The sequence below is a fragment of the Lolium rigidum genome, chromosome 1 (genome assembly GCF_022539505.1).
Source record: "Lolium rigidum isolate FL_2022 chromosome 1, APGP_CSIRO_Lrig_0.1, whole genome shotgun sequence".
Classification (NCBI taxonomy): domain Eukaryota; kingdom Viridiplantae; phylum Streptophyta; class Magnoliopsida; order Poales; family Poaceae; genus Lolium; species Lolium rigidum.
The window spans coordinates 360676838-360727689 of NC_061508.1; the positions used below are offsets into that span (position 1 = coordinate 360676838).

General features: G+C 46.2%; 2 protein-coding genes across 2 annotated transcripts; one reads left to right on the top strand and one right to left on the bottom strand.

The window, feature by feature from the left end:
• Window positions 1–19951: 19951 nt before the first annotated feature.
• On the top strand, window positions 19952–35732 carry LOC124702967 (choline monooxygenase, chloroplastic-like). Its single transcript, XM_047235155.1, has 10 exons — window positions 19952–20219; window positions 21152–21197; window positions 21425–21560; window positions 21812–21886; window positions 21964–22170; window positions 22279–22374; window positions 22731–22849; window positions 22934–23027; window positions 35182–35232; window positions 35331–35732. The coding sequence occupies exons 1-10, from the start codon at window positions 19952–19954 to the stop codon at window positions 35466–35468; spliced, it is 1230 nt and encodes a 409-aa protein (XP_047091111.1). The 3' UTR covers window positions 35469–35732.
• Window positions 35733–36870: 1138 nt separating this feature from the next.
• On the bottom strand, window positions 36871–40087 carry LOC124684726 (disease resistance protein RPM1-like). Its single transcript, XM_047218984.1, has 2 exons — window positions 37333–40087; window positions 36871–37072 (listed from the first exon to the last, which is right to left on the bottom strand). Exons 1-2 carry the CDS (start codon window positions 40085–40087, stop codon window positions 37005–37007), a joined length of 2823 nt encoding a protein of 940 aa, XP_047074940.1. The 3' UTR covers window positions 36871–37004.
• Window positions 40088–50852: the final 10765 nt, after the last annotated feature.

Sequence of the window (50852 nt, forward strand, 5' to 3'; positions counted from 1 at the left end):
AACCTCCTACTATCAATGGTAAAATAATTGGTGTTGGCAATGTTTCTACTTCTACTACAAAGCGTGCAAAATTGCCTGAAACTCGTCGAAACTGTTTGTGATAAAAGTGCTCAAATTTTTCAAAGTGTTGGGGACAATGGTCCCATTGCTTTAGATCATAATGGTTTTGATTTTGATAATTGTCATATTTCTGAAGTTATTAAGTTCTTGCAAAAACTTGCTAGAAGTCCTAATGCTAGTGCTATAAACTTGGCATTTACAAAACATATTACAAATGCTCTCATTAAAGCTAGGGAAGAGGAATTAAAACTTGAAGCTTCTATCCCTAGGAAGTTGGAAGATGGTTGGGAGCCCATCATTAAAATGGAGGTCAATGATTTTGATTGTAATGCTTTATGTGATCTTGGTGCAAGTATTTCGTTATGCCTAAGAAACTTTATGATATGCTTGACTTGCCACCTTTGGAATGTTGTTATTTGGATGTTGATCTTGCTGATAATTCTATAAAGAAACCTTTGGGGAGAATTGGCAATGTTCACATTACGGTTAACAATAACCTTGTCCCCGTTGATTTTGTTGTTTTGGATATTGAATGCAATGTATCGTGCCCTATTGTTTTGGGAAGACCCTTTCTTCAAACTGTTGGTGCTATTATTGATATGAAAGAAGGAAATATTAAATATCAATTCCCTCTTAAGAAAGGTATGGAACACTTCCCTAGAAAGAGAATTAAGACGCCTTTTGATTCTATTACTAGAACAAATTATGATGTTGATGCTTCTTCTCTTGATGTTACTTGATTTTCACTTTATGCGCCTAGCTGAAAGGCGTTAAAGGAAGCGCTTATGGGAGACAACCCATTATTTTATTTCTGCAATTTTTGTTTTATATTTGAGTCAAGGTGCTTGTTACTACTGTAGCAATACTTTTGTATCTTTATTTTCTTGCATTGTTGTGCCAAGTAAAGTCTTTGATAGAAAGTTGATACTAGATTTGGATTTCTGCGCAGAAACAGATTTTTAGCTGTCACGGTTTTGAGTTTTTATCTCTGTAGAAAAATCTAAAAATCTTGAAAAAAATATGAGTAATCCTTAGATATGTACGCAACTTTCATTCAACTGGAGCTTTTGCATCTGAGCATTTTAAGTGCCTCGAAAAAATTCGTCTTTACGGACTGTTCTGTTTTGACAGATTCTGCCTTTTATTTCGCATTGCCTCTTTTACTGTGTTTGAGTGGGTTTCTTTGCTCCATTAATTTTCAGTAACCTTGGGTAATGTCCGAAGTGTTGGGAATGATTGTGTCCTTGCTGAACATGTGAATTTTTGATTATGCACTAACCCTCTAATGAGATTGCTTTGAGTTTGGTGTGAAGGAAGTTTTCAAGGATCAAGAGAGGAGGATGATATAATACGATCAAGAAGAAAAGTCTAAGCTTGGGGATGCCCCCGTGGTTCATCCCTGCATATTTCTAGAAGACTCAAGCGTCTAAGCTTGGGGATGCCCAAGGCATCCCCTTCTTCATCAACAACTTATCAGGTCACCTCTAGTGAAACTATATTTTAATTCCGTCACATCTTATGTGCTTTATTTGGAGCGTCTGTGTGATTTTATTTTTGATTTGTTATTTTCATTCTCAGAATAAATCGGATCCTAACATGCTTGTGTGGGAGAGAGACACGCTCCGCTTTTTCATTTGAACACGGGTGTTCTTTGTTTTACTTTTAATGTTCATGGCAAAAGCTGAAAACCGCTGCATTTATTGCTATTTGGTTGGAAACAGAAAATGCTTCATGTGGTAGTTGGTATATTGTCCTGAATAATTTGATACTTGGCAATTGTTTTGAGCTCTCAAGTAGATCATGTTTAAGCTCTTGCATCATGTAGTTTAAACCTATTAGTGGAGAACTACCGTAGAGCTTATTGAAATTTGGTTTGCATGATTGGTCTCTCTAAGGTCTAGATATTTTCTCGGTAAAAGTGTTTGAGCAACAAGGAAGACAAGTGTAGAGTCTTATAATGCTTGCAATATGTTCTTATGTAAGTTTTCTCTGTACCGGTTTATACTTGTGTTTGCTTCAAACAACCTTGCTAGCCAAAGTCTTGTACTGAGAGGGAATGCTTCTCGTCCATCCAAAACCTTGAGCCAAAACCTATGCCATTTGTGTCCACCATAACTACCTACTATGTGGTGTTTTTCTGCCATTCCAAGTAAATACTTCATGTGCTACCTTTAAACAATTCAAAACTTTAGTACTCCTTATTTGTGTCAATGTTTTATCGCTCATGAGGAAGTATGTGGTGTTTTATCATTCAATCTTGTTGGGCAGACTTTCACAATGGACTAGTGGCATCATCCGCTTATCCAATAATTTTGCAAAAAGAGCTGGCAACGGGGTGCCCAGCCCCAATTAATTAACTTTCATTAATAATTCTCTTCACATGTTTTGCCCTGATTTATCAGTAAGCAACTTAATTTTGCAATAGACACTCCTCCGTGGTATGTGAAATGTTGGAAGGCACCCGAGGATTCGGTTAGCCATGGCTTGTGAAAGAAAAAGGTTGGGAGGAGTGCCATCTATAAATAAAATTAAAATACATGTGTAAACAAAAGAGAAGAGGGATGATCTACCTTGCTGGTAGAGATAACGTCCTTCATGGGAGCCGCTCTTTGAAAGTCTATTTGACAAGGGGGTTAGAGTGCCCACTACCATTCGTTGACAACAACAAACACCTCTCAAAACTTTATTTTTATGCTCTCTATATGATTTTAAAACTTGAAAAGCTCTAGCGCATGATTTAATTCCTGCTTCCCTCTGTGAAGGGCCTTTCTTTTACTTTATGTTGAGTCAGTTTACCTACTTCTTTCTATCTTAGAAGTAAACACTTGTGTCAACCATGTGCATTGATCCTTACATGCTTGCTTATTGCACTCATCATATTACTTTGTGTTGACAATTATCCATGAGATATACATGTTGAAAGTTGAAAGCAATTGCTGAAACTTAAATCTTCCTTTGTGTTGCTTCAAAACCTTTTATTAAGAATCTATTGCTTTATGAGTTAACTCTTATGCAAGACTTTTTGATGCTTGTCTTGAAAGTACTATTCATGATTTTTTTTTGCTATATCATTCAGTTGTTTAGTCATTATCTTTTTGTTAGCAAACTATAGACCATTGCTTTGAGTCACTTCATTCATCTCATATGCTTTACAATAGTATTGATCAAGATTATGTTGGTAGCATGTCACTTCAGAAATTATTCTTTTTATCGTTTACCTACTCGAGGGCGAGTACGAACTAAGCTTGGGGATGCTTGATATGTCTCCAACATATCTATAATTTTTTATGTTCCATGCTAGTTTTATGACAATACCTAAATGTTTTATTCACACTTTATAATGTTTTTATGCATTTTCTGGGACTAACCTATTAACAAGATGCCACAGTGCCAGTTTCTGTTTTCTGCTGTTTTTGATTTCAGAAAGTTGGTTTACAAATATTCTCGGAATTGGACGAAACAAAAGCCCACGGCCCTATTTTCCACGGAGTGTTCCGGAAGACCGAAGAAGAGTCGAGGAAGGTCGGCAAGGGGCCCACACCATAGGGCGGCGCGCGGTGGGGCCCCCCGCGCCAGGCGTGGTGAGGGAGCCCCCTGGCTCCCGGACGCTGCCCCTTCACCTATTTATTCCTTCGTCTCCGAAAACCCTAGCACCGAGAGCCAAAATACGAGAAAAGTTCCAGAGACGCCGCCGCCGTCAACCCCATCTCGGGGGTTCGAGAAGATCTCCTCCGGCACCTCGCCGAGAGGGGAATCATCACCGGAGGGCTCTACATCACCATGCCCGCCTCCGGACCGATGCGTGAGTAGTTCATCCTTGGACTATGGGTCCATAGCGGTAGCTAGATGGTTGTCTTCTCCTATTATGCCATCATGTTTAGATCTTGTGAGCTGCCTATCATGATCAAGATCATCTATTTGTAATGCTACATGTTGTGTTTGTTGGGATCCGATGAATATGGAATACTATGTCAAGTTGATTATTGATATATCATATATGTTATTTATGATCTTGCATGCTCTCCGTTGCAGTAGAGACTCTGGCCAAGTTGATACTTGTAACTCCAAGAGGGAGTATTTATGCTAGATAGTGGGTTCATGCCTCCATTGAATGCAGGACGGTGACGTGAAAGTTCTAAGGTTGTGGATATGCTGTTGCCACTAGGGATAAAACATCAATCTTTGTCTAAGGATATTTGCATTGTTTACATTACGCACAGTACTTAATGCAATTGTCTGTTGTTTGCAACTTAATACTGGAATGGGTGCGGATGCTAACCCGAAGGTGGACTTTTTAGGCATAGATGTTATTTATCTTATTGGAGAGACACCACTAGTGAACTGTGGATCCCGGTCCATTATTTTACATCTGAAATACAACCTACTGCAATCATTGTTCTCTTTTGTTTTCTGCAAGCAAACATTATTTTCCACACCATACGTTTAATCCTTTGTTTTCAGCAAGCCGGTGAGATTGACAACCTCACTGTTAAGTTGGGGCAAAGTAGTTTGATTGTGTTGTGCAGGTTCCACGTTCGCGCCGGAATCCCTGGTGTTGCGCTGCACTACACTCCTTCACCAACAACCTTCACGTGATCTTCATCTCCTACTGGTTCGATAACCTTGGTTTCTTACTGAGGGAAAACTCGCTGCTGTACTCATCATACCTTCCTCTTGGGGTTCCCAACGGACGTGTGCTTTACCGTCACAAGCAGCGACGCGCGAAGGTGAGGGCGGGAGTGGAGGTGTTGGTGGTGTGGAACGATGGTAGGAACTATGTCGGTCGCCTTTTAAAGGCCGAGGGTACGCGCGGGACACGATGCCATTGATGGCGCTGCAGAAGTCCAGCCGCCGCCCGCCAGTGCACGTGCAGAAGAGGAACCGGCGTCATTGATGGCGAAGGTTGGGACGCGGACGCGGAAGCGAAGACCACCGAAGCGACGGCCACGAAAGCGATGCGTCGAAATATCCCTCTAGGTCGGTGCCAGGCGGGCCTGTGGAAAAAGCGAGTGGTCATGCGACGCGACAACACAACGTCCACCGTGACGCATCTAAGGCGTAAATATGCACGGTGTTTGCTTCTCCGTGAACATCCCAGTTACTATGAGTCGGATCGGTGAGCCTAGGTGCAGACACATTTTTCAACCGCACGAACACAAATAGTAGCTCCGTGTCCGTTTGGGTCAGGTCCATGGAGATGCCCTGGGATGCGCCGGAGGCGAGGGTGCCACGTGCGCCGGCTATGTTAGTGCTGCGGTTGGCCGGCCAAGACAATAATAGCGTATTCCATTTCTTATTTTTAGTTTTGCATTTGTTGTGTACATTGGGCAAGCTATACTCACGGTACAAAATATCAATACGATAGTGATGAAAGAAAAGTATGTAGAAATTCAATTCAGCATATGGGACCATATGCTCATGCCACCAAAAAACATTTTAAAATGTTAAAAAAATAAAAATCTTGCTTATGTATTAAGTCTTGCGAAAAACCGATATTTTTTGTGACCCTTTTTTACAACAATTTTTTTCATTTTTTACAGATGACACTTAAAAAGTCAGTTTTTTGTGAAACCAGTTTGTGAACGTATAGAATTTCGAGATGTATCCACTAAATTTTGTGTTCAAATTTTTCAAAATTTTAAAGTGCATTTAAAACGAAGTTTAAAAACCAAAACGCCACTCGAAAAAGTATGGACTTAAAAAGTTTAGACATAGTCGGCCAATAAACCCTCTGATATTTACATATTTTATCAATCCACATCGACGTATTATGTCTATCCTATCTGAGGTTAAATTGGGGTTAAACCATGTATAAAGTCTCCAAAATGAGATATTTGGGTAGAAGTTCTACTAAATGGGGTCCTTCCCTGTGCTCCTGAGGCCAGCTGCGAGGCCCCCCTTCAATAAGCTTCTCTGCATCTTCTGCAATGAAAGCCAATCAACTTCGTTGCTCCTCTCGGACGGCCCCGGTGGCGAGGGATAGGAAAGTGTGTGTGTTGATCTGGTGGCCATGCGGAGGCGGCGCCCTGGGAGTTTTCCTTGCGTTGAACACACAACGGCCGTCGTCGTCGCCATGATCCTTGGCCGTATTGACGGACTGTTCTCAACCTCTTGTGTGGAGGCCCTTTGGATCCGTCGCCAGAGCTTGCCAGGCTCAGGAAGCCAAGTGGTGCATCCCCGGCGTCCTAGGTGTAGCCGACGGCTGGATCCTCTCACCGGAGAAGAGCATGTGAGCAAAGGGAAGGTACGAGAGTAGCTGGTAGGATTAGTTATAGGTTTTTCGGCAGTTTGCCGGTAGATTGGAGTAGGGCACGAGATCTCTTGGACCAGATCTGGTGCATCCTGAGGAGGGGGCTCTTCCTCGTTAAGCTTCGGCGGGAAGAGACGGTAAGCTCCCCCACCTCAGGGACCTCCGATAATAAGGTCCAGTTTAGCTCCTACTGCTTCAAGATTCAAGTTGCTCTGCTGCTATGTTTTCCTCCTCTGGCCGGCCGGGGGGGAGGGGATGAGGGAGGCGAATGCTAGCTCGACGGAATCTGGAGGCAGCCGGGGGTCGTCTTCTACCCTGGCGTTTCGATGCGATGCCAGGCAATCGTCGTTGGTGATACGTCCTAAACGTATCTACTTTCCCGAACACTTTTGTTGTTATTTTTCCTCTAATTTGTGTGTTTTGAATACAACTAACCCAGACTAACGATGTTTTTAGCAGAATTGCTCTGGTGTCTCATTTTTGTGCAGAAATTCAACTTTCAGGAAAATCCCTGGAAATTATTGCGAAGTTCCTATTTTACACGAAGACTCACGGAGCCAGAAGACGAGACGGAGAGGAGCCACGAGGGGCCCACACCATGTCTAGGTGCGGGCCACCCCTGGTTGCGCCTAGGGGGGTGTGGCTGCCTCGGGCACCCTCTCGACCCCTTCTTCGGACTACGTAAGGCCTCTGACCTAAAAATAGACGGGGAGTTCGACATTTTCCAGAGAGAGGTCCACTGCTCCGCCGCCACCGAAAACCCCGATTCGGGAACCAGAAACTCCGTTTTGGCACCCTACCGAGACGGGGAATTGGATGAGATCATCGTCATCATCATCACCGACGCCTCTCCATCAACCATCCATGATTCCCCATCCATGTGTGACTAATTCCCTCGATGTAGGCTGAAGGGGATGGTAGGGATTGGATGAGATCATTAATGTAATAGCTATAAGATTGTTAGGGCATGGTGCCTAGTATCCGTTATTAGTACTTTTGACATTGTTGCAACTTGTTGTGCTTAACGCTTGTCACTGTGGGCCCGAGTGCCATGATCTGAGATCTGAACATCTTATTGATTCATGAGGATAATTATTGTTTTTGATCTTACCTGCAAATTCTATACACATATCGTTGTTCGGAACCCGAAGCCCCAAAGTGACAGCAATTGGGATAACCGGAGGGGATGGCTCTGATGTGAGGATCAAGTCAAGAGAAAAGTCAAAATGTATCGGGGTTACTCACACACACACTCAAAGCACACGCAAAAGGCTAAGAAACACTATATGTGGTGGGTAATGGGTGGATAGCAAACGAAAAAGATCAACGAAAAAGGCTATTGTCAAATGTGGGTAAGATCCAAAGTCAAATGTCAAAAGTGGTGATCTATATCAAGGAAACATGGAAACACACACAAGAAAGAACAATGGGGTTAGCGCGACCAAGAAAGTGAGCAAGTAACAAAGATGGTCCTAACGAAGACTATATGCTCGGTATCACGCCAACACAAGAGAGACCGTAACTTGGTTGCATAGGAGAGAAGCAACTAGATTTGCACAAGATGTCACTTTTCTCTTATCTCTCTTAGTGCGTACAAGCTTTGCACTCCTTTGTATCGATGGACACACACTCTTTTTCTATTTCTTTTTTCTCTTTTTTTTCACTTTTTTTCTATGCTTAGAATCTTTTTTGTTCTATGTATGTATATCGCTCTTTCTTCTTTTGTGTATCTTTCTCACCGAGTTTGCTTTGGAGCTTTGCTCAACACAACGCGCGCACACACAACTCACGGTCGTGACACTTGTGCAATGCTTCGCAACACTTGGAAAGTCACTCTCAATAGGATAGATACACAAAGAAAAAAATGGGACTACAAGGGGTGAGGGGGCAAGTTATACCTATTGATGTTAGGCGCTATCGGAACACACAACTTGCGATGACGAGGTGGTGTCGATGATGGTGTCGAAGTTGCGCTGGAATCCTGGGTGCCAAAGGTATGGCCGCGGTAAGTCAATACCCGGAAAGTTGGGTCAAAACGAGCGGTCAAAAGTTGGGTTCCAAAAATTGTCAAAAATTGAAGATGGACTATGTGGAGTATTTGGAGAATGTTGTTAAAATTTGAAGTCAAACGAGCTCCAAAAAGTTGTCAAAATTTGGCGCAAAGTGGTATCAAAATTGGATGAAATTGAAACAAAACAGCACATAACCGGCAGTGCCGGACTGCGCTCAGCGGCAGTGCTGTGGTGTGTCTACCGGTAGTGCCGGACTGCTTTTGGCGGCACTGCCGTGCGAGGAAATTTTTGCGCGAGCTGGAAGAGGAGAAGAGCTGAGGCGCTGTGGTTGCTTGCTGCGTGCAGGCGGACTTGGTGGTTTGATGCGCGCGGGCAGGGGCTAGAGGCTGGCAGAGGAGCTTGGACGGGAGCTGACCGCAGACGAGCAGCGTGCGCGCGGTGGCGGCCTGGCCTGGCGGCTGCAGCGCAAACGGCGGCGTGGGCGGAACTGGCCGTGCGGGGGAAGCTGCAGCAGCGCAATGGAGGGAGCGCGGTGGCTTGGGCAGTTGCGCGCGTGGCCGGCGAAGGTCGAAGCGAGCGAGGCGGCCGACTGCTGCGCGAGCGTGCGGGGCGCGGGCGTGGCCTGGTCCTGGTGGCGCTGGGCGCGTGGAGCTGCGCTGTTGGCGAGCGTGGGCATGGGCCTGGCAAGGCGCAGCGAGGTACGACAGCTGGTGGAGCACGGGCGGGAGCGGGGTGGTGGCCTGAGTAGCGTGGAGTAGTGGGATTTCCCGGCTAGAGGTCAACCGGGAGATAGCCGGCGGCAGTGCCGCTGCAGCGGTGCAGCCGCACCGGCAGTACCGGTCGAGCACGAAATCGATGGACGATGAACGCAGCGGATTTTGAGGCAAAAATTGCTCCGATTGAAGAGAAGTAAGAAGAATTAGACCACGAAAATTGGAGAAAACATAGATCAACACCTAAAAACATAGATCTGTGGACCAAAACCAAAAAAAAACTCAACAAATTCTGAGATCCAAATTCGACCTATTTTTTGGGGCAAAATTTTTGAAATTTTTTTGAGCGAAATTTGGTGAAATTGGAGGGATCAAATTCGTGGCAACCTTTCTCATACCATATGATGGGGCCTAACACCACGTGGATTACGCGATCTTACAAATTGACCGAGGGAAAGGCGGGGGAGGAAGAACACGATGAACACACGCAAATACACACCAACCCGATACAATTCCGGTTTACTCCCGATAGCCCGAACCACTATCCCGATAGAATCTCTCAAGGAAAAGACACGAGGTTGAATCCCCGAAAGAAAGACCGGTATACGATCGATAGAGTCACACGAGTGAGAGACCGAAGTAGAATCACTAGTATGAAAGATCAATCATATGAGGAGTGCCTTGTACAATAGATTTGGGTAATCTAAGGAGAGGGTTTCCCTAATCCCAAAGGGATGGTGGAGGCATGAGCCAAATTCTAGTTCATTCCTTACCATTTAATGAAGGGGGGAGGGGAAGCCTATATATAGGGAGCCAATAAAGGAGGGGTAGTTTAGGCATACAAAGGGATAAAGGGTTCATATTTGATGCTTTGTAGTGGGGGGGTCGTGCCGGCGCCTGTGGGGCATAAGTATCGTCGTCCTCAGGCGTAGTGGCAGGGCGGCAGTGCCGGTGGAGATGGGCGGCAGTGCCGGTCATCCTGAGCAGCAGTGCGTCCTTCCTCGCTCGTCTCTTTCTTCCTCTATGGCGATCTCGGTCTTGAGTGTGGTTTTTATCGTTGATGCACATGATGAAGCGAAGATCATAGGTCGGGCTGCATCATGCTAACCGCTGGACAGGGAGGCAAGTTGGCCAAGCCATCGTTGAGCTTGTGCGGTGCTCCACCATCCTTGACGTGATGTCTCTAAGCCGTTTTGTCACCCTGCTTCCACATGCATGGTGATAGTAAGAATCGTTCCTGATGGGCAATAAATGTTGGATATGGTGTCCTAGATATAAATAATAAAGAGTACAACCTCTGTCCTAGTTTATACATTTTTCGTGTATTTCTAGATCGTAAATTTAAACAACGTAAAACAAATATATTATAAAATATATATCATTAGAAATCTTGGATGTTCTAGTTTCTAATGGTATAATTTATATTGTATAATTTATATTATATTAGTCAAAATGGATGATCTAGGGATGTGTGTAGGCCCTGTAAACCTCGATCATATATCAATAGTTCATAATAAGTTTTATGCCATACTATAATTGTATCAATCGAAAATATTAGTACACGTGTGGCATGTAAACAAACCAGGGTTTCTAGCAAGCTTTATGCAAACTAGCTCATTCTGGCCAACAACGACTAATTAGGCCTCACTTGTCTGTTTGCTCACTTGCGGTCCAGAAGCAACAAGCCTTTTCTCGGCCCAACCTGTTTATTCCCCAGTCTGCACTAAGAACAATGACTAAGCAGCAACCGAGCAACAACAAAACTAAAGACGATGCTCTCACCTCCTCACATAGTCCAATTCAACAAAGAAGATCTGCCTCAGTTTGGCACAACATCCCAGAGGATAGAGATGAGCTGGTTACACACCGTAGCTCGAATCGACTGCCCTTCAGTCAGAAGATCCAGCAGCCAGGCAAAGGCCGGCCATCGACCGCCTGAGGTGGGTGTCCTTGCTCCACAGATGAGCCGTTGGTGATGAGCTCCAGGGCCAGGATGAAGATGATGTAGACCAAACCCTCAACTTCTCCTCCTCCACTTCTCTTGAAGCAAATCGGAAAGAGGAGCACCGTCGATCTCCAAGGATGGAGGCCTAACCTTGAGCTTATTCTTCGATACGGCGAGGAGCCCGCTTCCACTCACATGCGGCTCCGACCAAAAAAGTACGATAATCAGGAGAGGAACAACCGCCAGCCACCACCAGGCGCAACTCGAATGCGTCTGCGGCTAGATCCCCAACATCGGCATGACGCTAGACGCCACAAAGGGTGAAAACCTATTCTACCCTAGAATATGGTTGTCCAGGATGGGTCCACCACCTGCCTGAACGTCGACTCATGCCGGAGAAGAGAGGGAGAGGGGCCATCCTTCCTAGGTCTGGAGAACTCGAGAAAGGGGTGTGGGAGAGACGAGAGTGGTGCGGTATGTGAACTGTGAGTTCCTCGAAGCGGTTCTGTTCTTGTTCTACTCATGTTACGTCATGCAAATTAGAAGTGATGTGAAGATGTCTTTTTCCTTCAAAAAAGAAAAAGTGACGCGGAGAGGAACCACCTATAAATGGGGCAAAATTATACTTCCCAAGTAGCGGCTAAGGGCATGAGCAATGGTGGCATATACAACTAGCTCCTCCATGTAAAAGAGTTGGAAGAAGCAACATGATGAATTTTATCTCTCTAATGGAAGCTACAACTTTAGTTAGGAAAAAGAGAGAAGGGACCCCACAAATATGATACTATGTATCTTTTTCTTTCTCCAAAAAGCATGCTCGCTTTTTGGACCGAAGATCCCACTTCTTGAAGAGGAGGCTGCTTCGTCATCCGAACCTATTTTGGACCACCCAAATCTAGCTAAAGGGGGAGCCCCTATTCTACGCTTTAAGCGATGCCATTGACCAAAATAGCTCAAGGGAAGACTGTTGACTGCCAAAACCCACCGGCGGGCAGCGGCCTTGTCAACACCGTAGAGCCGGGAAGAGCCTAGAGCCGCGGGCCGGCCGAGACCCCTCCGAGCGACGGCCCGCAATGCTCTTCTCGGTCACACGCGGCGATGCGAGGTGCAGGGCGTGCCACCCGACCTATACCCGGTCGGAAGGTGATGGGGATGCCTCGCTTAGTTTCCTCGCGGGGCATACATGTAAACATTAAATACGAGCCTCGATCGGCTCTCGGTTATCCCGTGAATCGGCTCAAAGAGCCGATCCACCCATGATTCGTACGGGGTGCACGAATACTTGGTGGTCCTCGCTTGATCAAGATAAAGCTAATGAGATCTACGACGATTTAGGGTTTTCACCGCATAATCGGATCGTCCTACTCCGGAGTTGGGCCTCGCGGCCACGCACGGTGCTCGTAAGCCGATCCTAAACAAGGCCTAAAACCAACATGAAGTTGATCCTCGGAACATCCTGTTTAGGACTTGCGAACGCCACCCTACGTGCCACCTGGATCCTCCCCCTTTGTAAGGCCTAACTATTGCGGATATTAAACTAATCCTTGTAGAACAAGGAGCAATCGTAATCGGATCGGATCTACTAAATAATGATCAAGCGGGGTGCCGCCCCCACACCTGAGATAGGTGTGAGGGCGGCTAGATATGCAAGGGTTGCACTACGTAAGCATGCTTAAACGAAGAACAATGCTAACCCTAACACATCTATGATAACTACGTTGCTCGCCATCAAAAGCGCTTCGGTACGAGCAACGCATGAACAACGTGGGGCTTGTGCTGCCTAGATCGCAAGATGCGATCTAGGCAGAGCATGTCGCTACTCCGATAGAAACCCTCGAGACGAAGGAGTTGGCGATGCGCCGAGATTGGTTTGTTTTGGGTTGAACGTGAGTTGTTGTTTATTCCATAAACCCTAGGTACATATTTATAGTCCAGATGGACTTTCTAATGTGGGCGTGCACTAAACCGTGCACGAGTAAGATTCTATCTCTAGACTAAGATGCGATCTAATATGTTAAAGATACACGGGCAATTAAGCCCAACTTGGTATAAAAGGCCGATCCACGTATTCCTTCTATATATATATATATATATATATATATATTTCTTCAAACCATCTTGATCGCGGCCCACCTCTGACTTGGTCAAATTCTGGTGATAACAAATGCCCCCCTGGTTTTGGAAATGACATTTCCAAAATCATTACGCTTTCTTTCGTCGGGTCATGTCATGGCGAGCGTAGCCGCCGAGAATCCCCATCATGATGCCTTGCCCCTTCCACTTCTCCACGTGGCCGTAAAATTTTCCTCGTTGGGCAACACCTCCTCGGAAGCTGCCGTGGCATTGAATCTCTCCCATATCCCATTTATTTAACCGTTCTAAACAGCTTTGCGTCCCCTTCGTCCTTCTCGCATCGGCACCAAAAACCCTCGGTGCCGCCATGTCTTCTTCCTCTTCCTCCGAGTTTTCCTACGGGTCCGACTCCTCCCGCGAGACGCCGCCGAAATTCGTGCCCCGGAAGATCGGGACGAGGAGAGCCATGCCTCCTCCATTTGGTCCGAGGACGACAAGTCCTTGACCAGCGGGGACGAAGATCTCCGGTTCCTTGCCGATGGGGAGCCGGAGCCCAAAAGCGAGGACGACCGCTTCTCCCGGGGACGGCTGCCCCACCCTACGAAGAAGAGGGAGAAGAAGACGACGACGACGACGACTCCCTCGAGGGCTACCCGCCAGCGAAGCGCCTCCGCATGTGGTGGGACGACGACAACAGCGACGACGAAGACGGGGATGAAGCCCCCGTGGAGGGCTACGGGAGTAGCGACGAGGAGCCCATCGGCGGCGGTGCCGATGAGAGTTCGAGGGACGACGATGAGGGCGATGATGGCCCGTAGATTAGGATCTAATAGTATAGGCCTAGCAGTAGTAGATTGGTCAATAGACCCTTCTTTTGTTCTTCCCTCCTTAAGCAATCGGCTTCCCATTGTAAAAAATCCTCATATTCCAGAAGAATTCCCCTAGCTTGATTTCGCCGATTTCTTTCACGCCGAGTTTGTCGACCGTTGGCCTAATCCATGCTTAATGACCGATGGCAACGCCTCGCTTTCATGATAATCTACAAGACGGGCCAATTTAGCCATCCCTCCAAGCTAGCCGGCTTCTACCGATGACGATGACACAGGCCGATCCCGGCAAGCCGGCGACTTGATCTTTGAGCAAGCGACTTTAAAAGAGCCACGGAACCGCCTTGGATGCTCAAGCCGATGACTTCAGTAACGTAACACCGCTCCCCAAACCGGTTGTGTAGCGAGGACTAGCCGATTCCAACCAAATCGGCTCCCTAGAGCAATGACCTTTAGGGCGAGCTACCCCCCCCCGAGCCTTAGCGAAGGCGAACCAGACACATGTGACGATATTAGCCTTAACTCATGACGTGGCCCCAAGCAAAGAACCTTCAAGGTGAGCTGCCCCCGAGTTTCTTCGGTTCTTGCCGGCCGGATCGGCTCCTCTCCTTTGGTGGATCCGATGCGACTCATCCTTGACCCGATTCGCACGCCCGAGTCGCTCCCGACATTGTTCTTGAAGAGAGGATCCGAGCTTCCAAACTACTCCATTGAGGAGTTCCTTCATAAAAAATCTCCCTTTGTGCTCCATTGACCCTCCGATCGTAACGAGTTACTCCTCTTGAGTCGATGGCCATGCATCGGCTTTCATATCCTTAAGTCTGTATCCGTCATGCACGGTCGTTCCAAAAATGTTTTTTTTTATTTGGCCGATTTTTCTTAATCGGCCCCCAATGTTTCTCTCGCACGCATATTCACATGTTTATCCGCACATGTTCATCCGATTATATGCCCCGAGCCGATACTCGCCGGATGACCTGCGGATATAGGCTTGTATGGTTAGCCGGTGGCACCGCACTTGCACGTCGGCTTCGCAAAAATCCATGTCGACTCTCGTCTGCCGACGTGGCCACTGCTCAGTAGATCGGTGCTGAACGCAAGCAGAACATGTGGTGAAGGTAATTTTGGCCGATTGTCGGAATCGGCCTCCATATCCATTTGAGCGCTGACTGAAGGTCCTGTAATGTCCCTTCATAATTTTTGGGGCCGATCACAAGGATCAGCCTTGCCCGATTTGCTTATTGGTTTGATCTTGCTATTCGGTTAGGCTGGATAAAACCAACCCAACCTCTGACTTGATGCGCTTGCTGTCTCCACCTTGAGTGCACCGTAGAGTCGTGGAGCACTAAGCTCTGTCGGCAAGACGAGTACCATGTTTGTGCCAGCCGATGTTTCATCATCGGCTTTCCTTTGTTTGGGGCGCCACTCCATTTTCCGTGGACGACCCTCTTCATCCGGGGTTCGTCGAACCTTTGCGACCGGATCAGGTCGTGCCTTCCTTAGCGTATGCGAGTACAACCTTTCGGCTTCCTCCGGGCCGCGCAATCGGCCGAACCCTGCGCTTTTGGGAACGGCCGAGTCCGTCGTGGCACCACCTTGGCCGGTGGTACCTGTCTTCTTCTACTTCTCCCTCGTCTTCGAATCCTCAAGATCTGCCCAACGAGGTGACTCGAGCGCGTTTGCTTTGTGGCGGGAGAGGCCCTAGGCGCTCGAACACGGACACGTTGGCTCGCCTCCTTCTTCTTCTTGTTGCATTCGGGCAATTGCCGATTGTGGGCAATCGGCTCATTCCTGAATCCCAGCGGTGTCCAAGAAGGGGCAGTCCCAGTGTCTGGCGTTGTCATCTTGCTCCCTTGATGTTTCCGTGGCACAGCGCTCGTGCTCCTCCTCATCGCGATCCTGCCGACGATGCCTTCTGGCTTCTCTAACCAGACGATCTCCTCTATCATCACAATTGGACCGTCGGCGTTGGTCATACTGACTCACATATTTGTTGAGGAGGTGATCAGAGAGAGGCCGTTGATATCTTATGTTCTTCACCTCTCCCTCTCGTGACGTAGCGCTTGCCATCATGACGGAGCCGATCGCGTGGAGCGGCCTCCTCCGTATTCTTGCTATGAGAGCAGCCGCCCTCATCTCCATCTTTGCCGTAGTGGTACCCGAGTCCTACCATGTTGATGCCGAACGAGGGACCTGGGCCGGCAACCCTCGGGGTAGGTGGCTTCCACCATGTTAACGGCGGGGAAGGGTTGGGTGTCGACCTTCATGGCGTATCGGTTGAAAATTAGACGCCCCTTCTCTATCGCCGCTTGGATGTGCTCGACGCCACACCCTGGCAGTCGTTTGTGGCATGGGAGAGCGAGTTGTGGAATTTGCGGTACGGCTTTCCGTTTAGCTCTTTCGCCGTGGGGAACTTGAGACCTTCGAGAATCGTCAACTCGTTTCTCCTTGAGCAGGAGGTCGAAGATTTGTTCGGTCTTGGTCACGTCAAAATCAAATCCCACGGGCGGCCCCGGTGGCTTTACCCATTTGCGGGACACGGGGTTCCTCCCCGAGTCCACTCAGCCCACTGCTACTTCTTGGTCTCCCGCAGCACTTCATCTTCCTCTCGTATCGACCATGACTACCGCACGCTTGAACTTGTCTTGGCACGAGTCCGGGTGGCGCTGTTCATATGCCGATAGTTTCGAACCATGTGCGCCGGCGAGGGATAATCCGCTTGGGAGGCCATGTCCTTGAGCTGTGTTGCAAGGCCCGCTACCGCCAACTCGATCGCTTCCTTTTCGGTTATACGAACCGAACAACATCGGTTCCTAAGATTCTCGAAGCGCTGGATGTACTCGTCACCGTTTCCCGCGCTTCGACGTAGTTGTGCTAGATCGGCAATGCTAGACTCGGAAGCTTCGAATGGTATTGCATATGGAACTCGTTCTTCCAATTGCTTCCAAGACTGGATGGAGTTTGTCGGCAAAGAGGTGTACCATCCAAACGCCGATCCCGTGAGGGACCGTGAAAAGAGCCTCACGCGTAGCTGGTCCGACACCGAAGCCGGTCCTAGTTGAGCCAAATATCGGCCGACGTGCTCGATGGAGCTGGAGCCATCCGATCCACCGAATTTGGAGAAGTCGGGGAGCCGATATTTAGGTGGCGACGGGATCATCTCGTAATCGTCGGGGTACGGCTTGGAATAGCCGATCTGCCCTTCTTTTCGGCACCATGCCGAACCGGTCTCTCGGCATGGTACCGATGTCCGATCATCGTGTCGGCCGTGGGAGTTGCACTCCGAAGATTCGCCGGGGTGGCGTACTTAGCCGACCATGTTTGCTTTTCCAGCCTCCGAGCCAATCGCGGGAGCCGGGCTCGGGAGTTTCGTCGGTGTGGCGTACTTAGTTAGCCACGTCCGCTTCTCAAGCTGCGTTGTCGACGTTCCTCCTGTCTTCGCCGGAGTCCCCGATGTTGTGGCCTCGGTTTGTGAGTGCCCGATTACCACAATCGGCACATACGTGCACGCGTATCCTTGAGGGATCTCCTTAGGCGCCTCGATCAAGAACCGGTAGTTACTAGGGTCACCACCAATCTTGTAGACGACGAATGCCGGTGTAGTCGGCACTTCGGCGAGGTGCCGCCAACGCATATGGCAGCGGTGGACGGATCGGAATGGCAACTCTCCTTGATGAGTCCCGAGAGCTGGTCCCGACGGCGAGTACCGGTGGCTCATGATCTCCTGGATCACGCGCGGAGCGACACGCTCCAACACGTTGACCAAGTTTTCGCAGTGGCGATGTAGCGAGTGAGCCACCAAGTAGTTGATCTCTGCCGCAGGCCCCTGGTGCGTTCCTCCGACGGGGCAGAGAGATCTATCCCATCGAGTGGACCTTGAGGTGAGAATCCCTTCCATCTGATGCCATGGGAACGGGTTCTCTGAAAGGAGCCGATGAGGTCGGCTTCGAGGGTGGCCTTGATCTCGTTGTATTGCTTCTTGAGCTCGTCGAGCGGCTCCTCGTAGGTGATCGGCGTGCCGTCCGCCATCTCGGATGTAGATGGCGATGTGGTTGATGTAGACGTTTGTCCCACCGGCGTGCCGGAATGTGTTGATCGCCAAAACCCACCGGCGGGCAGCGGCCTTGTCAACACCGTAGAGCCGGGAAGAGCCTAGAGCTGCGGCCGGCCGAGACCCCTCCGAGCGACGGCCCGCAATGCTCTTCTCGGTCACACGCGGCGATGCGAAGTGCAAGGGCGTGCCACCCGACCTATACCCGGTCGGGAAGGTGATGGGGATGCCTCGCTTAGTTTCTCTCGTAGGGCATACATGTAAACATTAAATACGAGCCTCGATCGGCTCTCAGGTTATCCTGTGAATCGGCTCAAAGAGCCGATCCACCCATGATTCGTACGGGGTGCACGAATACTTGGTGGTCCTGCTTGATCAAGATAAAGCTAATGAGATCTACGACAATTTAGGGTTTTCACCGCATAATCGGATCGTCCTACTCCAGGTTGGGCCTCGCGGCCACGCACGGTGCTCGTAAGCCGATCCTAAACAAGGCCTAAAAACCAACATGAAGTTGATCCTCGGAACATCCCGTTTAGGACTTGCGAACGCCACCCTACGTGCCACCTGGATCCTCCCCCTTTGTAAGGCCTAACTATTGCGGATATTAAACTAATCCTTGTAGAACAAGGAGCAATCGTAACGGATCGCATCTACTAAATAATGATCAAGCGGGGTGCCGCCCACACCCGAGATAGGTGTGAGGGCGGCTAGATATGCAAGGGTTGCACTACGTAAGCATGCTTAAACGAAGAACAATGCTAACCCTAACACATCTATGATAACTACGTTGCTCGCCATCAAAAGCGCTTCAGCACGAGCAACGCATGAACAACGTGGGGCTTAGGCCGCCTAGATCGCAAGATGCGATCTAGGCAGCATGTCGCTACCCGATAGAAACCCTCGAGACGAAGGAGTTGGCGATGCGCCGAGATTGGTTTGTTTTGGGTTGAACGTGAGTTGTTGTTTATTCCATAAACCCTAGGTACATATTTATAGTCCAGATGGACTTTCTAATGTGGGCGTGCACTAAACCGTGCACGAGTAAGATTCTATCTCTAAACTAAGATGCGATCTAATATGTTACAGATACACGGGCAATTAAGCCCAACTTGGTATAAAAGGCCGATCCACGTATTCCTTCTATATATATATATATATATATATATTTCTTCAAACCATCTTGATCGCGGCCCACCTCTGACTTGGTCAAATTCTGGTGATAACAAAGACAACTTGGGCTGGGCCCATTTACGTCAAGGTCACACAACGTGCCCTCGTTCTTCCAATCGCTATCTGTAACTATGTCTGTTTTCTTGTTGTTTTTTTATTTTGAAATTATTCAAAATTTGAAACTGAAAATATTCGAATTCAAAAAATGTTCAAATCTAAAAATTGTTCTAAACAAAAAATGTTCAAATTTTAAAAATGTTCAAAATTCGAAAATTAAAAATTTTGAAACTGAAAATATTCGAATTCAAAAAATGTTCAAATCTAAAAATTGTTCTAAACAAACAAAATGTTCAAAATTCGAAAATGTTCGAAAATTGAAAAATGTTCGGATTTAAAAACTATTGTAAAATTCAAATTTGAAAAAGAGTTTAAAAACTGAGAAAAATGGGAAAACCAGCGAAAACCGAAGGAAAACCAGAGAAACCCACCTAAACAGAACAAAAACCGGAGGAAACGCACTGCCTTCGCTTAATGGGCCGGCCCAAAAAGAACTTTCCCTGTGCGGAGCACCGGATCCGTCCCGCTATAAGCGGAGAATAGGATTTGCCGCACTAAAGGTGTAAAGCAACACCTCTAGAGCAGTGCATTGGACATGCCCTAACAAGGCCTAACCTGTCTGTTTGCTCATTTGCGGTCCAGAAGCAACCAAGCCTTTTCTCGGCCCAACCTGTTTATTCCCCAGTCCGCACTACGCACTACGAACGACGACTGAGCACCAACCGAGTAACAACAAAACTGAAGACGACGCTCTCACCTGCTCACGTAGTCCAATTCCCAGCGGCCGGCCATGGCGATCGCGCACTCCCTAGCCCCGTCTTCCTCCGCCGCCGCGAGAGCCGCTCGCCCCAAGGCCCGGCGCGCTACGCTGTCTCGCGTCGTTGCCGGCACGGGACCGGCGACGGCGACGGGAGAGTCCGCGCGGCGGCTCGTGGCGGCGTTCGACCCGGCGATCCCGCTGGCCTACGCGGTGACGCCGCCCAGCGGGTGGTACACGGACCCGGAATTCCTCCAGCTCGAGCTCGACCGCGTCTTCCTCCGCGGGTGGCAGGCTGTTGGTAATGAACCTCGATTCTGCACTCGTCCGACCCACTCCTTGCAGTTTTTTACGGGTGGTGGTAAAACCCTTGCTAATCGATCGATCGTAGAACTGGCTATTGGTAGATTTGACTCATGAGGCATAAGTAACCAGGTGACTTTTCCGAACACCGTGCAACCGACTGCTCGGTGCTCACTCGCGTGAAATGGATAGTTCAGGTCTTTGGACTTTGGATGATCAGGTATTCTGGTCCCGCGGTTTACTGATTAGGATCAGGCCCAATATCCCAGTAGTATCAGATTACAGCGTTTCCTGTCAAAATCGCAGCATATTTGTCAAGCAACAGAAGTTCCTGGACTCCTGGTGGAGTGATCGTCCACCTGGGCTTACTGATAATTGCTGAGATCGCAGTATATGGTTGAGTCGTTTTTAACATTGGTCATCTCAGTGTTTACTGGTTACTGCCCGACAAGGTTTAGTGCTCATTTCAGCGTGTACTGGTTATTGACCAGCAAAGTTTAGTGCTGGTCTTTGCACGTTTATTTGTCTCCTTGCTCATTTATGCTTGTGTAACTTTTCAGCCTTTTCTTCAACATAATTGCTTATTGTAAATTCCCACACTGGTTAATGTAGGATGTATAGTGTGTCTTTGCGCATAGGTTAAGGATCCAATTAAATGTAGAAAGTTGTGATAATAAATTAACCAGGTAACCTCTCAATCATGTACCCTTTGATAGGTCATAATGTTCTGTAATTATGTTGTGTGGGTGGTGATGAATAAATGCAAACAAGGGAGAAAATAAGTAGGGACAAAGTTGCAGATACATAATTTCATTTACATGGCTGCCCTACATGTTTAGAAAAACATAAGTTGTATGTCTTCCATTACTTAACCTCTATCCTTTCTTACTGAGACCTTACATGGTGCCAGCTTGCATGCGTTTTTTCCAGGTCACATAGGGCAAGTCAAGAACCCAAATGACTTCTTCACAGGAAGGTGATTTCATATTGTTTTCATTCTTCTGCAATCTGAATCAATTCCACTTACTACAGTAGCTTATGCGTAAATATTTTATAAATGTAAATTTCTTACAGAATTTCTAGAACAAGGATCTGCATACTAATTTTGCAACTTTCCTTCATCGATCCTCCAAATTATTGTTAAATAAGGTAATTTATGTAGGAGGTAGCTAATTTCAATCATCTAACGAGGTGAACCAACAGACTTGGAAATGTAGAATTCGTCATATGCCGTGATGCAAATGGGGAACTTCACGCTTTTCACAATGTGTGTCGCCATCATGCCTCTCTCCTTGCATGTGGAAGCGGTCAGAAGACATGCTTCCAATGCCCATATCATGTGAGTTCCTTAAGAAACTCCTTCTAGATATGCTACATACCTGCGGTGCTGTGCTTGTATGTCATACTTTTTCTTCAACTTTCTAGGATAGTCTGTATACTTCGCTTATCGGCAGTTGACATAAGAAAATTAGTGTAGTTCAATTATTCAGGGGAATAAGTTTGGTAAAGCCCCTGCTTTATAGGTTGAGCAAAACTGATCGAACTTCACCATCTTTACACATTAGTTTAACCAATTGTACAATTTTGTAGGGCTGGACATATGGGTTGGATGGTATCCTCCTGAAAGCTACGAGAATCTCAGGAATCAAAAACTTCAACAAGAATGTATACCCCAACTCCTTTTAATCATGTATGCTTCTCAATCCCACAGAATTGCAACTTACGTTTCTCGGTGGGAATAGGATTTTGGTCTTATACCAATTAAGGTGGCTACATGGGGGCCTTTTGTGCTGGTGAGATTTGATGATTCCTCTCAAAATACTGTTAATGATGTTGTTGGAGATGAATGGCTGGGAAGTGCTTCAGATCTGTTGAGTAGAAGTGGCATCGACACCACCTCACTGCCCCATATTTGCAGGCGAGAATATACTATCGAATGTAACTGGAAGGTCCATATTAATACATTTTCATGGCTGAAATTTTGATGATATGTTACTGAGGCAGTAAAAATCTCTGGACTATTATCTTTATGCCCATGGTGTTTTTTTTTCATGTAGGTTTTTTGTGATAACTATCTAGACGGTGGATATCATGTTCCATATGCACACTGGGCCCTTGCCTCTGGTCTTCAGCTTCAGTCCTATGAAACATCTGTATAGTTTGTAAATCCTTTCCTTCTGAAGTTCTCTTGGTATTATTTTGTTTTGGTGTAGGTGACTTGGTGTCTACTAGTAATGTTTTTCATAAGCAGTTTGGATATTCTCTCTCTTTTTTTGTGTTGAAACTATCAACTTTGATGTATGCTTATTACTTTTATGAATCTTCCTACCGGAACCAATCCCAGTACAGTCCTGATTTACTTAATACTCCATCCGTCCCATAAAGGATGTCTTAGATTTGTCCTTTATGGGACAGAGGGAGTAGAAGATTACAATACTGATTTATTTCTTCAGAACTTTTGTTCTTTTACTCTTTGAGGATGACTATTAATTTGCATGTATATCTCCAGACATATGAAAGGGTTAGCATTCAGAGATGTGAAAGTGCTCCAGCAGAACAAGAAGACATCGATCGCTTAGGGACAAAAGCTACCTATGCCTTTGTTTATCCAAACTTTATGATCAACAGGTGCAGTGGACATCCGTCAGAACCTGTTGTTTTAACTTGCCTAAGTTATATGTATACAGATTTGAGTAACCAATTAATTTTCAGGTATGGCCCATGGATGGACACTAATCTAGCTGTCCCATTGGATGCAACAAGGTGTAAAGTGGTTTTTGATTATTTTCTGGACGAGTCTCTTCTGGTATATATTCTCCTTTCAGTACACACTTACGTACAGCATGTATGTTCTTATATCTCAGTGACATAATATGTTCTTGATTGAGACATTATTGTGGCAGTAGTTTGATTGCAAACATGAGCACCTCATTGTTTCACATTGTGGTTTTTTCTTGCTTGCACTTGATAAGACTGATTTAGTTTGAACTGTTTTATATCCTTGAACAGACCATAGTGACATACCATAACAGGTTGCTGATGTGGACTTGTGATTTAGTTCTAGATACATCCATATTAGTGGCAAGTAATATGAATCTGAGGGAGTACTAGTAGAAAGTAAATGTGTATCACTTTCAGCCAAGAATTTTTTGGTTATGTCTAATTCAGAATGGAAACATTTCCTCGGATTTTACCGTGCAAAGGAAGAGGAGCACATCTCAGGAGCAGAAGGAGAAAGACTACATTAGCAATAGTCATGTTCCGCATCGGCGGGAAGTTACCGTGCTGATGGGTCTTTTCTGTTCAAGTGAAAACCAATGCTGAGAATCACCAAAAGCTAGAGGAACTGTGCTTCTCTGTGCTTTGCTTGAGACGAACAGATGGTGTTGGTATGGTTTAAGATCTAAAAGCCAAGTAAATATCTCTGAATGCGTCATCATGCTAGCCTATTGTGGGAGACCCCGGGGGTCGTAGGCTAGACAAACCCAGACTGCATCTGGCATAAGCCTAACCTAGATCTCTAGGGCCTACAGGGTGAGAATCGGTAACACAACAGTGACTCTACGACTCAAAGAGTAATACAAGCTCATAGCTGAGCGAAAAACCAAAGTATTCCAAGCAGAGGTCACTGACCTGATAATTCATCAATCAACGGAAGCGAAGTTATGCTATTCTAAATAGCAAGATAGCAAAAGGCCTAAGAGGCCAGGAGCATAACGGCGACGTCCCAGCCCATAGATTCCGTGCTGCCACCCGGGAATCCCAAGCTACTCGTCGATGTCGACCTAGAAACCTTCATTTGTTGGAGCGACTTCGTCCGAAACAAAGCATGCAAAGCTGAGTACGGGGACTCGACAAGACTTAGTACAACCTTTTAGCAAAGCTGGTATGCGAGGCTTTATGTGGAGCTTATTTTGCGGAAAGCCGCTTTTCCTTTGTAAACAAGAGGGAGCGAAGCTCGTCTATTCGAGATCATTTTCAAAAGGGATAAGAGAGCGATATCACTAGCTCTACTCGATCATCATATTGAATCCACCGAATCTTCATCATCACTCGAACCTAACAACTAGGAGCACCCCCTCGATACCCTGAGGAGGGATCCTTATCACACATTGATTCCAAGTTTTACGATTAGGTTCAAGTTGTCTATGATCACAGAATCCATCACCAAATCGTCCGTAACCGTGGACACGGCTTTTCGAAAAGATTTACCTCGCAGGGGTGTACAACTTTACCCACACGCGCCGACCGACTCTTAGCGCCGTACGTTACACACTTCCTTGGTGTGCTTGAGCAGAGGGTGGTCGACCAAAACCTTTCCCTTGCTTCGCCTATTCCATGAGTCAATCTAACTCGGGAACTCCGTCATCGTAGGTAGCCATTCTCCGAGGCGGCCCCGGTCATTGTGCGCAGGGATCCAGTTCAATGCCTCCGGCATCCTTCACCCTAGCCACGTCCCTCGTATGATGCACCTTTGAAAACCTTTTCCACGCCTTCGCCATGCGAGAATGCCAAATGGAACTCGCAAACTAATTGACTCATGGGTAAGCTAGACAAGTTCGGGCCAAGGGGTTCCCATGGGCCCCGTGTGGTTGTACGCTCGGCCTTGGTTCCGAAGGCGAGAACTCGGGTCCTAGTATCGGCGAGAACGAGTCAAATCACCACATCCCCATGTGGCGGCCCATCCAAGCCTTTAAACATGTTTATTATCATCACTGATCTTACCACGTCATCCTGCCATACTAGATTCAATCGCAGCTCTGATTCATCAATCGGATGGATCAGAATTCGTTAACTAAGCATGGCTAAGCATATTCGATACAACGGCTCTAGCGATGCACACGAGCTCAAACCTAGTCTTGCTGGGAGCAGTGGATCAGAGTATTTAGGCTACAAGGATGGTAAATGCAACACACATAGGATAACTATTCCTGCCGATAAAACATATTGGAAACGCATGCGATATGTAGGAACCAGAAGTAAAAGCATTTCGAAACCATAATATGAACCAAGCTAGGGCTTGCCTTTGTCCTCGATAAACCAATATGGATCTTCGGAGATCCCATGCTTGAACTCGTTCGTTCGGTGGACAAGTATTGACTTTCATCGTTGCCAATCTTCATCGTCTCGATTACTTGCTCTATCGATCGCGAAGAAGCAAACACCGGAAAGGTAGAACAACAATCATCACATGGCATCGATGCAATGCACATACAAGAATGATGGTATGACATGTTAAACATATTGAGATGAACCCTAGTACTGAAGAACATTTTAAATGAAGCTGGAACGAACTAGGGTTAGCAGTTCCGAACACTCCATAGGGGTTCTTTTAGTTCTTCTAATATAAGCAGAGTTCAAGTTGTTTAACAATGCATGATTTTGCTACCAAAATGTAAATCTCATTTTTCTGAAAATTTTGATATCTTATTTTCATTTTTCTGAATTTATATGAAATAGTTATGGATTTTACAAGTTCCGATTATTTCTGAAAACGGAAAAAACAGAATACGAAATTAGTCTTTCAACTTCTCTAAAAAGGTCTGAACTAACTCTTTAGACCGCACTTGGTTCAGATATTATGTTTTGCTAGTACACTGTATACACGTACACAGCAACTGGTTTCAAAAAATTACCAGCTAAGTTGTGGCTCCTGGGCTGCAGCTCTACTCCTAAAAATCTGAACTGAAAATCGACACTCAGCTATAGCTGTTTCTCTGAGCACTAACAGCTGCTGATTGTTGAAATTCGAATTGATCACTTTGGAATGTATTTGCATGACATGAAAAGATGGGAGTTTCGGTAGAGACAGACACGCAGTACCGAAGGTATTCACACGTATTCAGATTAGCTCTCTGCCAGCGGGAATAGGAGAGTTCATGGTAAAATCCAGTACCCAGACGTACAACCAGTACTCTGGACTGATGGCTTCTGGTGAAATTTGGGAAACAGTATGGTTCAGTTTCGCATGTATTTGCTCAATCGGAACAGAATTTCACTAGAGATGAACGACCCATCAATGGATGCATTCAGTGATCTCCAGTACAGAGACTGTATGTACAGGATTAAACATGGACACCACTCAAATAGAATTAGCTCCAGACATTTAGAAGGATTATTTTGCTGAACACGCTACTGAACTGACATAGTCGAATCTCCCTTATTCTCTGTTTGCTGAACTTTGTGCTATAGCAGAACTAAAATTCAGAGCATGTATTACTACCCTTTTAGAGATTGATATGTAGCTAAACTTTAGTTTCTACCGAGCATGGACTAACTGTCATGGCAAAACTGAACCTGATACTTATTTGCAAGATGGAAGAAATTGGTTGGATGAACGCACGTATAAGTCTGGACCTTGTTCCACCTCTGTCCAGGATTTACTCATTGTAACATGTGTGTGCATACAAACTGAAGTTTCTGTGTGCACCTAGGCCTACCTACACAGGCAAGAATCAAGTTTGCTGCTGGACGAACTAGCAACAGGAAAGAAAGGTTCTAAACATGGTCTCAACACTGCTAGCTTTACCTGAACGAGGGAGTCCCTAGCTCAGATTCTGGATGGCTCGAGGAGTTGAGGCGGAGCTCGTGGGCTACGCGGAGGGTCTCGGGCCGGCTCGGAACAGCGGCGTGCGGCGATGGCCGGGGCGCTAGGGTTTCATGTCCACGCACAAGACTGCGAGCGAGAACGGGGAGAGAGTTGTGGGCAGCTAGGGCTTCCTAGCGGCGGCGTCGAGGCCCTTATAGGCAGCAGGGGCGGCGGCGCGAATCGCAGCGCGCAGCGTCGGCCGACGCTCTGCCACCGAGCTGCTTCCTCATCGTGAGGTAGAAGATGACTGGAAGAGATTGGGTCGGGCCTTGATGGGCCACTCCTGGGCTGCTTGTTGGGCTGCACTAGCTGGGCTGCGTGAGAGAGGAAAGAGAGGTAGAGAGTTGGGCTGCAGCACAAATAGAGAGGGTTTTCTCCCTTCTCTTTTAAATTCTGTTTTCAGATTTGTATTCAACTCCTTTTGCTATTTGAATTTTCTTTGAAGATTCAAACTTTCTAAACTTTCAAAAATAGCCATGGAACATCATAGAATAGAATAGAGGCTCCACTAGTTTTATTTGGTAAACATTTGAGTATTTGAACTCAGAGAGAGAAATACTCAAACCAACATTAGGGTTTTCCAAAACAATTCATTGATGCAATTTTCTTAGAAAAATTATCATGATGCTCATGATGCACAAACAATCCTAATTAGTTTTAGCTAAAAGTCGGGATGTTACAGATCTATCCCCCTTAAAAGAATCTCGTCCCGAGATTCCAAGGTAGGAACAGAGAAAGTTGATCCTCAACACCATTAAAAGCTCTTCATTTTGCTTTCTTCACCCTAAAAGAAGGAGGGAATGACACTGGACGGTGGATCTTCACAAAGATCGAGTATCTCATGGTCAACTCATGGAAGGAGTGCTTAGAAACAACTCTTGAGTTGAGAAACATGAAACACATCAAGGTAACGGAGGAGACAATAGAAGTTTCAAATTTTGGTAGACAATTGCTCCACGCTTCACAAGAATACGAAGGACAAGGTAGCGAGGAGTTAAACCGCCTTTGATACCATAAAGAGGCACTCTTAGGGATGGTGACTCGTGGAAGTACAAATGATTATCCAACGAGAGTAACTTTGGATTTCAAAATCATAGTCACTCTTTTGTAGGATACATGAAACGATTGTTGTCTACTAAAAAGGTTGGGGCTTAGATGACTGACGAATTCACACAACGTGTGAATTGATTAGAACTTCAGGTACAAACAATAGGAAGGGAAAGAACACTGGCTACTGAAGTGCCAAAGTTCATGATATAACTTAATATTACTTAAATGAATTGACAACGGGTATTTGGCACCCTAAGAAGAGATACTTCTCCCAGGATTTAAACTTTGGATATGACAAGAGGATTGTCATCCGGTTAAAGCTTGCTCAAAAGTACTTGGGTCACATATGGCTGACGAATTCACACAACGTGTGAATTAAAGAGAGCTTCAAGTAAAATCCAAAGGGGAAAGACATTGTCGAACAACGTAATTTGGATCATCGGGGAGTGAATTTTCTCCTGGTGGAGTTGTTGTCACGGGAGAAATGGTTTCGAGGGATTGACCGAGAAACATTTAGCAACTCTGCTTTTAATGTTCTCCTTGATTTTCTAGACGACAATATCAGGCTTCTGAATAGCCTTCAATAGGTCATCAAGTGAAGGGTCAGACTTTCGGATTGAAAAGACATCATAAGGGCAACTCCTAGAATAAGTCGCACAAGATCCTTATGGAGAGTGGTTATTCTTGTTGTTTCAGGAGATTATGGCATTAGGCCTTCCGACTAATTGTGTTAACCACGACATCAATCTTGTCGGATTTACAAAGAGACCTTTTTCAAGAATCCTTGAGAAACGCTAACCATCGTTGGTGTTTGAGATTCAGCTTAGGTTAGATGTAAAGATATTTCAGACATAGCAAGTCCAAATAGAAATTTGCAACAACTACCACCAAGGTAAAGCTGCTAGATTCTCAAGATATGGACTACAATGTCGAGTTGCAAAAGATTGAGCTAGATTGTGTAATCCATGTGGTTGCGATTGCCGAAAAGCAATTGTGTGCACATGAGCTTGCAATGTAACACCATTTAGTCCGGGTGGGGACATCACAGAAGATATTGAAGATATTTAGCTTCTTCTCATTCTTTAACAAACTAGTCAGTGGCTTAGTGTGCGTAGATGAACGTTTCAAGGAAGGGAGGTAAAAACCTTCCATCTCAATAATATTCCGCACATGCATGACTGACTTGCGATGATTACCGAGGAAAGAAAAGGGAACTCTACTCGGATCCACGACAACATCTTTCAAATGCGCGTGAACCAGAGAAGGTCACTTCCAACATCCAGAACACATACTTCATGATAACACAAGGATGGTTCTTAAAAGTTTCCAACATTAGTGCCAACTGTTCAATATGAACCTCTTTATACATGGTGAAAATAAGAAGGTCATCGATGGGCTCAACAACAAGCTTATCAAGATACTCCAATGAGATGGCTCATATGTTGCATGAACAAGGCAAAGGTATTGGTCAGACTAAAGGACATGAAGATGTACTCAAGTGAAACACCATGAGTATAAACATAATCAAGATAGTCCTCGGAACTGAATTTGATTTGACGATAGCCCAAGCTCAAATCAAAGATTTGGGGAATAACATATCCATGAAGGAGATACTTCCTGACTTCAACACGAACAAAACTAGACATCCCTTTAAGAAGAATCAAGTCGGATAGAGCTCTTGTCTTTCAACTCTCCAAGTTGTTGTTTAAGCTCAACCAACTAGTCTAGGATATCCAGTACGGTTTCTTGGAGAAGTAGTGATTCAGAGAACCAAAGTACCCACGAACCTGACAACACGGTCATGTGGAAACCTGGTGATACTTCTAGAAAGACATCCAGAATATCAGTAACCACCGATATGTCATAGAGTTCGAGAGGGAAGCTTGCTTTACAAAACAACTGATGTGGTCTTGAGAGCTTCGGCACGAAACTACTCTTTGACCAAAGAAGGTGCACATGATCAACGGACTTGGAAGCACAGTCAAACTTTGCTTAGTGATTGTTTAACAATCATGCTAAGTATGACACAAATGTCATTGGCTTTCAAAGCAATGAGAATTGCTAAGAATCTCGGATGGCCACATCAATACAAACACCCCAACATTCCCAAGCACGAACAGCTCGGAGAAAGGGCGAGTAAAGATATATAAGAGCATCACTTCATCGATAAGGCCATGACACTTAGCACGACCTATAGATTTAAAAGAGTGTGATACTCTAAGGTGGAACAAACTAGAAGCTACATAAACCTCACAGTCTGCGGATTACAACACTTTGACCGGGTCCTAGAAATGGACGAGGTACTGCAGTTTGTTTCTCCTTACATCTTGAAGTGAAATGTCTTGACGGACCACAAGAGTAACATGCACGGGAAGATTCCTATGCACAATCTTGGCTGCTAACTAGCAGACAAAGGTCGGAAAGTAACTAAGAGGAGGAACATGAACAGGATCGGAAATCCTGAGATGTAGCTGCACAAGATAACACTCTTCCAAAACTCATGCGGAAAAGGGATGTGTGGTAGAGTCACAAACATAGGTTTGAGACTCACAAAGAGCACTTTTGTCGTGATCCATTTGGTTCCATGAAAGAACCTCTGCCATAGCTAATGGTAGGAAAGAAGTTTTGTTGCCGCAATTCAATCACGACTACAACTAAAGACTTGAGGGCTAGGTGGATTTGAAGTTAGCCATCCTGATGTATGGTTTGACCATGAACAACAGGGTTCAATGAAATGGATTTTGGGTTAAAGGTCAGCATCATGTACTGAGATTCACACTAAGAGAACCCAGCACAATCCGGGACCTTCGGTTGAAGTTCAAGGGTTAAAATACGGAGAAAGGAGTAACTACTATCTGAGTGACACATAGGACACTACAAGGTAGTAATCACGGTGTAACTTTCAAGAAGCCATACCTAGCTTCAGAAGTATCCAGAAAAAGGAAGGGAGACATCCGAGGTGAAAGGAAACCTCGAAGCCTAGAACAGAATTATGTGGAACCCACACAATAGAGAGATCATGATGGAAGGAGATCTCACTGTTGAAATGAAACAAAGAGATAACAAAGAACACACAAGAATTTAGAGAACTCAACACTAGGTCAACTGGTTAAGGAACGACCTGCTCTTGAGGCACCTAGGTTTTGAAAGACCAGAAGAGATAGTAAAACCTTTTTCAAATCAACACAAGGTAAGGTGACTCTGAATTAGAGCGATACCAGATAAGGAGTAAAAAGAATCCTAATTAGAATTTTGCAAATACTTTTAGCTTTCAAATAGTTTTCACAACACTAGACTCAACATCGACCAATAGAAAGGGTTTCCTACAGGCAGTCCTGCTCTGATACCAAAACCTGTGGGAGACCCCGGGGGTCGTAGGCTAGACAAACCCAGACTGCATCTGGCATAAGCCTAACCTAGATCTCTAGGGCCTACAGGGTGAGAATCGGTAACACAACAGTGACTCTACGACTCAAAGAGTAATACAAGCTCATAGCCGAGCGAAAAACCAAAGTATTCCAAGCGAGAGGTCACCGACCCGATAATTCATCAATCAACGGAAGCGAAGTTATGCTATTCTAAATAGCAAGATAGCAAAAGGCCTAAGAGGCCGGAGAGCATAACGGCGACGTCCCGACCCATAGATTCCAGGCTCGCCACCCGGGAATCCCAAGCTACTCGTCGATGTCGACCTAGAAACCTTCATTTGTTGGAGCGACTTCGTCTCGAAACAAAGCATGCAAAGCTGAGTACAGGGACTCAAGCAAGACTTAGTACAACCTTTTAGCAAAGCCGGTATGCGAGGCTTTATGTGGAGCTTATTTTGCGAAAAGCCGGTTTTCCTTTGTAAACAAGAGGGAGCGTAAGCTCGTCTATTCGCATCATTTTCAAAAGGGATAAGAGAGCGATATCACTAGCTCTACCGATCATCATATTGAATCCACCGAATCTTCATCATCGACTCGAACCTAACAACTAGGAGCACCCCCTCGATACCCCGAGGAGGGATCCTTATCACACATTGATTCCAAGTTTTACGATTAGGTTCAAGTTGTCTATGATCACGTAATCCATCACCAAATCGTCCGTAACCGTGGACACGGCTTTTCGAAAAGATTTACCTCGCAGGGGTGTACAACTTTACCCACACGCGCCGACCGACTCTTAGCGCCGTACGTTACACACTTCCTTGGTGTGCGTGCGAGAGGGTGGTCGACCAAAACCTTTCCCTTGCTTCGCCTATTCCATGAGTCAATCTAACCGGGGAACTCCGTCATCGTAGGTAGCCATTCTCCGAGGCGGCCCCTGGCCATTGTGCGCAGGGGATCCGGTTCAATGCCTCCGACATCCTTCACCCTAGCCACGTCCCCGTATGATGCACCTTTGAAAACCTTTTCCACGCCTTCGCCATGCGTAATGCCAAATGGAACTCGCAAACTAATTGACTCATGGGTAAGCTAGACAAGTTCGGGCCAAGGGGTTCCCATGGGCCCCGTGTGGTTGTACGCTCGGCCTTGGTTCCGAAGGCGAGAACTCGAGTCCTAGTATCGGCGAGAACGAGTCAAATCACCACATCCCCATGTGGCGGCCCATCCAAGCCTTTAAACATGTTTATTATCATCACCGATCTTACCACGTCATCCTCGCCATACTAGATTCAATCGCAGCTCTGATTCATCAATCGGATGGATCGAGATTCGTTAACTAAGCATGGCTAAGCATATTCGATACAACGGCTCTAGCGATGCACACGAGCTCAAACCTAGTCTTGCTCGGGAGCGAGTGGATCGAGTATTTAGGCTACAAGGATGGTAAATGCAACACACATAGGATAACTATTCCTGCCGATAAAACATATTGGAAACGCATGCGATATGTAGGAACCAGAAGTAAAAGCATTTCGAAACCATAATATGAACCAAGCTAGGGCTTGCCTTTGTCCCTGATAAACCAATATGGATCTTCGGAGATCCCATGCTTGAACCGTTCGTCGGTGGACAAGTATTGACTTTCATCGTTGCCAATCTTCATCGTCTCAGTTACTTGCTCTATCGATCGCGAAGAAGCAAACACCGGAAAGGTAGAACAACAATCATCACATGGCATCGATGCAATGCACATACAAGAATGATGGTATGACATGTTAAACATATTGAGATGAACCCTAGTACTGAAGAACATTTTAAATGAAGCTGGAACGAACTAGGGTTAGCGATTCGAACACTCCATAGGGGTTCTTTTAGTTCTTCTAATATAAGCAGAGTTCAAGTTGTTTAACAATGCATGATTTTGCTACCAAAATGTAAATCTCATTTTTCTGAAAATTTTGATATCTTATTTTCATTTTTCTGAATTTATATGAAATAGTTATGGATTTTACAAGTTCCGATTATTTCTGAAAACGGAAAAAACAGAATACGAAATTAGTCTTTCAACTTCTCTAAAAAGGTCTGAACTAACTCTTTAGACCGCACTTGGTTCAGATATTATGTTTTGCTAGTACACTCGTATACACGTACACAGCAACTGGTTTCAAAAATTACCAGCTAAGTTGTGGCTCCTGGGCTGCAGCTCTACTCCTAAAAATCTGAACTGAAAATCGACACTCAGCTATAGCTGTTTCTCTGAGCACTAACAGCTGCTGATTGTTGAAATTCGAATTGATCACTTTGGAATGTATTTGCATGACATGAAAAGATGGGAGTTTCGGTAGAGACAGACACGCAGTACCGAAGGTATTCACACGTATTCAGATTAGCTCTCTGCCAGCGGGAATAGGAGAGTTCATGGTAAAATCCAGTACCCAGACGTACAACCAGTACTCTGGACTGATGGCTTCTGGTGAAATTTGGGAAACAGTATGGTTCAGTTTCGCATGTATTTGCTCAATCGGAACAGAATTTCACTAGAGATGAACGACCCATCAATGGATGCATTCAGTGATCTCCAGTACAGAGACTGTATGTACAGGATTAAACATGGACACCACTCAAATAGAATTAGCTCCAGACATTTAGAAGGATTATTTTGCTGAACACGCTACTGAACTGACATAGTCGAATCTCCCTTATTCTCTGTTTGCTGAACTTTGTGCTATAGCAGAACTAAAATTCAGAGCATGTATTACTACCCTTTTAGAGATTGATATGTAGCTAAACTTTAGTTTCTACCGAGCATGGACTAACTGTCATGGCAAAACTGAACCTGATACTTATTTGCAAGATGGAAGAAATTGGTTGGATGAACGCACGTATAAGTCTGGACCTTGTTCCACCTCTGTCCAGGATTTACTCATTGTAACATGTGTGTGCATACAAACTGAAGTTTCTGTGTGCACCTAGGCCTACCTACACAGGCAAGAATCAAGTTTGCTGCTGGACGAACTAGCAACAGGAAAGAAAGGTTCTAAACATGGTCTCAACACTGCTAGCTTTACCTGAACGAGGGAGTCCCTAGCTCAGATTCTGGATGGCTCGAGGAGTTGAGGCGGAGCTCGTGGGCTACGCGGAGGGTCTCGGGCCGGCTCGGAACAGCGGCGTGCGGCGATGGCCGGGGCGCTAGGGTTTCATGTCCACGCACAAGACTGCGAGCGAGAACGGGGAGAGAGTTGTGGGCAGCTAGGGCTTCCTAGCGGCGGCGTCGAGGCCCTTATAGGCAGCAGGGGCGGCGGCGCGAATCGCAGCGCGCAGCGTCGGCCGACGCTCTGCCACCGAGCTGCTTCCTCATCGTGAGGTAGAAGATGACTGGAAGAGATTGGGTCGGGCCTTGATGGGCCACTCCTGGGCTGCTTGTTGGGCTGCACTAGCTGGGCTGCGTGAGAGAGGAAAGAGAGGTAGAGAGTTGGGCTGCAGCACAAATAGAGAGGGTTTTCTCCTTCTCTTTTAAATTCTGTTTTCAGATTTGTATTCAACTCCTTTTGCTATTTGAATTTTCTTTGAAGATTCAAACTTTCTAAACTTTCAAAAATAGCCATGGAACATCATAGAATAGAATAGAGGCTCCACTAGTTTTATTTGGTAAACATTTGAGTATTTGAACTCAGAGAGAGAAATACTCAAACCAACATTAGGGTTTTCCAAAACAATTCATTGATGCAATTTTCTTAGAAAAATTATCATGATGCTCATGATGCACAAACAATCCTAATTAGTTTTAGCTAAAAGTCGGGATGTTACACCTATGAATCAACTTCCTCTCGGAAACAAGCACTAACTATTTACATTCACTACTCTTATGAAAAGTACGATCATTGAAGTGCTGATTTTCTTTGCCTTCTTGCTGTAGATTTCTTCAGCTGACTCATCCCATAATGAATGTGCAGGACAACCATAATTTTGTCGACAGAAGCTTGAAAGACAGCGAGCAAGTACAGGTATCTTACCACAGAACTGATGTACCTTTGGCCGCAGTAAGCAAGGACGCGTTAACCTGATCATCAACACATTTTGATGCGTTCTTGCACTGCTGTAGATGGAAGACATTGCGCTGTGTGAGGGAGTCCAGCGCGGCCTGGAGTCGGCGGCCTACAGCGTGGGCAGATACGCGCCGTCTGTGGAGATGGCCATGCACCACTTCCACTGCCTCCTGCATGATAACCTCAGTGGCTAGGTGCGGCAAGTGATTCTTGTGTGCAGCATTTATACTTCGGTAGTAAACTGAAATTCAACGGTTCTCCCCCCAATCTCGCAGACATAATTTTGGTGGAGGGAAAGGTCTACTGTACATCTTGATTTGGACTGCGGAAGTAGCTATTGTATATTGTACTCGAGGTCTCATGGACGGGACAAAACATAACCGGCTCAGAGACCGAAAAATGTTGATGGGCTCTTGGATGAAATTTTAGAGCGACCAAAAATATTACTTCCGCCGGCACTTATTTGGATCGGAGGGAGTAGTAGAGCCGTGAACACTTATAATTTCTGGACACGAAACAAGTGAACACTTATAATTTCTGGACACGAAACAAGTGGAACTGTAGGGAAAAATAATGAAATGTGACAAGGCTTAAGCCACGGGAAGGGTTTGGAACCATTATCGAACGTTTGAGAATCTCAGACAGCAAGAGATCAGCTGCTGCGGTGGAGAAATGATGCAAGAAAAAACCCCACAAAAAGGGAAACAAAAACAAACCAAATAGAAATTCCATCGCCGGGACTTGATACCCAGTCTCTCGGGTATCCTAACCATGAAACAAATGGAACTGTAGGGAAAAATGATAAAATATGACAAGGCTTAAGCCACAGGAAGGGTTGGGAACCATTATGGAATGTTCGAGAACCTAGGACAGCAAGAGATCAGCTGCTACGGTGGAGAAATGAAGCAAGAAAACTCGCAAAAAGAGAAACAAAAACAAAACCAAATAGAAATTCTATTGCGGGGACTTTAACCCCGTCTCTCAGGTGAGAGCCCAGTATCCTAACCACCTAGAGCACGACGGATTGTTGAATCGTAGTTTCCACTAGTCTCCTAGACCATTAAAATTTCAGCTTCCGTAGATTCCCTTTGATCACCAGTCACTGCACTAAGGAATAGACTAGTTCATTCCACTCCTCGCATCAGTTCGAAGTTTCTTCCATACAAAGCATATCTCTAATAAGCACACCAATAGAGATCATTCAAGGACAAACACTAGACTCCTCACATCAGATTCTTATTTCAGAAACAAAGAGCCAAAATCAAGTGCTTCCATTTTTTTCTTTTGGCAGAACATCCTGTGTAAGAAAAAATTGCAGGGAGGGATACTTCACCTACCCAGCATATGCATGATCACGGCCTATTCTTTGCAGTCCATTTTCAGGTCTGGGTTGTATATGGTATGTATTTTCAGTCTGCAGCGGTTTCTGGTACATTTCTACAATATTAAATATTTGGTAAAATAAACACACGATCTTCAATGCAAATACACATGCTTCCTCCTCCACGCATATGGTTGAGATTTATGTACAGCGTGGCGACTGGTTGCTCGACACAAAAACTATACATCTCCTGCCCAAAGCTTTTTTAAGTTGGGAAACATGTACCTATCGTAGGAGGCTGCGTATAGATCAATCACTATATTACAGGGAGTTATGTACCACACAACTTGCACTCCAACTTCATCTACAAATGGAGGCAGGTAGGATCCTAACAAACATACAAGATATCTTAAGAAAGCTCCCACCAACCTGTGCCATACTTCTTTGCAAGATGTGGAAGAAGAACCAACTTGTTAACTGCAAAGGTGGACAGAAGTTAACCATTTACAATGTGGTAAACATAAAAAGATATCGGCCATGAGTCAGAAAAATCCAGAAAATGTAGAGGTGTTATGGTGTTAGCTTATTGACCAAAGAAATTGCAACCAAGTTCTTGCATCACGTCGGATAGCTGTTTTAACTTGAGATTTCATAACGTTTATAGTTTGTGAAAAAAAAAAAAACTGATGATGACCAGTTTACTCAATGTATTGACACACTGTACACACGGAGGTTACCTTCTTGAGAATTGGAGGATTCGAAACTCTGGATGTTAGATATATGCTGAACTATGTAACTATCAGCTCCTTGTAGCCTATCAATGAACTCCTTTGGCATATCTATTAGAAGCATCTTCTGTAGTGTCTTAATGTGCTTAATGCCTTGAGGTACTGCATTTAGATCCCTTAGGCCAACCATCTCCAATGTATGTAAAACCTTCATTGTGCATTCCTCTATCTCAATCGAATTCAGATGTTCCATGCCACCTAAGTCAAGAGAACTGAGCTTGGGAAACCATCCTGCACGAAATTTTAATTGTTCCCCATCATAAGTCTTGTAAAGTTTGAGATCAACTAGATTCAGCATGTGTGCAAATGAGCTAATGGGATCTTTCTTTAGAAAACAGCAGTCAAGTTTCAAAGTAGCGAGCTTCTCAAAACTTGCGAATATTTGTGGGAGCACTCCGTCATACAACCTCCCTCGCAACCAGAATAACTTCAGATTCGGTAAGGGCTTCAGCATTTCCAGGTTAAGAACCTCATCCTTGCTGTTAGCAAAAATAATCAACCTACTGAGGCTAGGCATCTTGGCCAAAGAGCCCCATAATTCCGCGATGTAGTTTTGACGCACTTTCATTATAGCCAAACTTCTCATCAGTGTCAAGTTCCCGAGCTGTGTAATCATGTCTCTATTGGCTGAGACAGATTGTAAGGTTTGCAGATTCTCCAGACAACAAATATTTCCAAGAATATTTGTAGCAGAAAAGCAGTCAAATATCCTTTCTTGAACATCATGCACCATGTATACATACAGATGCCTCAGTTTAGTCAGGAGTGTTATTTCCCATGGCAGCTGCTCCACGTAGCTGAACCTGAGGTCCAAAACTTGTAGGTTCCTAAGTTTCCCAAAAGATGCTGGTATATGCTTAACCTTTGTGTGAGCTAAATCCAAATAGTGCAAATTAAGTAAGTCTGAGACAACACCTGGCACTTGGTGAATGTTAGCAAACCTTAGACAGAGGACCCGGATAAGTCTAAAATTAGATGAAATGTCATGTATCCAAGTTGATGCTACTTGTGTGTCCAACAAAATAAAAGAACGGATCTGTGATGCTGCAGCAACTTTTAAAGACCGAGCATCCTTCTGAACAAACAGACGGCGGGCTTCAGAGGTAACCTGATTTATACCAGATGCGCCATATACAACGGCAAACTTCTCTCTGCTCGCAACAGTCAGACATGCATCACGCACAAGGTCATGCATCTGAAATGATCTAGCTCTTCCATGAGCATTCCTTTCTGCAACTTCGAGAAGAGAACGCCGTGTGAGCTCGTTTAGGTAACACTCAGCAACTTCCTCCATTGTTGTCCCAGCACCTCTTTCCTCAACAAGACCTTCTGTGACCCAAAGCCTGCAGATCCATCTTCTCTTGATCTTGTAGTCTTCAGGGAAAAGGCTGCAGTATAGGAAGCAATTCTTTAAATAGCCTGGGAGATCATTCAAGCTAAGATTCAGAATACCCATAATCCAACTAAGCTCTGGACTGTTAGCTAATTGCCAGCTAAGTTGGTTGTGTAGAGAGCTCCACTCTTGCTCCTCTAATTCTCGGTACGATAACAGGCTCCCAATTGCGATGAGAGCCAGTGGAAGTCCTTGGCACTTTTTCACAATTTTCTCTGCCCAAGGCCTCAGATTTACTGGGCATATTTTGTCGTCTAATCTACGGAATGCCTTTTGACAGAATAGGTGCCATGCTTCAGTATACGGGAGAATTTTAAGCTCCACAACAAATCCATCATTTGCTACGGAAGCAACATCTTTTTTGCGAGTTGTCACTAGCACTCTACTTCCACGATTGTTTCTAACAAGTGCAGCATTAAAATATAACCAGTCATTTGTATCCCATACATCATCCAGGACAATCAAATATTTCTTGTCCCGTAGGTAGCTCTGAAGTTCCCCTATTATTCCTACACGACTCATTGTCTCGATACCACTAGCCATGTGGGATCTTTGGTCTATCAGCTGCTTCATGATTTGTCTCATCAGGTCCTCAACTTGATAATTCAGAGATAGAGTCACCCACGCATAACAGTCAAACGCTCTACTAATTTGTTGGTTTTTGTAGAGACTGCTTGCTATGGTGGTTTTGCCTAGACCTCCCATACCAAGAATTGACATGACCGATTGGTCTTGTTGCTCTGAGAGTAGCCATTGCTTCAACCTTTTAATTTCACTGGCATTGCCCACTAACTCGGCATCATCAGATAGATAAGCAGAATCTGATAGAGAGAGCTGTCTGGCATTCTGCAGTGTGCTATTCTTGCCTGGTTCTTCTACAGATATATCATAACGATCCTTCATTGTGGATATCCGCTGAATTCGAGTTTCTACTTCATCAATCTGGTTTGACAGGCTCTGCCATGCTGCAAAGCTCTTGGCCTTATGGAATTTCCTCTTGAAGAAGTTGTTTATGACCGCAGCTTGAGAAGTGAGGAAACTATATTCGTCAATTATGTCTTCTACCTGATGGGCAACAGTTGTAACTTGGCCCAGCCAGGCCTCAAATGTCTTGTCGCCAACGTTATGTGTGTTAACCTGACCGATAAATGCCTGCAGAATCACTAACTCGCTCTCGGTCCTTTTCATGCGATACTCGAAATCTGTCCGAACCGATGCTACCTCCACTAGCTCTGTGCCCAGCTTCTCCGACACTGTTTCTCCGAGGAACAGAGCTACTTTTCTGAGAACAAGAGATAGTGTGTCTGCCATGCGTCCTGCCCCAAAATGTTAGCACGGTAGAATGGTGCTACATCATTGGTCAAGCCTCATGTAAATGAATCTCTGCAATCATTTGGAGTGCATTGCAATGACAGAATCAGTCATGACATCGTATGGGTGCAGACTTAAGTATTACAGGTCCCTATTAACTGTTCCTGGAATTGCTTGAATGACAATCATGTGTAGGATGGATGAATTGCTCGTGGATTTATCTTCTCAGCAACCTGTTTTTCCAGATTAACAATAGATGAGCACAGAACATGATTATGTCTCACACTAACAATGGGCTTATTTTTAAAAATAATAATAATAAATCTTATATTCCAAAAATAATACGTGTTTTTGGAAATTTTCAAAAATAATGCTACCTTGGCCTGGCCGAAGCTGTCTGGGACTTTATCGGCTTGGCTGAAACCAACTAGTAGTAGTCGGCCTGGCCAAAACCGACAAGTTACTTTTCTTGGGCAGCACCATGGGACTAATCAGCTTTGGCCAAGCCGACTAGTACTAGTTGGTTTTGGCCAGGCCTATAAGTCTCAGTCGGCTTCAACCAAGCTGAGGCCCTATTATTTTTTAGAATTTTCAAAAACACGTATTATTTTTGAAATGTAAGAAAAAAACACGTATTATTTCTGAAATTTAAGAAAAAACACGTATTATTTCTGAAATTTAAGAAAAATTAATAGCCTAACAATAGTGGGTAAAGGGCGGTCGGGAAGCGGCGGCTGAAACCCATCTTGGGTTCTTCCCCTCTCGCCGGCAATGCCATCGGTTTGTTCCGTCTCCAGTGGCCTTGGGGCCATGGAGGTGTGGCGGACCATAGCCTCTCGCAAGCAGGAAGGTTCATGTTCTTTGTTGAGCTTATTTTTCGGTGTCTTCTTCGGGATGGTCAGGCAGCGGCTACATCTAGAAATCAGAATAAAGTCCTCCACATCCTATCCTCGCTCTGGTGATGCGTCTAGCGGTGACGGAGGACACGTGGAGTCGTGTGCCCGACGGATCTCTTGGGATTCGGTCGGTTTTCGTGTTCGTTGGCGTGGTTTCACGTAAGTTTCTTTCGATCTACGGTTGTCATCATTGGCGATGGTTGCTGCTCTAGTCCGTTGGTCCTTTGGGGCCTTAGCACGAAGATTTTCCATTGGTCTTCCTTTGTATCGCTTTACTTTCCTATTGGGCATGTCTGTGTATTTTATTTTTTTTCGACCAGTTGAAGCGGGGCGAGAACCAATTCGAAGGAAGCATGTCAACACGCAGCTCCTTAGGGACGTCAGAGTGAAGCATGTCAAGAGAGAGAGCTGCAAGGTTTTTTTTTTTGAACAAGATAGTGGATTATATATTAACGGAACATGTGGCAGGTACAATTTTCATACAGGCCCTTTAGATCTCTTGTCCTAAAAAACCTAAAATTTGAAGATAAGGCCTGCACATTTGCAAGAAACACCCTAGCAACAAATCTAATAAAGCAATCCAGTCCCTGGTTTCTCTGCCACAAGACGCTGGTGTCCTCAAGGCGTCGCCGCCGAGGAGCAGGGCGAGAGCGCTCGAGCGCCCCCTTTCTGGCGAAAATCCGTCGTCGCTAGTCACCTTGAAGCCCCCGAGGACGAACCACTTGGCGGCATCGAGGCGCCGAGCTCCAGCAAATAGGACGGAGATGTTTGGTCACCATGACGGCCAAGGATAGCCGAGGCAAAGTTGCCTCCGGCTTGGATGCGCTTGTCAGAGAAGATCCACCACCGGGAAAGGAGCCACTTGAAGAATGATGGAGCTTCACCACTTCGTTTCCCCTTACCGCGACGGCAGGACAGAAACAGAAGTAAGGTGGAGCTTCCCATCCCCAAATCACCCCCTCCAGAAGCTTCAGCTTTATTTAAGCAAGCGGTGCTCACCGTCGTCGCCTCCAGCTCCGACCACTGAAGCAGAAAAAAGAAGAAGACGAACCCTAGAAATTCCCAATCTGGCCGAACAGATTGAGCAAACCGCTCCACTCTAATGACATAGCGCCAGACTTCACATGGGTAGACAACCTAATCCTACAGCTATACAAGAGAGAGGGCCGGCCTCTCCTCCCCCATACAATCCGGCCGGTGGCACCGCCGGAGGAAAAGGGGAGGAGAGCCGTGAAGAAAGAGGAGACTCTCTACGAGAGCGGTGGGGAGAGAGGGGGGAGGGGGAAAGTATATCAACAAGCTGCAAGGTTACGCATGAATTAGCGCATTATGCTCGATTAGTTCATCACGATGTGGCTTTCACAAACGTTCATCCGTGTATATCAGGTGTGTTGGGTAAGGATTGTAAGAACTTTTCATGAGTTGATTGATGCTCTCTCTTAAAAAATAAAGATACCAGCACTACATGACAAGAGAGCAGATCGGGTAGAGAATTAGACGAACTCTCAATGATATGACAAGTAAAATTTAGAGCAGGCATAATTTAATGGTCATGTCAGCTGTTTTGACTGACCCCGCGTAGACTGAGTTTCGGATCACCCACCGCATTAGATCAACCCAAACCAACTAACCAAGATGAGCAAGGATTCTACCGCCTGTTCTCGCCGAGGCATCCGAAAGGAAGGAGGAAAATGCCTCGTGCTTTTGGATTCGGGGGTGAAAGTTTGGGAGCAAACATAAGGCAGGGAGACTTACCACCGGGGAGAAACGAGGGACGGAGGGAGGAGGTGTCGAGATTTCGACGCTTCACGGCCCCCCTCGGTCTCTGGCGTTAGCACGGCGGCGATTCTCGAGCGCGCCGGGAACCGTCGTGCATGCTCCGGCTGGGCATGCTCGGAGAAAGCTTGGGCTATTGTCTTGATGCGCGGGAGGCGAGGGTGCGGCGCACTCGGCCGGCCAAGAAAATACTACACCTCGCTTTCATAATATAGTCCTAATATAAAGGAAACCGTCGTCAGCAAACTAACTGCTAAAACGGAGTAATAAGAAAATGATGAGTTTTACAAATTTTATCTATAAAAGACCGTTTCAGACATGCGAGCGACTCATGGGACGTCTATGTTTGGCAGCAGCCTTTGCGACATCATGGAGTAGTTCGTAACATAATTCAGAGTTATCTTCTGCATCTTACCATTTCCTTTGTCGCGTGCGCCAGAACGCCTCACCCTTTTTTTATTTAGGAGTGGGCGCGAGGCGCCGCAACCTGGATCAACACAACACAAAGACATGCATGGTTTTTACCCAGATTTAGGGCGCGTAATGTGAATCCATATGTCCTGCTTGCTAATTATTGGCTTGCTCTTCTCTACACAGGGAGTTGAGACCAACTCTTTGTTCTCCTCCTTACCACACTTCTATTCTAGAACTAACCAACCCTTTTCTACTGAGCTATGGATCACCTTTTTTTACTACAAACATTTATCCTAACAGGAGGCAACCGCCGGGCAAGGCAGCAAGTTGGCCAAGCCATCGTCGAGCACGCGCGCCGCTCTGCCGGCCTTGACGCGACGTCTTTGAGCTATCTTGTCGCCATGCTTCCGCTCGTAGGATGATAGTGAGCATTGTTCCTGACGGGCAATAAATGCATCTACGACCCTACCAGGGAGATGGCACGAAGTGTCGTACATGCGTTCCCCGGGATGGACACGTCTCCGATCCTCGGGAGCACGCCACACGAGGAGAACATGCCCTTCTTGGGAAGCACCTCTCCGGGTCAGCTCGTCGTTGGTGGGATCCTGTGGAGTTGCCACGGGTAGGCACTCCGCCAAGGGTCCCTAGGCCGCCCGTAGGGAACGAAACGCGGCTGCGCCAAGGATCTCTTATGGCTGCGTCAAAGACATCTTGAGAAGCTGGAGTTGCCCCTGCCCTTCCTTGGCGGATCCTTCATCGGGGTGCGCTTCCCTTGGAGATGTAGATCTTATATGTCTCCATGCTCTTCTTGGCGATGGATTCCGGAGAGCTCGGTGCCCCTCACGTTGTTGTTGCTTTCCCCGGCGGAGTATCGTGCGCTCCATCCATTATCTTTTGGAACATGATCTCCATCCACACATCCGGCGCCGTGGGGACCCCCATTCCCACTACGTCGACATCCTCTATAACGGTTTATTAGGGTACTCGCTGAATGCATGTGGCAACAAGCTAACTAGCTATACAATTTTATAGGGTTGTACATATGGGTTGGATGGTATCCTGAAAGCTACAAGAATCTCAGGAATCAAAAACTTTAACAAGAATGTATACCCCAACTCCTTTTGAACATGTATGCTTCTTAATCACACAGAATTGCAACACATGTTTCTCCGTGGGAACAGGATTTCGGTCTTATACGAATTAAGGTGGCTACATGGGGACCTTTTGTGGTGGCCAGATTTGATGATTCCTCTCAAAATACTGTTAATGATGTTGTTGGAGATTTTTTTTTCGAAATGGGGAAGATGTTGTTGGAGATGAATGGCTGGGAAGTGCTTCCGATCTGTTGAGTAGAAATGGCATCGACACTTCACTGCCCCATATTTGCAGGCAAGAATATATTATGATCTCATATATTATCGAACGTAACTAGAAGGTCCATTATTAATATATTTTCATGGCTGAAATTTTGATGATATGTTACCGAGGCAGTAAAATTCTCTAGACTATTATCTTTATGCCCATTGTGTTTATTGTTCAATGTAGGTTTTCTTGTGACAACTATCTAGACGGTGGATACATGTTCCATATGCACACGGGCCCTTGCATCAGGTCTTTTTCAAAAGAAACGGAGGCGGAAGGCCTCAATCGATTAATTAAAAGGAAGAGACTGCCTAGTTAATTGATGGAAAACTGGGCGAAAACTGCTGCATCTGGTCTTCAGCTTCAATCCTAAGAACCATCTGTATAGTTTGTAAACCCCCTCCCTTCTGCAGTTCTTCTATTGGTATTATTACTTGGTGTCAACTAGTAATGTTTTCATAAGCAATTTGGATATTTTCTCCTTTTGCTTTTTACAGAAACTTTTGATTTAGATGTATGCTTATTACTTTTCACTAGTAGAAAAAACAGGTCTTTTGTTCGGAGCTGCAAGGAGCATGAGTCCCGGCCGTGATATGATTCGGGACTATTTCTAGCAATAGTCCCGGTTCCAACGGCTAGAACGCGCGGCCACGTCTAGTCCCGGTTCGATCAAGATCTTTAGTCCCGGTTTGTGATAGGGGTGTCTCTAAGTCTCAGTCGACTGAGACTTAACTTATGTCGAATTACATTAATGTGTTTCAGTGTGGACCTAAATAAAGTGCAAACAACAGACCGTTGGGGGTCTGTCTGGCGACGTCGGGGGCGATCACGCTGCCGGTGGTGATCTCCCAAACGCTGCCGAAGACACCAGTTCTCTCGCCGACGCCGACGTGGACACCATGGACGGTTCAGGTATGCTCGCCGGAGAAGTTCACCGGGAGCCGTTTCTGGGCGTTACAGGCGGACGATGCGGAGGACACTGATCTCGAAGATGGGGTAGAGGAGGAAGGGGGAGATGATGGTTCGCCTGCAGGAGGTGGAGACAGGTCGGCGACCTATCTGTGCCGCACTCCAGTGCCAGTACGGGATGCGGATCTCGTCGAGGCTTCGTCTGAGCTGAACCAGCGACAGATGAAACGGCTTAGGAGAAGGGATGAGCAGCGCATGGCGGCTCGATCGACGCTCTTCTTCTTCACTCGCGAAGGTATGAACACGTCCCCCTCGGTGCCTTTGGGCATTCAGAAGAAATCGGATGTTGACAAGAATCCGATACTTGAGCCTTCTGTTTTTGTGGATGAAAGCATGGATGGTTGGACAGTAGTTCGTCGGCGACGTTGGTCGCCGGCGTTCGATGACAACCTCCGAGATCCGAAATTGATGGATAATTCAAATTTACGTGCTACGGGCCAAGCTGGGTTGCGGGCTTTGGTCAACAACACGGTTCGTTCTTCCGGCCCAAATCAATCTCGACAAGGAAGATCTGTCGATCAGTCGGTAGATTTGTGGGGTCCAAGGATCGCTAAAGTCGGAAACAATACCGCAGGTTTTGCGTTTCGGAGATTTTTAGGGCTAGCCTGGAAGAAGGTCGAGGCGGCGGCTCCGGTTGTCCGACGGCGCCGCGTCGAGGTCGTGATGAACGGGGATGGCGGCCGGGGTGGTTTCAATCCAGGCCGCGGTGCTTTCAATCGTGGGAGAGGAGGTCTCGGTGGTGGCCGCAGTGACTTTGGCACTGGCGGCGGCCGCGGTGACTTTGCCAATGGTGGTGGCCATGGTGTTTACGGCAATGGCGGTGGCCGGGCTGGTGGACACGGTGGTTATGGCGCTGATAGGGGTGGTTATGGTGCCGATCGCGACGGCTATGGTCACCCTCGTGGCGGCTTTGCACAGCGGGAACGCCACCAAGGCCCTGGACGTGGAAACACTGGGAATGGTGCTTCGGTGGTTTTGGTGGAAACAGGAACTTTGTCCAAGGGGAATCGAGTACTTCGGTAGGGTCAGATTTCAATGGAAATTGGGGAAGTGCTAATGGGGCAAATCAGAGGGGAGGGAATTTTGTTAGCAACAATAATAGCTATGGAAGCAATCATCAGCGATGGAATTCAGGCCGAGGTGGGTCTTATGTCAATCGGAATAGGGGACAGGAGTCGGAGGGTGCTATGCGGAGCGGCATTGATGCTGACCTCTTACAGCAAACGGTACAGGCGGTGGTGGCGGCTGTTACAGCGGCTACAAAGGTAACTGAAGCACCAGTGGTTCCTGTCCCCGTGGCTGCTTCAGGGCATGTTCCAGGACCGGCTTCCGTTGATGGTCAGAGTGGGGAGGTACCGGCAGCGGTGCCAAATCCCACGGTTGTACAGCAAGAGGGGGTTGCCCAGAGCTTACCAGATGGTTCTGAGATGATAGCAACAGACAAGGAGAATGAGGTTCAGGGAGCTTCGAAGAAGAAGAAGGAAGATAAAGCTGGTTGTTTTAGGTGTAAGAAGCCTGGACACTATATTGATGACTGTCCCACACCCTACTGTGACATCTGTGAGTCCATCCATCATGTCACATCCGCTTGTCATCTGCTTAATGCCCCAAAACCAACAGCTATTCTACATGGTTATGCTATGAGGCGCTGATGCTTTTTGAGCTTGCATGTGGTGTGTTTAAGCCCAAGGCAGAACATCCCAAACTGGCGAAGGTGATAGTTGAGGGGGATATCCTGACTATACCTGAGATCATTGAACAGCTCAAGAAGATTGTACCATCAGAGAAATTTATTTGGGAGGTCTTTCATCTCAAGGAGAATATTTACAGAGTCAAACTCCCTAGTAAGTTAGAGGTCCAGAGATTGAAGAACTTTGGCACATATATCTGTATTGACAGGGAGTCTCGTTTGACCTTTGATGCCTGGTCTTCTGTGGAGGAGCCTCTCTATAGGCTTCAAGAGGTATGGGTTCGTGTGTCTGGTTTGCCATCGGATGTTAGATCAGATTACCATGCCTTATGGGGAGTTGGAACTTTATTTGGGAAGACGTTGGAGGTGGATATGGCTTATACGCGAAAAAATAAAGTGCTCCGAACCAAGATTGGTTGTCTAGATCATAGACTTATTCCAGCAGATAGTGATATGTTTATCAGGAGGGGGTTTTATAAACTTCGTTTTGAGGTAGAACTTGTGGATAAGTTGCAAGAGGTCAATATGGTGGATGCAGAAGATGACTTTGATGGAGATAATGGGGGAAACCAGGGAGAGGGGAAGAAGGGAAATGATCATGATATAGATATGGATAACAAAGAAAATGATTTGGCGGAGGGATCCAAAAATAATGATCATGATGGTTCGAGTAAGCATAATGGGGTGGATGGTATGCAAGAGCAATGTGCTCTTCTAGAGGCTATTCAGTTTGGATCGATGGATGTAAAACTAGCCTCTCCAGTAACCTTTATGCTGCAAAAAATTCGGACCAAAATGACTTTGTTCCCCCCCCCCCCCATATCTCATGTTCAAATTCCTACACTAGATGACAATTTTTTCGCGGAATCGCATGCAGATTTCCCTCACAGAGGAGCAGCCTCGGGATCGGTGGGCGTCCGAAAGGACGCTGGGCGGCGGCCTGTCATTGGACAGCAGGTGCCTGACGCGATGCTGGCGCAGCAAGCAGCCAATGAGAAGCTGTATGCTGGCCGACAGGCCCCGCCTGCGCCTGAGCAGACGCTGCATGCTAGCCGACAGGCCCCGCCTGCGCCTGCTGTCTCTGTCTCCGCTACGGTGCCGCGTGCTGGTGGGCATGCTGCAGCAGCCAGACAGCTGCAGGTGCAAGTGGCTGGGCGCGCTGACGCTGCCGGATCCTCTGTGCAGCGGAAGGTCTCTTCGCCGCCTGTGGCGGAGCGGTCCAAGCCGCAGAAGATCGGGCCGACAGTCGCTGGACAGTCAGCTGGACACGCGCCACTCGAGGACTTTCTGTGTCCAATGATTAGCAAGATTCCACTGGTGCCGCTGATCGGCTGTGGAGGGGAATGGTGAGGCCAGAGGTGTGTTTTCTCTAGATTATGATGCAAATTTTGAACATGTTATTCATATGGGGAATTTTAAGCAAGATGGCTTAAACTCTTTTTCTCAACCTGAGGATGATTATGATAATGCAGGTGTGGGTTTGGAGGCAAATGTGTTTAATTCTTTTGGATTGTCTGATGGTGATATTAAAAATAAGGTAACTCAGGATTCGGTGGGGGTTGCCTCATCGCCTATATCTATTGGTAAGTCCTTAGGTAACTCATGTACCCCTCTTTCGACTGCAAAAACCAAAGTGAATGGATCGTAGCGAACAAGAGGGGGGGTGAATGGCGCTACGGCAAGTTTTAAGCTTTTTCAATTTTAGCGCAACGGAAGGTAAAGGTGATAACTTTTGCAATAGCGGTGTTCCTACAATGAAGCTAGGACATGTGCAACAAGTAAAGGAATCAACAAGATAACAAGAGTAAGGAGCGAGACAACCGGGGGGGCGCGAGGCGAGTCGAGGTTTGTTTCCCGCAGTTCCTTCCACTAAAGGAAGTACATCTGCGTTGAGGAGGTGCTAGTCTCACACAAGAGACTAGGCGGCCACACCACGAAGGAAGGCCTCACCCTCTTCCTCGAGAGAGATCCACGGAGGTGCTCTCCCTCTTCCACTAAGGCACCGGTCGAGGCGGTGATTCCTTCACAAGGTTGGGGCGAGCTCCACACACAAGGATGCTCCCAACACCCTATGGAGCTAGTACATCACCAAGCTAGACTCCATAGCTGCACATCTCCAATGCTCCACCATAGGAACCCATCTCCAATGCTCCACCAAAGGAACTCTTCCAATGCTCCACCAAGAAGCTCCTCCAAGGCTCCACCAAGAAGCTCCTCCAAGGCTCCACCAAGAAGCTCTTCCACCAAAGGAACCCTAACACCAAGATCCACTAAGGACTACCACGAACTGGTGAACTTTCTCTCGGTAGAATGATAGATCGGGGTCTCCTCCACCACCTCTCAAAGTATGAGCAAGATTGGTTGGGTGGATGAGGAGATCCCTTCAATTTTGAGCTCAGCAACAATGGAGGAGAGAGAGAGAGAGAAGAGCTAAGGCGAGCTGGGGAAGAAGGGGCTTTTATATAGGTCCCTCCAAATCCAACCGTTACCTGCTGTTTTTGCCTAAGCGGTACTACCACTCTGAGTTCAAATCCCCACTGAACTTGTCCACGTGGACACACTGCGGTACTACCGCTTGCGGTACCGCTCGGGGTACCGCAACAGGGACCAGAGCTTACTGGACTCGAAGCGGTACCGAAGCGGTACCACAGCGGTAAGACCGTAACGCGTTACGGTACTTGAGTGGTACCGTGGGCGGTACTACCGCTCTCAAGCGGTACTACCGCTCATGGTACCGTAAAGGTACCGCAACGTGTTCTGTGGGGCATTTTCGTGTGCAATCCTCAGAGCGGTATCTCGGGCGGTACCAGTAGGGGTAGCGGTACTACCGCTCCTGGTACCGGTAGTACCGCTATGGCTAAAACAGCTTTTTCCTCTGTTCCTCTCCTACCATGTTACCTCACGACACACACACAAAATCAGAAAGCCTAAGATCTACGCTTCAGTCTTCCGATCATGGTGTGTTCAGCGAGGGCACCGTACACCTACAAATCCATCAAAGATAATCTTTGTGCACGGTTATAATTGTTCAAGTGTTGTTATCAAACACACAAAACACGGGATACGGATCTTGCTCTTACAATCTCCCCCTTTTTGGTGTTTGATGACAACACACGAATTTGCAATAATTCATAGGATATTATGATAGAGAATTTGGTTTGCAAATATAGGCGAAGCTCCCCCTAGATGTGTGCATATTTAAAATATGCATCTGTATACAAATGCACACATCCTAGAGAGAACTCCCCCTAAATTCTACAAACAAAGCACAAGTGCTAAGAAGAACATATGACAAGATTATGTAGCACAAGTACACTATAGAGGCAAGAGCAATTGCATATAGAGGAGTTTGGATGAACCTGTTCATACCTTTGCCTTGAGAAAACCCAAACTCATCATAATAATAAGTGCCTCCATAGGAATGATGTGGCCAATCAAAGAATAAATGATGGAGACCATTGACCATTAAGCTACGCACGATTAAGTCTTAGTACAAACGGGGGGATCGGGAGATCCACGAATAGAGTAGCAAACACACATATGAATAAAGTTTCGAATAACTAGGGGAAAGATTTGATGCCAAGGCCGAAAGAACCAAAACGAAGCCACCAAGTGTGGTGACCCGGCATACCACTGCACGGTGTAGTATGCAAGTCTG

Excerpts from the sequence above, each read along its gene's own strand:
- LOC124684726 (XM_047218984.1), bottom strand. The coding sequence starts at position 40,087 with ATGGCAGACACACTATCTCTTGTTCTCAGAAAAGTAGCTCTGTTCCTC. Across the intron at positions 37,073-37,332 it reads ATCCTCCAATTCTCAAGAAG|TTAACAAGTTGGTTCTTCTT; the intron begins GTAACCTCCGTG and ends CCACCTTTGCAG.
- LOC124702967 (XM_047235155.1), top strand. The coding sequence starts at position 19,952 with ATGGCGATCGCGCACTCCCTAGCCCCGTCTTCCTCCGCCGCCGCGAGA. Across the intron at positions 23,028-35,181 it reads TTCTGGACGAGTCTCTTCTG|GACAACCATAATTTTGTCGA; the intron begins GTATATATTCTC and ends ATGAATGTGCAG. Across the intron at positions 35,233-35,330 it reads AAGACAGCGAGCAAGTACAG|ATGGAAGACATTGCGCTGTG; the intron begins GTATCTTACCAC and ends GCACTGCTGTAG.